The sequence below is a fragment of the Oncorhynchus masou genome, chromosome 27 (assembly GCF_036934945.1).
Source record: "Oncorhynchus masou masou isolate Uvic2021 chromosome 27, UVic_Omas_1.1, whole genome shotgun sequence".
Classification (NCBI taxonomy): domain Eukaryota; kingdom Metazoa; phylum Chordata; class Actinopteri; order Salmoniformes; family Salmonidae; genus Oncorhynchus; species Oncorhynchus masou.
In genome coordinates this window covers 39,942,312-40,010,487 of record NC_088238.1, presented here as the reverse complement: position 1 = coordinate 40,010,487, position 68,176 = coordinate 39,942,312, and the positions used below count along the sequence as shown (strand labels likewise).

The following is a 68,176-nucleotide window of genomic DNA, read 5'->3' as shown; positions in this document are numbered from 1 at the left end:
CATTGAGCCAAAGTGGAATAGAAGTTGAATAGAAGTTGAATTGACATCTTTGCCTAGTGGGATGCACTTGAAAAAAAGTTTGATTTAGTCCTATTATTTAACTTTGATATTTGGTTGAAATGGAGATCATGAATCCAATATATCAATTAAGACAAACTGGAATTAAAGTGATGCTCCAGAACTTTGTATATTTTCATCCAGTAATTTGAAAGTGGTGCTCATGAGGTAAAACATCATCCAATTGTGTAGTATGGAATCATGTAGTAACCCAAAAAGTGTTATACAAATCCGAACAACTTGATGACAGCTTTGCACACACTTGGCATTCTCGCAACCAGCTTCATGAGGTCGTCACCTGGAATGCATTTCAATTAACAGGTGTGCCTTGTTAAAAGTTAATTTGTGGAATTTCTTTCCTTCATAATGTGTTTGAGCCAATCAATTGTGTTGTGACAAGGTAGTGGTGGTATACAGAAGATAGCCCTATTTGGTAAAAGACCAAGTCCATATTATGACAAGAATAGCTCAAATAAGCAAAGTGAAGCGACAGTCCATCATTACTTTAAAACATGAAGGTCAGTCCATCCGTGAAAATGTCAAGAACTTTTAAAGTTTCTTCAAGTGCAGTTGCAAAAACCATCAAGCGCTATGATGAAACTGGCTTTCATGATGGACCACCACAGGAAAGGAAGACCCAGAGTTACCTCTGCTGCAGAGGATATGTTCATTAGAGTTAACTGCACCTCAGATTGCAGCCCAAATAAAGTAAATAAATTAACAAGTAACAGACACATCTCAACATCAACTGTTCAGAGGAGACTGTGTGAATCAGGCCTTCATGGTCGAATTGCTGCAAAGAAACCACTACTAAAGAACACAAATAAGAATAAGAGACTTGCTTGGGCCAAGAAACACTGGCAATGGACATTAGACTGGTGAAAATCTGTCCTTTGGTCTGATGAGTCCACATTTGAGATTTCTGGTTCCAACCACCGTGTCTTTGTGAGACACAGAGTAGGTGAAAGGATGATCTCAACATGTGTGGTTCCCACCGTGATGCATGGAAGAGGAGGTGTGATGGTGTGGGGGTGCTTTGCTGGGGACACTGTCTGGGATTTATTTAGAATTCAAGGCACAAATAACCAGCATGGCTACCACAGCATTCTGCAGCGATACGCCATCCCATCTAATTTGCGCTTAGTGGGACTATCATTTGTTTTTCAACAGGACAATGACCCAACACACCTCCAGGATATGCAAGAGCTATTTGACCAAGAAGGAGAGTGATGAGTGCTGCATCTAATGACCTGGGGTCCACAATCACCCGACCTCAACCTAGTTGAGAAGGTTTGGGATGAGCTGGAACACAGATTGAAGTAAAAGCAGCCAACAATTGTTCAGCATATTTGGGAACTCTGTTGGGAAAGCATTCCAGGTGAAGCTGGTTGAGAGAATACCAAGAGTGTTCAAAGCTGTCATCAAGGAAAAGCGTGGCTACTTTGAAGAATTTCAAATATATTTTGATTTGTTTAACACTTTTTTGGTAATTACATGATTCCATATGTGTTATTTCATAGTTTTGATGCCTTCACTATTATTATACAATGTAGACAATAGTAAAAATAAAGAAAACCCTTGAATGAGTAGGTTTGTCCAAATGTTGGACTTGTACTGTATAACTAAATTGCAATTCATATGATAGTGTACGAATCCAATTCGTACAATATGTTACAAATTTGTTGTGCTTAAGATCCCAGACTGCATCTTTAAAGCCGAACTAAGTTAGTGGCACATATGTAACTATCCAAGCAGAAGATACAGCTGCTTCAAATGTTGATATTTTGTTGCATCGACACAATTCACTAAATATTCACAATTCACAATTCCCTAAATATCCTAACATTTTAAATCAACTGAAGCTTGAAACCCTAGGCCTATTTTGTCTATTTTTAGAAGAATCTCTGGTTAAATTGAAACAATAACTGTTGATGACTTTCAAATGATGATGATCATGATGATGTGTGATAAAGTATGGTCACATTTCGTTTACTCTGTTAAACCTACACTCTTAAAAAAAGGTGCCATCTAGATCTTAAAAAGGTTATTCGGCTGTCCCCATAGGAGAACCCTTTTTGGTTCTTACCTGGAACCAAAAAGCGTTCTCCTATGGGGACAGCCAAAGAACCATTCTGGAAGCATTTTTCTAAGAGTGTACACTTTGGAATGACTACTATAGCAACAGTGAATATATTTAGTTTCTCACGATAGCACATTGGTAATAGTCAGTGACAAATATCATAGCTAAGCTGGGCTGGGCCAAGTTAAAACCCTGGTCAGTGTTATCCGGTGTACTTGGCACGATCCTACCCTAATCCCTAACCCTAACCTTAACTTCTTATGGCTGCAGGGGCAGTATTGAGTAGCTTTGATGAAAGGTGCACAGAGGTGCCCAGAGGTGCCTGCTCCTCAGTCATAGTTGCTAATATTTGCATATTATTATTATTAGTATTGGATAGAAAACACTCTGAAGTTTCTACAACTGTTTGAACTATGTCTGTGAGCATAACAGAACTCATACAGCAGGCAAAAACCTGAGAAATTCCACTTCCTGGTTTTTTTTCTGGGGGTGGCAGATTTTCAACCAAGCTCTCATTGAAATTACAGCGAGATATGGATGAGTCTTCACTTCCTACGCCTTCCACTAGATGTCAACAGTCAATAGAACTTTGTCTGATGACTCTAATGTGAAGGGGGGTTGAATGACACAGGAAACCGTCACCACTGCCACGAGTTGACCATGTGTTCACTATGCGCGTTCACAGGGGAAGAACCTGCGTTCCACCGGTCATCTGAAGTCATTCTAATTTTCCGGTTGGAACGTTATTCAAGATATATGTAAACAACATTCTAAAGATTGATTCAGTACATCGTTTGACATGTTTCTACTGACTGTTACAGAACTTTTGGACATTTCGTCACGTTATAGTGGACGTGCTTTGTGACTTTGGAATTGTTTACCAAACGCGCTAACCAAAGTAGCTAATTGGACATAAATAACGGACATTTTTGAACAAAGCAATCATTTATTGTGGACCTGGGATTTCTAGGACTCCATTCTGATGAAGTTCATCAAAGGTAAGGAAACATTTATCATGTATTTTCTGGTTTCTGTTGACTCCAACATGGCGGCTAATTTGGCTTCTGTTCTGAGCGCCGTCTCAGATTATTGCATGTGTTGCTTTTTCCGTAAACCTTTTTTAAAATCTGACATAGCGGTTGCATTAAGGAGAGGTATATCTATAATTCCATGTGTATAACTTGTATTATCATCTACATTTATGATGAGTATTTCTGTTGAAACAATGTGGCTATGCAAAATCACTTGATGTTTTTGGAACTGGTGAATCTAATAAGCCAAAGTTGATATAAATATGAACTTTATCAAACAAAACATGCATGTATTGTGTAAATTGAAGTCCTATGAGTGTCATCTGATGAAGATAATTCAAGGTTAGTGATTAATTTAATCTTTATTTCTGCTTTTTGTGAATGCTATATTTTGCTTTAAAATGGCTGTGCCTATTGTGGTTTGGTGGAGACCTAACATAATTATTTGTAATGCTTTCGCTGAAAAGCCTATTTGAAATCGGACACTTTGGTGGGATTAACAACAAGATTACCTTTAAAATGATATCAGACAAATGTATGTTTTAGGAATTGTAATTATGAGATTTCTGTGGTTTGAATTTGGCACCCTCTATTTTCACCAGTAGTTGTCATATCGATCCCGGTATTGGGATTCCAGCCAAAATAAGTGTTTAACCCCTACCCAAACCTTAACCATTTTACATTCAATTTCAATGGAGAAGGGACATCTTAAAGATTCAGGAGAGCACCAACCTTAAAACCCTGGATAGGAGACCAGAGGGTAGCTGTAAATAGATAGATTGCATTTGGACCACTTTACTTTTTCCACATTTTGTTACGCTACAGCCTTATTCTAAAATTGATTTTACATGTTTTTTTAATCATCAATCTACACACAATATCCCATAATGACAAAGCGAAAACCCATTTTTAGACATTTTTGCTAATTTATTACAAAATAAAAACAGAAATACTTTATTTACATAATTATTCTGACCCTTTGCTATGATACTCCATTGATCATCCTTGAGATGTTTCTACAACTTGATTGGACTCCACCTGTGGTAAATTCAATTGATTGGACATGATTTGGAAAGGCACACACTTGTCAATATAAGGTCCCACAGTTGACAGTGCATGTCAAAGCAACAACCAAACCATAAGGTCGAAGGAATTGTCCATAGAGCTCCCAGACAGGATTGTGTCGAGGCACAGATCTGCGGAGAGGTACCAAAAATGTCTGCAGCATTGAATGTCCCCAAGAACACAGTGGCCTCCATCATTCTTAAATGGAAGAAGTTTGGAACCACCAAGACTCTTCCTAGAGCTGGCTGCCTGAGCCATTGGGGGAGAAGGGCCTTGGTGAACAAGAACCCGATGGTCACTCTGACAGAGTTCCAGAGTTCCTCTGTGGAAGTGGGAGAACCTTCCAGAAGGACAAGCACCTCTGCAGCACTCCACCAATTAGGCATTTATGGTAGAGTGGCCAGACAAAGTCACTCCTCAGTAAAAGGCAACAGCTAGCTTGGAGTTTGCCTAAAGGCACCTAAAGGACCCTCAGACCATGAGAAACAAGATTATCTGGTCTGATGAAACCTTGGTTGAACTCTTTGGTCTGGAGGAAATCAGGTTCCATTCATCAACTGGCCAATACCATCCCTGCAGTGAAGCATGGTGGTGGCATCATGCTGTGGGGATGTTTTTTTTTAGCAACAGGGACTGGGAGACAAGCCAGGATCGAGGGAAAGATGAACGGAACAAAGTACATAGAGATCCTTGATGAAAATCTGCTGTTCACCTTCCAACAAGACAACGACCTTAAGCACACAGCCAAGACAATGCAGGAGTGGCTTCGGGACACAACTCTGAATGTCCTTGAGTGGCCCAGCCAAAGCCCTGACTTGAACTCAATCTTATATTTCTGAAGAGACCTGAAAATAGCTGTGCAACAATGCTCCTCATCCAACCTGACAGAGCTTGAGAGGATCTGCAGAGAAGAATGGGAGAAACTCAACAAATACAGGTGTACCAAGCTTGTAGCGTCATACCCAAGAAGACTTGAGGCTGTAATCGCTGCCAAAGATGATTCAACAAAGTGTGCTATTTCGTTTTTTTTTATATACAGTTGAAGTTGGAAATTTACATACACTTTGGGTCATTAAAACTCGTTTTTCAACCACTCCACAAATTTCTTGTTAACAAGCTATAGTTTTGGCTAGTCGGTTAGGACATCTACTTTGTGCATGACCCAAATCATTTTTCCAACTATTCTTTACAGACTACAGATTATTTAACTTATAATTCACTGTATCACAATTCCAGTGGGTCAGAAGTTAACATACACTAAGTTGACTGTGCCTTTAAACAGCTTAGAAAATTCCAGAAAATAATGTCATGGCTTTAGAAGCTTCTGATAGGCTAATTGACATCATTTGAGTCAATTGGAGGTGTACCTGTGGATGTATTTCAAGGCCTACCTTCAAACTCGGTGCCTCTTTGCTTGACATCATGGGGAAATCAGCCAAGACCTCAGAATTTTTTTTGTAGACCTCCACAAGTCTTGTTCATCCTTGGGAGCAATTCCCAAACGCCTGAAGGTACCACGTTCACCTGTACAAACAATAGTACGCAAGGATAAACACCATGGGACCACGCAGCCCCCATACCACTCAGGAAGGAGACGCGTTCTGTCTCCAAGAGATGAACGTACTTTGGTGCGAAAAGTGCAAATCAATCCCAAAACAACAGCAAAGGACCTTGTGAAGATGCTGGAGGAAACAGGTACAAAAGTATCTATATCCCCAGTAAAACGAGTCCTATATCGACAATACCCCGAAAGGCCGCTCAGAAAGGAAGAAGCCACTGCTCCAAAACCACCATAAAAAAAGTCTGCATACGGTTTGCAACTGCACAAAGATCGTACTTTTTGGAGAAATGTCCTCTGGTCTGATGAAACAAAAATAGAACTTTTTGGCCATAATGACCATAGTTATGTTTGGAGGAAAAAGGGGAGGCTTGCAAGCCGAATAACACCTTCCCAACCTTGAAGCACAGGGGTGGCAGCATCATGATGTGGGGGTGCTTTGCTACAGGAGGGACTGGTGCACTTCATAAAATAGATGGCATCATGAGGGAGGAAAATTATGTGGATATATTGAAGCAACATCTCAAGACACCAGTTAAAGTTAAAGCTTGGTTGCAAATGGGTCTTCCAAATGGACAATAACCCCAAGCATACTTCCAAAGTTGTAGCAAATGGCTTAAGGACACCAAAGTCAAGGTATGGGAGTGGCCATCACAAAGCCCTGACCTCAATCCTATAGAATATTTGTGGGCAGAACTGAAAAGGAGTGTGAGAGCAAGGAGGCCTACAAACCTGACTCAGTTACACCAGCTCTGTCAGGAGGAATGGGCCAAAATTCATCCAACTTATTGTGGGAAGCTTGACTTCAGCTGAATATATTTGCAAAAATCTGGTGTATTGTTTTCGATTGATTAGGGGGAAAATGCAATTTAATCAATTTTAGAATGGCTGTAATGTAAAAAAGAAAATGTGGAAAATGTCAAGGAGTCTGGATACTTTCTGAATGCACTGTACATTTCCCAGTAGGATGTGCTGCCCAGCCTATTGTTTTTTTCCTGAAAGTGGATATAAGTTGTAGATCTGATATTGTTTTAAATGTACAAATTTAAAAAAAACATTTAAACAAGGTTTGTCTATGTTGAAATTTGGTTACCATGATGACATAATCCTGTGGTTGAATTGTCACCCTCAAAACAACAATCTCTCACTGATAGATTTTTCAAATCCAGTGTATTTTCCATGTCACGCTAGGTTGACAAATTACTTTCAAACAAAGTTGATTCAACCAATTTCTGCCCAGTGGGATGTAACCTTTCCTGCTTTTAATTCATTAATGTGCACCTTGGAGATTGAGAATCATCGAAACACAAAAACAGAAACACTTTTTCTCTTTAGTCAACATTGCTGCAGGAAAACTCACCACATCAGAAGTCGTCATGGAAACTCCTCGTGCATATTATTTACCTGCATTCCTTGAAGCCTACGAACCACTCCTCTCTTGCACGCAAAGCAGGGCAGAGCAAACACCTTCCTCACGCTCCCTTTCTGCAACCCCGCCCGCACAGTGCGCACACATAGCCTACATAGAGCTCTTGGCAAGGATTTGAGCATCACAGAAAACCCATGCTATAATACAATTGAACACAGTCAATTGCACAACTTCTCATGTCTTATGTGCATATTGTTTTTACATGTCCAATAATTTATTGCTATTTGAGGTTTACACGCAAGCTTACTTGGACAATACAAGTGGCTATAAATTGGGCAACAGTATCCCAACAAAACACAACCCCACACATATATTAAAGCGGCAATCAGCAGTAGAAACAATAGCAAAAGCTAAGGATGGGACAGGAGAAATGTTACCACTCTCAAATGAATGGACAGAGCTATGGATGCAAGGACTGACCATCCATTATATACAATTTATAGTTTTAATCATGTTTTGAGGCTATGTTTACATAGCCTACATTTACTTTGTTTACAAATATTTGAATAAAACAAGCTTATATTTTGGGTTCTGATGGGGTATGGCAGTTGAACCAAGCTCATGAGTCTTTTATAAGTTATATTCTTCAAGGATCAATGAGTCTATATCACAAAAATGGATGTAGCAAATGCTGATTAACCCTTTAAGAACATAAAATGTGCACTTTTTAAATAAGCTTTTAATAGATAGGGGGTCTAACAATTGCAGTAGGTAAGGGGCCTAGGGGCTTATCACTGGTCATGGGGAGGTTAACTACAGAAACACAGGCCCCAAAACCTATACGCTCATACCCCATCACTGACTGTCTGTGACTGACTTACAAACCAACCACTCCTTTCTGCACAGGTCATTGAAAGACCTGCTTGTTGCGTTGTTTGCTCACAGGTAAGCGAGTGGGCGTCTGTTTCTGGAGCAGCACCGACACACACACTATGCCATGACACACACACGCACTCACACACGGTTGGCTGCAATGTCACTGAATGCCTAATCTTCCACATTTTCACAGGTTCGCACCTGAGTACCCCAAGTCACGCAATAAATCAAATAAAATGTTCTTTGTCACATGCTTCATAGACAACAGGTGTAGACTAACAGTGAAATGCTTACTTACAGGTCCTTTTCCAACAATGCAGCGTTAAAGATTTCATAAAAAATCACATCAAATAAAACTGCGTAATAACAGGGTAGCTTAGGGGGGGTGGAGGGAGGTTACCCGGGGAAGCCTGATCATGGATGGCTATAAGATTCAGTTTTATGATTGACAACAGCATATGTTCTATGGGTAGGGGAGAGTGGGGTACGTTGAGCCATGTTTTAAATTCAGCATAACTACATCAAGGGAAATACAGTATTATTTCTACCAAAGGTATCTACATATACTGTATTTCAGGATGTTGTGTATCCCTGGAAATAATCCGAATTCATGTAAACATAACAGTTTTGAAAACTTAGCTTGTCGAAAAAAAGTGGTCTCTTGGCACAATTTACCCCGGGTATGGGGTAAATTGAGCATGGGGACAGCGTAAAATTGTGCCTCATGGGGTAAGTGGGAGATGGTGTTCTGTGACTGTGAGTGTTGGTGCTGGTAGGTGAAAGTTTAATGTTGTGGTATATCTTAAATGTATGCCTACATTCAGATATAGATATCGGTTCAATATCCCTTACCCTTCAATTTCTTGACCAGTTGTCTGAGACAGGGATGTTGTTTTTATGTGCCAATTCAAAGGCAAGTTCTCAACATTTGAGGCTACTGAGCCCATGAAACTGGTCCTCGAGATTCTTGATATGTTTAGCATGCTCAGACTCCATGTCAACAGATAAGACCTTCCCACTGGGCACACACTGGTTGAATCAAAGTTGTTTCCACGTAATTTCATGAAATTACATTGAACCAACATGGAATTGACGTTCTGTGCCCAGTGGGTTGTTTCTCTCTGCTATCATAACCTTTAAATTTAAAAAAAAAACTTATTCGGCATTGGTGTCCCTTCCACAGGACGGTTGAGCGTAAGTAACAAGAACATTTCCCAGGACATAAACATATCTGATATTGGCAGAAAGCTTAAGTTCTTGTTAATCTAACTGCACTGTCCAATTTACAGTAGCTATAGAATATAATAAGAATACCATGCTATTGTTTGAGGAGAGTGCACAATTTTGAACATGAAAAGTTATTAATAAACAAATTATTCACATTTGGGCAGTCTTGATACATCATTTTGTACAGAAATGCAATGGTTAATTGGATCAGTCTAAAACTTTAGACATACACCAAGGTCATCTAGAGGCCGGAATCTAAATTGCACCTGGGCTGGAATAATACATTATGGCCTTTCTCTTTCATTTCAAAGATGATGGTACAAAAAAATACAAAAGAGCGGTTGTTTTTTTCTTTGTGTTATCTTTTACCAGATCTATTGTGTTATCTTATACTACATTACTTTCACATTTCCATAAACTTCAAAGTGTTTCCTTTCAAATGGTACCAAGAAAATGCATATTCTTGCTTCAGGGCCTGAGCTACAGAAAGTTAGATTAGAGTATGTCATTTTAGGTGAAAATTGAAAAAAAAGGGCTAATCCATAAGAGATTTTAAGCACAGGTACATGTTATTTTCTAATCAATGTACCTCTTTCAGTGTCATTGTCTATTTTTTCATCCCTTGTTGCTGCTCGAATAGACCAGTGATGTTCTCTTGATAAGTGTGTGAATTAGGACATTTTCTAGAAACAAAGAGTGGCTTAACTAACCCTTTGGCTCAACTTACCCCACTCTCGTCTACTTGTCTGCCCTGTTAGGTCTATACTTAGCAGTGGAGCTATGAGGGCTGACTGAGTGATGTGCTATCCAATACCTTGGCCATAGACATGAGCAACATATTCCTCCAACAGTTTAGTTTTTTCAGGGAAAGGCGTTCATATGTCCTGCCGTTTGGGTAGGTCTATTGGGAGTCATCAAGAAGGTTGAATAAAGTGTTAGGCCTACCACAGGTACCTTCACATGTTTTATGGTTACACACCTAACATTACGTAATATAATAGGTCCAAGGGCCATGTAAGTCATCAGTCATACTCCATACATTTTCACTGACACCCCAAAGTGCTCATTGGATTTTGAATGCTTAGCAGGACAGGAATATGGTCAAATTCACACACTTATCAAGAGAACATTAATGGTCATCCCTACTGCCTCTGATCTGGCGGACTCACAAAACATGATGCTTCATTTGTAAATTATATCCTGAATTTTGGAGAGTGCACCTGGCTATCTGTATATTTCAAAAACAAGACAATTGTGTTGCCTGGTTTACTACAAGGAATTTGAAATTATTTATACTTTTACTTTTAAACCTAAGCATATTTTAGCAATTACATTTACTTTTGTACTTAAGTATATTTACAAGTATTTTACTGTAGTATTTTACTCGGTGAATCACTTTTACTTGAGTCATTTTCTTTTAAGGTATCTTTTATACAAGTATTACAATTGGTTACTTTTCCCACCACTGCAGGTCTGAGTGAACCAGGTAGGCCTAACAGGTTATGGTAAAACAGTGACGGTTTTCTTCCCCTTTTGCGGTAGGGAGGTGTGTGTGTGTGTGTTTGCTCCCTCCCACATCTCTCAACAAATGCTGTCAAAGAAGCAAGATCTCTGCTGATAGTGTGTGTGTGTGTGTGTGTGTGTGTGTGTGTGTGTGTGTGTGTGTGTGTGTGTGTGTGTGTGTGTGTGTGTGTATGAGGCCTACCTGCCTACCTAGCATAGTACTATTTAGTGCCGCTTTGTTTGCAGCACCCGAGCTAATTCAAGGAACTCACAAACGATAAGGCAAGTCTGTCCGTCAGTCTGGCTCCAGTCTGCGGTGAAACATCACAGGATCATCTCCGCATCTCCGCAGCTTCAAAAGAATTCACAGTTCCCACTCACAGCCCGACAAGAATGACGAGGGTGATCTCACCCACAACTGTTCTTCGTTTCACAGAACAGTAACATTAAGATGTAGGTACTGTATGAAAAATGTCAAAATATATAATCGTGGATAGAAATGGGACGAAATCGATTAGCCGACCATTGTAAAAAAAAAAAATCACCTGTTGAATGCGTGGTTTGAAATATGAGAAAAACATTTGAAATAAAAAATGTCCGATATTTGAGACGTGTCACGGATGTTATTTTTCAGATAATAGCCAAAACAACCAAAAAACAAGCTCAGCGTTTTACAAAGTCTGTCAAGACCATGGGTGGTATGTACACTCACAGACTGATCATAGAAAGTGTTGCTGCCTTTGTCAGGACTGGAGGTATCCCAGGTTGGGTAAATCTGTCTCACATAGCTGTGGCGTGTAACTATGGCAGAGAGGAGACATTCGCCAGGGGTATAATGCTGCTAATAGAGGAACTGTTTGCCAACCTCTGAGTGAGAGAGTGACAGGTAACCCTAATGAGCTAGTAGAGACACACCCTGAGGTAGACAGGTTTGAGAGAGAGGGAGAGCGAGGGGGGTTCAACAGGTCCGAAAGAGAGAGGGAGAGCGAGAGGGGTGGGAGAGTTCAACAGGTCTGAGAGCAAGAGAGAGAGTGGTGGGATGGTTGTTGGGAGACAAGCCTTTTTAGTTCTAGCGTATTTTTAAAAACTTCTATTTAACTAGACAAGGCAGTTAAGAACACATTTTTATTTACAATGACTGCCTACAGGTAAAGCCCCCCCCAGCCAAACCCTCCCCGAACCAGAACGACGCTGGGCCAATTGTGCGCCGCTCCTATGGTACTCCCGATCACAGCTGGTTGAGATACAGCCTGGGATCGAACCCGGGTCTGTAGTGACATCTCCAGCACTGCGATGCAGTGCCTTAGACCGCTGCACCACTCGGGAACCCCGCGTGTATGCGTATGTGTTTTTGTTTGCATGTGTGTGTATTCCTACTGAAACACATCTGGTGCAAACATCCATTTTTGTGATTAGAGGATGAACAAGGAAGAGGAAAAGTTTGCTACACTTGATCTTAATCCTGTGAGTAAACAGACTAAACCATTGGGGAGATGAAAGGGCTTTACTCTTATCAGCCAGCTGAGGCATTCACCAAAACACCACCGCTGAGGTGGGGCAATGGCGTGTTCCGCCAGGTTCTGCCAGAGGTGGGGTGTTTCACAGATGGCCAGATAGGGGGAGATGGGAAATGCAGGCCTAACAATCAGCAGGTAGATAAAGATTGGCCCACACATTAAAGAGATTAAAGGAGGCGATGAGTGTGTGTATGTGTATGAACTGAGCGCAGTGGAACAAAACTGGCCTCTTCTAAAGCAGTCAGACCTCCCAAGACGCATCCATCTCACAGGTGATACGGCCTAACAAAGTTGGAGCTTGCCATCGCCGCTGCACAAACACCATCAGAAATGCCTGCCGCCCCCCCCCCCTCTTTCTCTCTGCCCCCACTCTTTCTCATCCTCTCTCCCAATGAAAATGTTGTATTTTTATTTTCTCCAAACTCTTTTTCTTAACTGCCTGCCTCTGTCGATCTCCCTCCTGCTTCTCCTACTCCTTGGCCTGCTACAACCACAGTTTCTCTCTCTTTCTTTCCAAGACAATAATTTCTCTACTTACCCCTTTTACTCGCTCTCTTCCCTCTCATGTGGTTTGGCTCCTCTCTTTCGTTCCCGTCATAGAAACAAAGGACAGAAGTTGGTGAGTGAGTGATAAACAAAGCATGAGGGAAACCGATGAGAGAAAAGGGATGAAAAGAGAAAGATGTACTTTGCAGAGAGAGAGAGAGAGAGAGAGAGAGAGAGAGAGAGAGAGAAAGATGGTCACTGTTGTGGCTTAATGTGGAAATGAACAAGTGTATCTTACAGATATCTTCAGCACAACCCTTCTATCAAGTTTAATTAACTTTTGGAGTCTGTTGTTCACACAAAAAATTGTGTTTTGAGTTGTTTCTTAAGAAACTTCCGTTGTCCAATTGTGGGACTTTTCGGTTGCGGGGGATGTTGATGATGTCAGTGTGATTGAGGACAGAGAGGCAGGGGGCCGATGGAACGACACACACGGGACCTGAGAAAGGAAAGGAGGGTCTATTCAATGGGGAAGGGGGGGGGGGTAGTGACAAATAATGTTATGGCAAAGAGGGCATGCAGAAGAATAGAAAACATTTTATTACATCACAAAAGAGGTGGGAAATAATTATCAAGTTTGTGGGAAAAATAATAAGAGAATAAGCAGAGACAAATTTTCCCATACTGAACAAAAATATATAAGCAACATGTAAAGTTGTTGGTCCCATGAGCTGAAATAAAAGATCCCAGAAATGTTCCATACACCCGATAAGCTTATTTCTCTAAAATGTTGTGTACAAATTTGTTTACATCCCTGCTAGTGAGCTTTTCTACTTTGTCAAGATAATCCATTCACCTAACAGGTGTAGCATATCAAGAAGCTGACTGAACAGCATGATCATTGCACAAGTGCACCTTGTGTTGGGAACAATAAAAGGCCAGTTTGGTCACACAACACAATTCCACAGATGTCTCAAGTTTTTCGGGATGTGGTAATTGGCATGCTGACTGCAGAAATGTCCACCAGAGCTGTTGCCAGAGAATTTAATGTTTATTTCTCTACCATAAGCCGCATCCAATATCATTTTAGAGAATTTGGCAGTACGCCCAACCGGCCTCACAACTGCAGACCAATTGTAACCACGACAGCTAAGGACCTCCACATCCAGCTTCTTCACCTGTGGGATTGTCTGAGACGAGCCACTCGGACAGCTGATGAAATTGTGAGTTTGCACAACCGAAGAATTTCAGCACAAACTGTCAATTTGAATGCAGAGATACCGTGACGAGATCCTGAGGCCCATAGTCATGACATTCAAACACCGCCATCATGTCAGGTTTCAGCATAATAGATGGCCCCATGTCGCAAGGAGTTGTACACAATTCTTGGAAGCTGAAAATATCCCAGTTCATCCATTGCCTGCATACTCACCAGAAATGTCACCCATTGAGCATGTTTGGGATGCTCTGGATCAACGTGTACAACAGCAACTTCACACAGCCATTGAAGAGGAGTGGGACAACATTCCACAGGCCTCAATCAACAGCTGGATCAACTCTGTGCGAAGAATTTGTGTCACGCTGAAGGAGGTAAATGGTGGTCACACCAGAAACAGACTGGTTATCTGATCCACATCCCTACCTTTTTTAAGGTATATGCGACGAACAGATGCATATCGGTATTCCCAGTCATATGAAATCCATAAATTAGGGCATAATTAATTTCAATTTACTGATTTCCTTATATGAACTGTAACTCAGTAGAATCTCTGAAATTGTTGCAAGTTGCATTAATATTTTTGTTTAGTGTAAATTCCTGTACTTTGGAGAACTAGTGAGTAAACAAAATAGAGGGTGAACAATTGTCTCTATCTAGTGGTGTGAAAATGAATGACACCCAATCATTTTGGAACAATGGGTATGCAGGCTTTTGTTCCAGCCCTTCCTTAAACAAGAAACCGAATGAAAATAATTGAGTTGAGTTTTATTTCATTATATCATATAACTTGCTAAATCAGGGATGTTACTGCAGGGTTGGAATGAAAGCCTGCACAACCCACAGGCTCTATTGGACTGGAGTTCTGAAAACACAAGAGAAAACTACAGACACCTGAGCAGTCCCAACAAAAACAAAACATATTTTATTACATTTTTGCATTCAAATAAACTCTTACCATGTTCAGAACTGTAGCACTCGCATGTGACGCATACAAGCAGCATCTTAACATGAGAAGTTGAATCTCAACAAGTAAACTAAAACTAAAACAGAGAAATTGGACTTCAACATAAAACCATAACGACCCCAAATTTCTGCTCCCAGGTTAAACTGAATCAAATTGGAATTAATTATTTAGTATTGTGGACTCATTCATTGAATTCAATAAAATATGTGATTTATCATTAAACAAATACAGCATTTATATGCACAAAGAAACACAGACAAACATAATTTGGACTGATAACCATTTGGTTCAGTTGTTATTTTGATCTAGCCTGTGTGCCAGTCTGTTTGTGCAATAATGCCAAATCCTTGCAACTCTTGTCACGCCAAACATTGTTTACCAAGTACAGCAATGAAGTTGGCACAAGCATTAAAGGATCTGAGACCAGGCTGCTTTAGATTACACTCAGTCAACAAAGCTTCAACAACTTCAACAATTCGAACATTTAACTTCAACATACTGACAGAGAATTTCACAGTAAACCTCTATTGCTTGACCCCTTGACTATAGCTAGAATAGTTACCTTCCTGGTTGTGTTCTGGAATGCGTTTTCATTCTAGATTATGGTCCGAGGACAACCCGTGTAATATAACTGGAACAATGTAGTGCATTGTTAGGGAGGCATAGAGATTTAGGAGTACGACAAAAACAACTGACCGTAGTGGGTGTTTTGACAGCTCTGGGTTGAAGTTTCCCCTAGGTACAGATATAGGATCAGCTTCCCCTCCCAGAATCCTAACCTTAACCATAAGTGGGAAAAATGCTAAACTAACTCAGGATCAGCATCAAGCGGCAACTTCACCCTACACCGTATCGGCACTTCTGTGGCGTTTAGTAGAATCAGTGTTCAGGATGGAGAAATAAGCGTGTCAAGCCTTCCCTTCCCTGAGCTAAAACACGGAGGCAAAACTAATGATTTCTCTGTGAGCTAGTCTAACTGGGCTGTAGTCACAGTATCATTGAAGTCAGGTAGAGGAGAGAGTTCCTTGGTTTGGGTGGTGGGAATAGAATGTTTGGTCCAGAGCTAAGCTTACAGTAGGGGAGTGCAGAGTGTATGAATTGCTAGATGTGAATTGGTGCAAATCTCAAATGACACCCAATTTCACATAGTGTACCATTAGAGTCCATGGCCCTGGTCAGCAGTGCACTACATATGGAATAGGGGGCCATTTGAGCTGCACCCTGTCTGTATATTCCCTCTAATGCATCCCAAAATGGCACGCTATTCCCAATATAGTGCACTGCTTTTGACCACAGCCTTATGGGTCCTGGTCAAAAGTAGTGCACTATATTGGAAATAGAGTGCCAATTTAGAGGCAACTAATTTCATGTGCACCCGTCTATCTACTCTGTCTTCTTCTTCCGTGCCGGGCTGCTGTTCCAGTAGTACAGGAGCTGGGCAGCGATAAGGCCGTTACAGGAAGAGGATATGACATAGGTCAGGGCCATCAGGGAGTCACCAGTTTCCTGTTGGTAGAGAGAAACCAGGAAGTGAAAAGTAGAAATTATTGGCATGTTGGATTAGGACAGGATCACACACAGACTGCCTCAAATGGCACCCTTCAGGTGTCATTTAGCAGACGCTCTAATTACCTACTATATAGGGAATAGTGTGCCGTTTATGACGCATCCACACTCTCACATACAGTACACACAATTTATACACAGTAACACATTTTACTCACACACAGCTGCACATACCGACTAAGTCATTCAGGATTAGAGTGTCTGCTTGTACAAGTAACAAAACATTAAGTACACAAAACATCAAGAACAGCTGCTTTTTCCATGACAGATTGACCAGGTGAAAGCTATGATCCCTTATTGATGTCACTTGTCAAATCAACTTCAAATCAGTGTCAATGAAGGGAAGGAGACAGGTTAAAGAAGGATTTTTAAGACTAGAGACAATTCAGACATGGATTGCGTATGCTTGCAATTCAGAGAGTGAATGGGAAAGACAAAATATTTGTGTCAGGCACACTGGTTTGTGTCAAGAAATGCTGCTGGGTTTTCACACTCAACAGTTTCCCGTGTGTATTAAGAATGTTCCACCGCCCAAAGTACATCCAGCCAACTTGATACAACTGTGGGAAGCATTGGAGTCAACATGGGCCAGCATCTCTGTTGAACACTTTTGACACCTTGTGGAGTCCATGCCCCGACCAATTGAGGGCTGCAACTCAATATTAGGCAGATTTTCCTAATGTTTGGTATACTCAATATACATTCACTGTACACACACATATACCTGTATTGAGGTGAATATGCGAGCCAAGGAGCCAGCGAACAGCATAAACACAGTGATGGCAGACAGCTGACCTGTGTGTCCATTACGATAGTTAGTCACTACCTGAATAAGCTGCAATCACAGGGAGAAATAAACATGATCACAGATTAATACAATGATAACATTATTTTGTTAACTAAGGATAACTCCTATAAAACACATTTTATAATACAAATCAACTTTATTATTGATTTATTTTGGGGCACATTTTTACAGTTGAACTATTTAAAGCACAATTATTAAGAGGATAACATGAAAATATTAAAAATAAATATTAAATATATTAAAACACATTTATTGTACAATGTGGTGCTCGAACAACATTATAACGTTGTTACAATTTAACACGTTGATTATGTTATACATGTTAGAGAATCTATTAATGTGCCACGTACCCTGCCAATGATGATTGCAGGCATGTTGGATGCCTGCATGGCCATGACCACAGGCATTGGCGTTACAGGGGAGAGCAGCAGAGCTACCAGAACAAAGTACACCACCAGGAACAGCACACCTAGAGGGAGCAGACACACAGAATTAGAACGCCAACCACTGCTTGTGAGGGCAGCTAGTTGTATGCTAATGTAAAGTCGTACATTGTAAGCTCAAAAGGAAGTGTTAGTAGTGAGTGTCAACTCTTATCGTCAGGTAGGTGTGTGTGTGTGTGTGTCTTACCTTTGAATGTGTTGCCTCCATAATGCATAATGAGGAACCCGATGGCTACTGTCTGTAACATGAGGAAGAGGGCCTCACCCCAGGCACTGAAAGAGAAAACGCCAAATATGTTACCTTGTGCGTGTCTGTGTGTGTGACTGTCTGTGCATGTCTCCGTGTGTGTGTGTACAACTCTACCACAGTACCTGAAGGGGAAGCTGTTAGCAATGCTATAGGCCATGGTGCCGGTAATAGCCAGCAGCTCCAGCAAGACAGAGTTGAAGCTTAGACCATCTGCACTCTTAGCCCCCATCAGCTTCAGGATCTGGGGCAGCTTTACTGTGGGGAGAGAGAGAGTGGGAGAGAGCGAGATATGGGTTATGTATTATCTGAACGTGTGCTTGATGGATCGAATTCTATTGTAAATATCTTTCCATCGACAGGTAACTGCCCAAAAAAAGGAAACACCAACATAGTGTCTTAATAGGGATTTGGGCCCCCATGAGCACCCAGAAGAGCTTCAATGCACCTTTCATAGATTCTACAAGTGTCTAGAAATCTATTGGAGGGATGCGGCACCATTCTTCCACAAGAAATTCCATAATTTTGTGTTTATTTGATGGTGGTGGAAAACGCCGTCTTAGGCACTGCTCCAGAATCAATTCCGTTGACATCTGGTGACTGACACACACACACACACACACACACACACTTTAAACCCCTTATGCTCCTTTGAGATCCCTCTTTAAAAGTCATTGCCATATCTTCTTCTAGCCACGGTAGCCAAAATAATGGCCAACTGGGCATTTTTATTCATGACCCTATGCATGATGGGATGTAAATTTCTTAATCAAATCAAATGTTATTGGTCACATACACATGTTTAGCAGATGTTATTGTGGGTGTAGCGAAATGCTTGTGTTTCTAGCTCCGTCAGTGCAGTAATATCTAACAATTTCACAACAACATACACATCTAAGTACAGGAATTGAATTAAGAATATATAAGCTGCATACACTAAAATACAGATGAATATAATACAGTATATACAAATGAGACGAGTAAATGCAAAAATAGGTTAACTTTATTAAAGTGAGTAGTGTTCCATTTATTAAAGTGGCTATTGATGTCAAGTCTTTGTATATAGGCAGCAGCCTCTAATGTGCTAGTGATGGATTTTTAACAGTCTGAGGCCTTTAACGCAGGATCCACACCTGTACAGTACTTTGTATCATTTACTCAAGTGTTTCCTTTATTTTGGCAGTTACCTGTATATAAGCGAGGGGCAGGGAGTTATGCTTTGCACACATAGGGAGAGAGAGAGATAAAGATTGAGAGTGAGTGGAATGTTTACTGTTCATGTTTTATTGTTTATTTCACTTTTGTTTATTATCTACTTCATTTGCTTTGGCAATGTAAACATATGTTTCCCATGTCAATAAAGGCCTTTGAATTGAAATAGAGAGAACGAGATAGAGAGAGGAGAAAGAGAATCTTAATCTTACCCATCACAGACCCCAGGATGATTCCAATGCCTAGACCTTTGCTCAGCACAATCTTTAGACATGGCACTGCAGACAGAAACAATCGTCGATTGAACGGGTATTATCAGAGAGAACAGATAGATATGTCATTCTTCTCCTATCTAGAATTATTGAGGAACTGCAAGAAATTGAGGAACACTGGCATGCGAGAGCCCCGCCTCTGAACGCTGTCAAAACAAAACTTCCAACTAACGTTAGCTCCTCTTCTGTCTTTTTAGCCTGTTTAGAGGGTACGATCCCTACGTACATGCCGTCCAATATATGTCTTTATATCCAGTAACTGTAAACGCAAAAGATAACATAGAAGTTACATTGTGAAATATCGATTAAAAACGCAAGTCTTGCAAGCTAACGATGCCTAGCTAGCTCATCCATTCAACGTTGAAGCCCTGGCTAGCTAACGTTAACTAGCTAAGTTAGCTCTTGCAATCAAATGTCAGTCAATTATGTAACAACTTGACTTACCATCCAGAAAGTTAAAATTGAGGAAAAACTCGTCGTAACATGATTCTGGCATGAAATAAGTGAGCAGGAGCCCCTTCAGTGGGTCCAACACAGAATTCTTTGGAAGTTCTTCCATAACAGGGCTCGCCATTGTGGAACTGTGACGTGACGTAGCAGTGTGCAAATAATAACTGTTCCCTCAGGCTAGACGGAAACATATGCACTGCCAATAGTTCCGGAGCTGATTTCATTTAGGTTCCCCATTCGCCGACGCCAATGGCGAGAGCTAGTCTTCCTGGGGTCCGACACATAACGAACAAGCCATTACAGACAAAATACTTTACAATTTACATACATTTAAAAACACGAACATGTAGTATTCCTTTGCATATATCAGTTACACATACACTGAACAAAAATATAAACGTAACATGCAACAATTTCAAGGATTTTGGGAAGTTACAGTTCATATATGGAGATCAGTCAATTGAAATACATTAATTAGGCCCTAATGTATGGATTTCACGTCACTGGGAATACCAATATGCATCTGTTGGGCACAGATACGTAAAAAAAAAAAGTAGGGGTGTGGAAAAGAAAAAACAGTTAGTATCTGGTGTGACCACCATTTGGTGTGACCACTATTTGCCTCATGCAGCACGACACATCTCCTTTGCATAGTTGATTGTGGCCTGTGCAATGTTGTCCCACTCTTCAATGGCTGTGTGAAGTTGCTGGATAATGGCGGGAACTGGAACACGCTGTCGTACGCGTACGCAATCCAGAGCATCCCAAACATGCTCAATTGGTGACATGTCTGAGTATGCAGGGCATGGAAGAACTGGGACATGTTCAGCTTTATTTCAGAACATTAAATTCTCTTTTATTTTAGCTCATGAAACATGGGACCACCACATTACAAGTTTTGACCAAGTTTTACACGTTTGTCGACTTTTGAGACTATAGCATCTTTAACACATAACATCTAGACCTGAAAATACCCAGAATTCAGCTCTTGAAACACAAAATACTGTACTACCACAGTATGAGTCATAATATCCATAAAACCTAGCAGTCAAACAGGGAACTGGTTCCAATCGTTTTTCCGCCATACATTTTTCCCATAGGGCATTTTAGCTCTTGAAACACAAAATACTGTACTACCACAGTATGAGTCATAATATCCATAAAACCTAGCAGTCAAACAGGGAACTGGTTCCAATCGTTTTTCCGCCATACATTTTTCCCATAGGGCATTTTAGAAACACTTTTTAAAAAAGGGCTGTGTTTTGTGTAGGCTTACCCTGAATTGACATTTTGATAACCGTGTAAACCTCTCTAGGACAAGGTGACTTTTATACATGTATTTACACCCCAAAAAATTAAATGCTAATTAGCGGCCAATGTGGCTATCATAAAGTACTAAAAATACCACGATGATCTGGACGAGACTGCCAATCGAGGCAAAGGTAAGAATCTCTGGATCAACTATCTAATTTTAGGTAAATGTAGTAATGAATAAATAGGCAGGAGCTTGCCGGGATTTTGTAGTTTTGCATGATGTCTAATTTTATTCTAATTAGCATTTTTGAATAGGACCGTAAATAGAGCAGAATTTATTGATAAAAGTAATCTTGTCCAAGAGAGATTTACATGGTTATCAAAACTTCACACCAGGGTAAGCCTACATGAAACACAGCCCTTATTTTAAGCTTATCTAAAATACCCTATGGGGGAAAATGAATGGTAGAAAAACGATTGGAACCGTTTCCCTGTTTGACCGCTAGGTTTTATGGGTATTATGACACCTCCACTGTGGGGCTCTATAACTACAACTAGTTAGCAAGTTGGAAATGTCAGAGTTTCCTAGTTCTGACTAGCACTTGAACGCGGCTTTAGCTAGCCAACTTTGCCATGACATCGCCTACAAGTGTGATGTGGGATTTCTATTGGAGAAATATGAGTTATAGATCTGTCATTCTCATTGAACGCAAGTCTAAACAGCAGTAGATCTGTTCCATGTGGGCTATTTCTATGCGAACCATTTTTAAGTCAAGTTTTTGCTTCTTTTACTTTTGCTATTGTACACCAGCTTCAAACAGCTGAAAATAAAATATTTTGGGGTATTGAAAAGATATTTCACAGCGGTTTAGATGGTACAACGATCATCTACACTATACTTGCTTGTTTTGTCACATAAACTTAAATTAGGCAAACTATTTTTGCAACCTGGAAATAGTGGTGAGATTTCTGCATAGTGCATCTTCAAGGTGCTACCAGCCACCACTGGTATCCATATACAGTAGTGAGTGTGCTTCAGTAATCATATTGAATAGTGGTTTGAGTTTGTGCGAGTGTGTGTATGTGTGTAAAAACTATATTCAATGGTTTTCCATGCATATTCACCAGCACTTTGATCAATAACCTAGTTCACAGTGCATCATTTGCATTTAGCTGAACTATTTACATTTGTTGTATCCTGTGAATAAATACACTTTGATTGTATACATACCTACTGTACAGTCCTCTAAACCTCATTGAAATACCTTTATCATTCCACTAGATGTCGATAGTACCCACGCTGAGCCACACAGGGCTAGATGTGAGCCTTCTGGTGAAGGGAACCACAACGGGCACGGGGCTTGTTGCCGGGAACTTATTTGAGCGTTGCGCCGATGACGACAGCTGGAGGGAGCTGAGTGAGCTGAGTGAGGACCCAGTTGTTCAGGAGGCCAGCTGACAGGGGGCGCTATGCACCTCTGATGTCATCATTGCGGGACATTGGTTACCAATCAGGGTCCACCAGGAGGAGCCACATGGACGCTCCTGGTATAAAGTTCTATGTGTCCCAAATGATACCCTATTTCCTACATAGTGCACTACTGTTGATCAGAACAATAGGGTGCCATTTGGAAAGAGCCGTTTTCCTTCATGCACAGATCTAGGATCAGCAGTCAGCACCGGCTTACCTTCCTTTAACCTTGTGGGGGAAGAAATGCAAAACTGACCTTAGATAAGGGGACTGAATCTGTGTCAGACTATCCACATACACCTGCACAGCCAACCTTCAGCCTACCTTTCTAACCATTGCAATGAGGGGGAAGAAGTACTTTAGGTAAACCTTATCCTACCCGCGCGGAGATGAGTCTGTGTCAGACAATCCACTCACACTGTGGAAGAGTCATTTTGGGGACACTGTCTGCATATCTGAGGTGCAAAACTGACCTTAGATAAGGGGACTGAATCTGTGTCAGTCTATCCACATACACCTGCACAGCCAACCTTCAGCCTACCTTTCTAACCATTGCAATGAGGGGGAAGAAGTACTTTAGGTAAACCTTATCCTACTCGCGCGGAGATGAGTCTGTGTCAGACAATCCACTCACACTGTGGAACAGTCATTTTGGGGACACTGTCTGCATATCTGAGGTGTTACCGGGGCTATTGTCTATGATGTTGATTGTAGTTCTTTATCAAAGTCCCTTTAAATGAAACACGTTCAAGGTTAAAGCTTGACTACCTTGGCTGATTGTTAATTTAATGTAATAATGTCTATAATAAAATCACACAGGTCAGCATGTGAACCCTTTGGAATGACCTGGATTTCTGCATAAACTGGTCATCAAATTTGATCTGATCTTCCTCTAAGTCACAACAACAGACAAACACAGTGTGCTTAAACTAATAACACACACATTATTGAAATTTTCTTGTCTATATTGAATACATCATTTAAACATTCATAGTATAGGTTGGACTAAGTATGTGAACCCCTAGGCTAATGACTTCTCCAAAAGCAAATTCGAGTCAGGAGTCAGCTAACCTGGAGTTCAATCAATGAGACGAGATTGGAGATGTTGGTTAGAACTGCCTGCTCTATTAAAAACACTCACAAAATGCAAGTTTGCTATTCACAAGAAGCACTGTATGGTGTGAACCATGCCTCGAACAAAAGAGATCTCAGAAGACACAAGATTAAGAATGGTTGACTTGCACAAAGCTGGAAAGGGTTACAGCTGTCCAAAAAAACAATGCTGCACGTCTGAAGTTTGTAAAAGAGCACCTGGATGTTCCACAGCACTACTGGCAAAATATTCTGTGGACAGATGAAACTAAAGTTGCGTTGTTTGGAAAGAACACACAACACTATGTGTGGAGAAAAAAAGGCAGAGCACACCAACATCAAAACCTCATCCCAACTGTAAAGTATGGTGACGGGAGCGTCATGGTTTGGGGCTGCTTTTCTGCCTCAGGGCCTGCACAGCTTGCTATCATCGACGGAAAAATGAGTTCCCAAGTTTATCAAGAAATTTTGCAAGAGAATGTTAGGCTATCTGTCCGCCAATTGAAACTCAACAGAAGTTGAGCGATGCAACAGGACAACGACCCAAAACACAGAAATAAATCAACAACAGAATGGCTTCAACAGAAGAAAATACACCTTCTGGAGTGGCCCAATCAGAGTCCTGACCTCAACCCGATTGAGATGCTTTGGCATGACCTCAAGAGGGCCGTTCACACCAGACATCCCAAGAAAATTGCTGAACTGAAACAGTTTTGTGAAGAGGAATGGTCCAAAATTCCTCCTGACCGTTGTGCAGGTCTGTTTGGCAACTACAGCCAAACTACGTTTGGTTGAGGTTATTGCTGCCAAAGGAGGGTGAACCAGTTATTAAATCCAAGGGTTCACATACTTTTCCCACCCTGCACTGTGAATGTTCACACAGTGTGTTCAATAAAGACATGAAAACGTATAATTGTTTGTGTGTTATTAGTTTAAGCAGACTGTGTTTGTCTGTTGTTGTGACCTAAATGAAGTTCAGATGCAATTTTATGAACAAATTTATGCAGAAATATAGGTATTTCCAAAGGGTTCACATACTTTTTCTTGCCACTGTACTTGTATTTATTAAGGATCCCCATTAGCTGCCATGAAAAATATATATACATATTATTAATGTTAGCTCTTTGTGTACATTTAAGGGCCAGTCGTGCTGCCTTCTTCTGAGCCAATTGTTATTTTCCAAGGTCCCTTTTTGTGGCACCTGACCACACGACTGAACGGTAGTCTAGGTGCGACAAAACTAGAGCCTGTATGTAGGACCTGCCTTGTTGATAGAGCTGTTGAAAAGGCAGAGTAACGCTTTATTATGGACAGACTTCTCTCCATCTTAGCTGCCCTTGTATCAACATGTTTTGACCGTGACAGTTTACAATCCAGGGTTACTCCAAGCAGTTTAGTCACCGTAAAATTGCTCAATTTCCACAGGATTTATTACAAGATTTAGTTGAGGTGTAGGGGTTTAGTGAATGATTTGTCCCAAATACAATGCTTTTAGTTTTTGAAATATTTAGGACTATCTTATTCCTTGCCACCCATTCTAAAACTAATTGCAGCTCTTTGTTAAGTGTTGCAGTGATTTCACTCGCTGTAGTAGCTGACTTGTATCGTGTTGAGTCATCCCCACACATAGGACACACTGGCTTTACTCAAGGGCAGCTGCATGTCATTAGTAAAGACTGATGAAATATTGGACCACCTCTAACCGAATCATCCCATTGAAGGAACACTTCTGTTTCCATCCACGTCAATGGCTCAGATTACTGTGTGTGTGTGAGTATGAGAATGATATGGCAGAGGTAGTATCAAGAAGATCAGAGGAACACCTTTTTCCATCCACGTCATGGTTATATTATTATATTACCAGGTTATTATTATTACCTGAGTATCACACCTATGACAAACCTATTACTTAGTGTGTGTGTGTGTGAGAGAGAGAGAAGTAGCAGAATGGTGTGTGTTTGGTAGGACGTACCAGTTATTGGCTGGTAGATAGGGTGAGATGTTTATGCCATATGGGCCATAAAGCTCATTGGTATCCTGGTTGGACTGTTACCTGTTGTCATAACTCTCCTGTGACGATCTGAAGGATCAGGATACAACGGGGGTCCACTCTACAGCATGCTCTCTCTCATAGAGTGGGAAAGAGGGAAGTCGACTGTTTTATGGTCGGTCATAAAATACGCTGCTCCTATGCTCTGTAGTGTTTGAGATTGGAATGTAAACTGTGGAACACAGAGGGGCCCTTGGACATCAAAAGTTTGAATAATTAAACAATGTTTCTACTTTGAGAATTTGTGGATGGTCTGTGGACACTTACCGGACAGTCATGATGAGTGTGATCATTTGGTGATCTCATGGAGGACAGGAAACACACATAACTGTATCTCTTAAAGTGTACATTTCCCATCTGTCCGGTTTACATCTAAATATTATGAAACGTATGTGATTAAACATGAAACTATTTGTGAAAAGATGTAACGTGATGCTAACCTTCTAAATGAGAGTGTGGATTTTCATATAAAGATTAACTAGTCAGTGGCCACACCCCCGTGAGCCCAGACATCACATAAGCGTCATCAAACCACCCCTTCTTCCACAGAGTATAAAACCCACTTCCTACAGAATATACATTAAGTCAGAGAACACCGGGACAGAGTCCCCATGTTGGAATGGCTACAAGTCAGAGAATTCCGGGACAGAGTCCCCACGTTGGAATGGCTGCAATTCTATAGGCCACAGAGACCATACAGCTGTAGTTTTGACTACACGGCTGAAAATGGTTCAACCCTGAGACTATCAATCACTACAGAATAAGAGCAAATTCTAGACGACACAAATTACTAGTCTGCAGCTAGAAATTACTTAAACCTAGAACGAGAAAACCAACAACTGCTGAAACCTTTATTCTATGAGAACATTTCCGAATGGTACTCTGAAGTATCCATTCTAACCACCTACAACCACAAAATACATTGTGACTGTTAGGATCGTTAACCAGAGACTCTGATGATCTCAAAGGATGATTGAGTGTTTTCAACGGAGACAACAACGACATACAAGCGTATATATGTACATTGCAATTTCTTTCAGAATGAGCGGCCGTTCATGTGCAAAGTATTAACGTGGTTCTAATCCCAGAGGCCGACCCAATACAACGTCGTCGCAGCAGGAGAGGCAGACGGAGCGGCCTCCTGGTCAGACTTAGAAGGCGAGCACACCATCCACCGCTTCAGAGCATACTACCCACCAATATCCAGTCTCTAGACAACAAGGTGGACAAAATTAGGGCACGAGTAGCCTTCCAGAGAGACATCAGAGATTGTAACATTCTCTGTTTCATGGAAACATGGCTCACTCGGGTTAGGGTGTCAGAGTCGGTACAGCCACCGGGTTTCTTCATGCGTTGCGCCGACAGAAACAAACATCTCGCTGGTAAGAAGAAGGGCGGGGGTGTATGCCTCATGATTAACGACTCGTGGTGTAATCATAACAACATACAGGAACTCAAGTCCTTTTGTTCACCTGACCTAGAATTCCTAACAAACCACCGCATTACCCCCCCCCCCCCCTCCCCCAAGCAGATACCGCAGCGGCCCTGAAAGAACTCCACTGGACTCTATGTAAACTGGAAACCATATACCCTGAGGCTGCATTTATTATAGCTGGGGATATTAACAAAGCTCATTTGAAAACAAGGTTACGCAAATTCTACCAGCATATTTATAGTTGCACCCGCTCGAGCAAAACATTGGACCACTGCTACTCTAACATCCATACAAGGCTCCCCTGCCCTCCCTTTGGTAAATCTGACCATGACTCCATCTTGTTGCTCCCCTCCTATAGAAAGAAACTAAAACAGGTGTATTTATGTGTATGGTGTATTTACGGACATATTCAATCAATCCCTATCCCAGTCTGCTGTCCCCACATGCTTCAAGATGGCCCCCCTTGTTCCTGTTCCCAAGAAAGCTAAGGTAACTAAACTAAATGACAATCACCCAGTAGCACTCACTTCTGACATCATGAAGTGCTTTGAGAGACTAGTCAAGGATCATTTCACCTCCATCCTACCTGATAGCCTAGACCCACTCCAATTTCCTTACTGCCCCAATAGGTCCATAGACAACGCAATCGCCATCACTCGGCACACTGCCCTATCCCATCTGGACAAGAGGAATACCTATGTAAGAATACTGTTCATTGACTACAGCTCAGCATTTAACACCATAGTACCCTACAAACTCATCATTAAGCTTGAGACCCTGGGTCTCGACCCCGCCCTGTGAAACTGGGTCCTGGACTTTCTGACGTGCCACCCCCAGGCGGTGAGGGTAGGAAACAACATCTCCACCCCGTTGATCCTCAACACTGGGGCAAAACAAAGGAGATGATCGTGGACTTCGGGACCACCCCCCTATCCACATTGACGGGACAGTAGTGGAGAAGGTGGAAAGTTTTAAGTTCCTTGGCGTACACATCACGGACAAACTGAAATGGTCCACCTACATAGACAGTGTGGTGGAGAAGGCGCAAAATACATTTGGCTTGTCACCTAAAACCCTCACAAACTTCTACAGATGCACAATTGAGTGCATCTTGTCGGGCTGTATCACCGTCCTCAACTGCAAGGCTCTCCAGAGGGTAGTGCGGTCTGCACAATGCATCACCGGGGGCAAACTACCTGCCCTCCAGAACACCTACATCACCCGATGTCACAGGAAGCGCAAAAAGATCATCAAGGACAACAACCACCCGAGCCACTGCCTGATCACCGCGCTATCATCCAGAAGGCAAGGTCAGTACAGGTGCATCAAAGCTGGTACCGAGAGACTGAAAAACAGCTTCTATCTCAAGGCCATTTGACTATTAAACAGCCATTACTAACATAGAGAGGCTGCTGCCAACATACAGACTCAAATCATTGGCCACTTTAATACATTTATTTAATAATGGTATCACTAGTCACTTTAAATAATGGCACTTTAATAATGTTACATATCCTACATTACTCATCTCAATAATATATACTGTATTTTATACCATCTATTGCATCTTGCCTATGCCGCACAGCCATCGCGCATCCATATATTTATATGTACATATTCTTATTCGATCTCCTCACATTGTGTGTATAAGTTAGCCGTTGTGAATTTGTTAGATTACTTGTTAGATATTACTGCACTGTCGGACTAGAAGCACAAGCATTTCGATACAAATAATGAGCAAACTAGAATGCTGTTTGGCCCTAAACAGAGAGTACACTGTGGCAGAATACCTGACCACTGTGACTGACCCAAAATTAAGGAAAGTTTTGACTATGTATAGACTCAGTGAACATAGCCTTGCTATTGAGCCGAAGGCAGACCTGGCTCTCAAGGGAAGACAGGATATGTGCACAATGCCCACAAAATTATATGGAAACTGAGCTGCACTTCCTTACCTCCTGTCAAATGTATGACCATATTAGAGACACATATTTCCCTCAGATTACATAGATCCACAAAGAATAAAAAAAAAAAAAAAAAATATTTAGATAAACTCCCATATCTACTGGGTGAAATACCACAATGTGCCATCACAGCAGCAAGATTTGTGACCTGTTTCCACAAGAAAAGGACAACAGGTGAAGAACAAACACCATTGTAAATAAAACCCATATTTATGTTGATTTATTTTCCCTTTTGTACTTTAACTATTTGCATGTCGTTACAACACTGTATATAGACATAATATGAGATTTGAAATGATTTGATATTTTGGAACTGTGTTTCCCATGCCAATAAAGCCCTTGAAGTTAATGACGAGGGAGGGACACAGACCGAGCGAGAGACCGAGCGAGAGAGACGTAGTGACAAATGCATGCTGTGTGCATGGACCTCGTGGCGCAACGGTAGCGCGTCTGACTCCAGATCAGAAGGTTGCGTGTTCAAATCACGTCGGGGTCAAACTGTTTTGACCGACAATCACTTCCCCACGAATTCTATTGAGATGTTCATATTTGTGGTTGAATACCGTTAAGATACTGTAGAAATGTCATTCTACTGAAAACCTGACATCTTCAGGCTTGTCGGCTGTGGGTAAATAACTAAAGAGTATACATAGGGTCTGCCAAACTATGTTAATACAGTTACACAGCCTGAAGAGCTCAGGTTTTCAGTAGAAAGGTTTTCACAAAGTGAAGTAGAAAATAAACAAAAGTGAAATAAACAATACACATTTACAGTAAGATTTACACTCACAGAAGTTACAAAATAATAAAGACATTTCAAAGACATTTCCGGGCTGAGCTTCTTCGAGAAGAAGGCACAGGGGCGGAGCTTCGATGGCGTCCCCAAGCGCTGAATTTGCCGACTCCCACCACGGTAAAGGAGGTGCAGTGGTTTCTTGGGTTTGCCAATTACTACCGGAGGTTAATCCGCTGTTTTCATTACCTCACTGCTGAAGGGGGGCCCGGTGAGTTTGCAGTGGTCGGCAGAGGCGGACAGGGTTTTTGGTCACCTGAGGGCTCTGTTTACCTCGGCTCCTGTGCTGGCCCATCCGGATCCCTCTTTGGTATTCATAGTGGAGGTGGATGCGTCCGAGGCTGGGATAGGAGCCGTGCTCTCTCAGGGTACGCCATCGAAGCTCCGCCCCTGTGCTTTCTTCTCGAAGAAGCTCAGCCCAGCGGAGTGAAACTATGACGTGGGGGACCGGGAGCTGCTGGCTGTCGTAAAGGCTCTAAAGGCGTGGAGACATTGGCTTGAGGGGGCTAAACACCCTTTTCTCATCTGGACTGACCATCGCAATCTGGAGTACATCCGGGCAGCGAGGAGACTGAACCCTCGCCAGGCAAAGTGGGCCATGTTTTTCACCCATTTTGTGTTCACCCTTTCTTACAGACCAGGCTCCCAGAACGTGAAGGCAGACACATTGTCCCGGCTGTATGACACAGTGGAGTGGCCCATGGATCCCACTCCCATACTCCCAGCCTCCTGCCTGGTGGCGCTGTTAGTGTGGGAGCTGTCCGTAACCGGTTGATCTATTGGGCCCACACATCACTTTCCTCTGGTGATCCTGGGATTGGTCGGACAGTGCGCTGTTTGAGCGGTTGGTACTGGTGGCCTACCGTGGCTAAGGACGTTAGGGTTTATGTTTCCTCCTGCTCGGTGTGCGCCCAGTGTAAGGCTCCTAGGCACCTGCCCAGAGGGAAGCTACACCCCTTACCCGTTCCACAACGGCTTTGGTCGCACCTGACGGTGGATTTTCTTACCAATCTCCCCCTCACAGGGTAACACCGCGATCCTGGTCGTTGTGGATCGGTTCTCTAAGTCCAATCGTCTCCTCCCTTTGCCTGGTCTCCCTACGGCCCTACAGGCTGCAGAGGCACGTCTTCCAGCACTACGGGGTGCCTGAGGATATAGTGTCTGATCGAGGTCCCCAAACTTAGAATGGATAAATTATATAATCAACAGAGATTCATTAACTATACTGACTTCACATGAACAGCCTTAGGAGAACAGGTACAGGCGACTAGCAAAATGACATAGCAGAATAGACAAGCTTTAAATTGGCGTTTAGCTGAGAAAGGTGGTGTCTGTGTGATGTTTGGAGATGATTGTTGTACTTTTATTCCCAATAACACTGTACTAGATGGATCTTTTCCTTTAGCTATGCCCAAACTGAAGGGATTGCGACAAGAGGTTAAGGACAAAGCAGGATTTAACCCATGCTTGGGACTGGTTGGATTTAGCTTTAGGTAAATGGGGTTACTCCAGGAGGAAGATATGATTGCAATGATTATGGTGATCAAGGTTTTCCTATTTTTAGTAAAACACCTGACTCTAATGTGCTTGATTGAAAACTGGACCTCTGCGATATGTATAACCTTGTAATCACTTACTCTGGAATGTATTTTCTATTTCCTTTCTACCTTTGACAATGGATAAAGGAAGTTAGAACTTCTGAATTTTGTTTACATAAACTTGTAGGTAACATAGGGAAATTCCGGTGACAAGTGTCCACGGATCATGTCCTTAATCCTTTAACAGGTATTTTCATTTGTGATTTCACTGTTGTTACAGAGGTGTTTGCAAGGAAGGATCTTGTTTAAGTGTCATATTTAGAATGACATTAAAAGGTTTTTCTTATTTTCTTTATGTTTTGCATAACTGAGATAACCTCAGGCAAGGCTATGTATTACATGCTCATGCTTTTACATTGTATTTTCAGTTTTATTTTACTTTGTATTTGTACAGATTGGATCCTTTACTTCTTTCTATCTATTGTATAGTTATGGAGGTGTTTGATCCGGTCTTCTTTGAGTTTATGGAGTCTCAATCGTTAGGCCAGATAGGGGGACGTTTGCTCAGTGCTTGATGATTGATGCTCCCTTGCCTTTGATTTATTTGTGTGTTTTTGTTTGGGACTAATCAGTCCCAAAGGGGGTATTACGTCGGAGCAATACTCATGACTACAATTACATTTACATTATTAGCAGCATCTTAGCTGTCCACGTTGGAGAGCTAAGACAGAATGGCCATATAAGGAATGGAACATATAGGACCCGTATAGGACCAAGGCCCTGCTACCATTACAACCTACACAGCTGTCAGATGTGGGCGTTAACAAGCAAGAACTGAGATGGAAAAATGATGATAAAGAAAGGTCAAGGGAAGCTATTTTCATATAGAGGGAGGGGACTATATACGTTAGAATACTATAAAGGCAGGACTCTGTAATATGAGAACTTAGTCTTTTCCATGGAGGGGCTCGGCTCTGTTACGTTTGTAAAAGAGTCTTTACATGGAAGGGCTCAGCTTTGCTACCTTGTATTAAAGTCTAATTTGAATTCACAAGTTCTAGTAAATGTGTTATATTTCTGAGTCAATATTCCACCACAACTTTTACTCAAGTAGTATTTTACTGTGACTTTCACTTTTACTTAAGTAATTTTCTATTAAAACCTGTTTTCACATTCGGAGGAAAAGTGTGCCCAGAGTAAACTGCCTGCTACTCAGGCCCAGATGCTAATGTATGCATATTATTAGTAGTATTGGATAGAAAACACCCTGAAGTTTCTAAAACTGTTTGAATGATGTCTGCGAGTATAACAGAATTCATATGGCAGGCGAAAACCTGAGAAAAGTCCAACCAGGAAGTGGGAAATCTGAAGGTTTATAGTTTTTCAACTCATTGCCTATCGAATACACAGTATCTATGGGGTCATATTGCACTTCCCAAGGCTTCCACTAGATGTCAACAGTCTTTAGAACCTTGTTTGATGCTTCTACTGTGAGGGAGGGGGGAATGGGAGCTGAATGAGCCAGAGGTCTGCTAGAGTGGCATGAGCTGATCACGCGCATTCATGTGAGAGGTAGCTTGCGATCCATTGCATTTCTACAGACCAAGGAATTCTCCGGTTGAAACATTATTGAAGATTTATGATAAAAACATCCTAAAGATTGATTCTATACTTCGTTTGACATGTTTCAACGAACTGTAATATTACTTTTCATCTGAACTTTTGCCAGGACTTGCCCGCACGTCGTGAGTTCGGATTGTGTACTAAACTCGCAAACAAAAAGGAGGTATTTGGACAGAAATTATGGACTTTATCGAAACAAATCAAACATTTCTTGTGGTACTGGGATTCCTGGGAGTGCATTCTGATGAAGATCATCAGATCACCTTTGTAAGTGAATATTTATAATGCTATTTCTGACTTCTGTTGACTCCACAACATGGTGGATATCTGTTTGGCTTGTTTTGTTGTCTGAGCGCTGTACTCAGATTATTGCATGGTGTGCTTTTTCCGTAAAGTTTTTTGAAATCTGACATAGCGGTTGCATTAAGGAGAAGTACTTGTGTCTCATAATACTTGTGTCTCTTATCAAGGTATATTATGAGTATTTCTGTAAATTGATGTGGCTCTGAAAATTCGCCAGATGTTTTCCGAGGCACAACATTACTGACCATAAAGCGCCAATGTAAACTGAGATTTTTGGATATAAATATGAACTTTATCGAACAAAACATACATGTATTGTGTAACATGAAGTCCTTTGAGTGTCATCTGATGAAGATCATCAAAGGTTAGTGATTCATTTTTACCTCTAATTCTACTTTTTGTGACTACTCTCTTTGGCTGGAAAATGGCTGTATGTGTTTTTTGTGACTAGGCTCTGACCTAAGATAATCATATGGTGTGCTTTCGCTGTAAAGCATTTTTTAAATCGGACACGATGGGTAGATTAACAAGAAGTCAAGCTTTCATTTGGTCTATTGCACTTGTGAATGTTTGAAAGTTAAATATTTCAAAAAAATATTTTTTAATTTCGCGCTCTGCCTTTTCAGCAGATAGCCCTAACAACTTTTAAGGTATCTTTACTTTTACTCAAGCATGACAATTGAGTACTTTTTCCACTACTGCCTGACTCCATGTGGATGGACAAACCCAACCCAGTTTTATGACTCAATAATAAGGCCAACTAAAGGTGATGTAGTGTTGCAGTCACTGGCAGGCACGTTCACAGATAGGGTTCTAACCGCTCCTGAGCACCTAACCTTTCGTCTTCCTATGAGAAAAGTGCCCTAAAAAAAGTGCCCTTTCAAATTGGTAGTATTTTTTAAATAATACCTTTTTATTATACTAGTAGTATATTTTATTTCCTTTTCTGTAAATAATTGCCCATCAAACTAGGTAATCTCTCATATTCTAATCTTGGAAAATTCCCCTCCCCGCTCCTCTCCTTTTTTCTTTCCCACGCTCGAGTGCACTGCACTTGTCCTCCAGCTGCTGCAGAAGCTACCTGTCACCTAGCGGTAATATGAGTAGTGGCACACAGGCTACTTTTTTAAGTTGTATGTCGTCTCTCATGGTCAGTGGCAGGGAAGGGTTCAACTCAACTGTTTTTAAGTAAGCCTACAATGCAGATGTTAGCACTTGCCACTCCAAAGGTCGGTGCACGGCCCTGGTCACTGGAGTCAATGATGAGGTGGTCTATAGTTTAGTTTTATCACCTAACTAGCCCCTCCTCTACCAAGCTAACCTCCACCCTAGATACCACCACCAGGATTTAAGCAGCTTCGCATCTACCTCTAGAGCCATTCTGTAGCTAGCTGAGAAGAGAGCACAGGAGGAGTTGTCTCTGACATTAAAAAAAAACAACCTTCTGAATTCTTCTCAGTGGGAGAGGTACTGTAGAGAGATAACTGAAGTCTACCATATCTCATTTTTCGTGGAAACCAACGAGACATTTTTTTCCTCCCTCAACGTTGAAGAAACTGTACAACTAGCAACATGTGTACAGGAAAGTGCTCTAAGGTCATTGCGATCTCGCTCTACGTCCTGGCGGGGGTCTCAATCATCTGTAACATCATTGCGTTCTTCCCCGACTGGTCGTCGAAGTACGCCAAGTTGGACAGAGAAGAAAATGGAGCCCGGATCACCGACGAGGTCAAATACATGGGAGGTGTCATCGGCGGAGGAATTATGGTGAGTTTAAAGTTTAGTTAGACTATTATGTGACTTAATTGGTTTAAAAGACTCGGCTTTAGTTCAGTTCCATTTCAATCCAGTCAGTTTGAAAATGTTCAATTGAAATTGATCAAATTTGAATAGAAATGTCAGCTTATTGACTGAACTGAAATGCAATTGACCCCAACCCTGGTTTAGACATGCTGATTCTATAGAGTATTGGTCACACCATCACAGGTTTGTGTGGTCATTTCCAAGATAAAAACAATTGAAGTGGAATAATGTAACATTACTGTGACCAACAGTTCCCAAATGTTAATTCCCCTGATGTTGCTGACTATATGTACATTTTAAATATGCTCCTTCTAAATATGCCTCTCCACACCAACAGTTGTGATAAAAGTATTCTCAAATGTTTTATTTTCCTATTCTCTCTCTCTCTCTCTCTCTCTCTCACTCTCTCACTCTCTCTTCAGTGCCTTATTCCAGCAATCCATATCCACCTGACTAGCAGCAATGGTTGCTGTGCCAACCGCTGTGGGGTAAGTCTAACTACACTCTAACTACTGCTCCCCCCAATCCCAACCTTAACCATTCATATCTGATCCTATATCAGTTGTTAAAGAGAACTTGTACCTACTTTAAGCCCATAACACCTGACACAATCCCTGAGCTGACAAGGTACAAATCTGTCTTTCTGCCCCTGAGCAGGCAGTTAACCCACTGTTCCTAGGCCTTCATTGAAAATAAGAATATGATCTTAACTGACTTGCCTAGTTAAATAAAGGTAAAAAAATTGTTAAAGAAAAAATTGCTCAACTTTACCACCCCCTGCTGGTAAAACAGGTGTAAGTAATACCAGGAAATAATTCACGGGGCATCTATGGCCAATGACTGCCCACAAAGTAACACTCTCTCACATTATGGTTAGTGTAATTCCACAATAAAGCAATTTGGCAAAAGCATAACATTACAAGATAAATCAAACTGGCTGAGAAATGCACTGTATTTACCCAACCTTTAGTTAAGCAAAGTTTGTAGAAACCCAAATAAATCTTATTTTCTATGTAGTAAATACACAACAAAGATGAAATGTACAAAAAACTCAACCTTCTCTTACCCTGATCCCTGACCTCTGGATTATCCTTGCTACACTATAGATGTTCCTGTCCATTGGGTTTGCTGCTGCTGGGGTTGTTGGAGCACTGTACAGTCTGGCTACATCTGCCCTGGGCCTGTCCAATGGACCTGTCTGCCTCTTTACTGAAACACCAACATCTGTTCCAGGGTGGGGGAGACCTTTCTTGAACAAGTAAGTTTATTTATGTATTTTATTACTCGTTTTAAATTGTATTTTTAAGGTTTATTATATGTAGGTCGTCATTGTAAATAAGAATTTGTTCTTAACTGCCTTGTTAAATAAAGGTTAAATAAAATAAAATACAATTTTTTTTACCGGGTAGTCCCATTGAGGTCAAAGACTGATTTTCCAAAGATAATATACAGTAACAGTTAAATGTTTGGACACACCTACTCATTACAGGGTTTTTATATTTTTGTACTATTTTCTACATTGTAGAATAATAATGAAGATATCAAAACTATGAAATAACACATATGGAATCATGTAATAACAAAAAAGTGTTAAACAAATCAAAATATTTTGATTTTTGATTTTTCAAAGTAGCCACAATTTGCCTTGATGATAGTTTTGCACACACTTGGCATTCTCTCAACCACCTTCACCTGGAATGCATATAAATTAACAGGTGTGCCTTGTTAAAACTTAATTTGTGAATTTGAGCCAATCAGTTGTGTTGTGACAAGGTAGGGGTGGTATACAGAATATAGCCCTATTTGGTTAAAGACCAAGTTCATATTATGGCAAGAACAGCTCAAATAAGCAAAGAGAAATTACGGTCCATCGTTACTTTAAGAATTGAAGGTCAGTCAATCAAGATAATTTCAAGAATTTTGAAAGTTTCTTCAAGTGCAATCGCAAAAACTATGAACCCCTATGATGAAACTGGCTCTCATGAGGACCACCACAGGAACGGAAGACCCAGAGTTACTTCCGCTGCAGAGGATAAGTTCATTAGAGATACCAGCCTCAGAAATTGCAGCCCAACTAAATGCTTCACAGAGAGTTTAAGTAACAGACACATCTCAACATCAACTGTTCAGAGCAGACTGTGTGAATCAGGCCTTTATGGTCGAATAATAAAAAATACAAATATGTAACCTTTATTTAACTAGGCAAGTCAGTTAAGAACAAATTCTTACTTACAAAGACGGCCTACATCTGCCAAACCCGGACAATGCTGGACCAATTGTGAACTGCCCTATGGGACTCCCAATCACGGTCGGTTGTGATACAGCCTGAATTGCGACAGAAAAACCACTACTAAAGGACACAAATAAGAAGATGGGATTTGCTTGGCCCAAGAAATCGCTGGAAATCTGTCCTTTTGTCTGATGAGTCCAAATTTGAGATTTTTGGTTCCAACTGCCGTGTCTTTTTGAGACACAGAGTAGACGAACAGATGATCTCTGCATTTGTGATTCCCACTTTGAAGCATGGAGGAGGAGGTGTGATGGTGTGGGGGTGCTTTGCTGGTGACACTGTCTGTGATTTATTTATAATTCAAGGCACACTTAACCAGCATGGTTTCCACAGCCTTCTGCAGCGATACGCCATCCTATCTGCCTTGCACTTAGTGGGACTATCATTTGTTTTTCAACAGGACAATAACGCATTCCAGGTGAAGCTGGTTGAGAGAATGCCAAGAGTGTGCAAAGCTGTCATCGAGGTAAAGGGTGGCTACTTTGAAGAATCTCAAATATAAAATAGATTTGGATTTGTTTAACACTTTTTTGGTTACTACATGATTCCATATGTGTTATTTCATAGTTTTGATGCCCTCGCTATTATTCTACAATGTAGAAAATAGTACAAATAAAGAAAAACCACTGAATGAGTAGGTTTGTCCAAACTTTTGACTGGTACTGTATGTATATTTATTTTTGTCTTTGGGGACTAGTGCTGGCTACTGTAAAGAACTTTCTGACAAAATATTAATATAATTGCAGCAATGGGCATTACCTGGGCGACAGTGACCTGTGGACAAAGTGTATAGAGCCCGAAGGTGTTGTGGAGTTTAACCTTGGGTTGTTAGCCACGCTGTTGGTGGTGGCAAGTCTGGAGCTGGTGCTGTGTGGAATACAGATGGTCAACGGACTGTTCGGATGCATCTGTGGCACCTGTGGCGGCAGGGAGGTGAGATAGTGGGGGGGGGGGGAGTGGTAAGTGAGGGGATGAAAGAAATAAACAAATAAAGGAAGGAGGAAAGAAAGAAAGAGGATTGATTGTTCACCTAACCATTGACCTCTATTTCCTGCCAGTAAGAAGCATGATGATCCATGATGACCATCGACTGTGACCATTTTTCAACCACGACCACTTGACCACTTGAGGAACACAAAGAAGAAATGACCACAACCCATCTGTGCCCATTTGTCAAAAGGAATGAATGGTTATTGAAGAAAGGTTGACATATTCACTGTCTCTTCTCTATGGCCTACAAAGGGTATTTATAATAGACTTATAATGGATTAGGGTATTAGGCTGTTCAAAACACATCAGTGACTGTAATAATCAGTAGTTATGTTCATTGATATTACATTCTGTAAATTCTCATGTTTCAATATAATTCTATACATATTTTATGTTATATTTTGCAATAAATGCTGGGTGAAAAAAACAAATTATGTTTATTTATTTATCTCCTTTTTGACATGTATTTTTTTTTGTTACATTTCCTGGTCAAAATGTATCTCATGAAAATATTTTATTAAATTGTAAGTAAATATGCTCACAGTTGAAGGGTATTATTCAACAGAACATACATATATCGTAATCATTCATTACATGATCATAGCATTACATTTATTGAATGATTCCGTTACAAATGTAGCCTAGATGAAACAGTATGGAGGAAGAAATAAGTTAGTCATTCAAACCTGCAATATTGTCAGTCACTTGTTGGGCGAACCGACGAAATTCACATAGAATTTGAAGTTATAGATCTATCATTTTCATTGAATGCAAGTCTAAGAAGCGGTAGATCTGTTCTATGTCCGTTATTTCTATACTTCCCGTTCTAACGTTTATTTTGTGCATCTTTTACTTTCGGTTTTGTACACCAGCTTTAAACACAATATTTTTGGTTATGGAAAATATATTTCACAACGGTTTGGTAAAATGATTATCTGCACATGCTTATTTTGTCACATAAACAAACTGTAATCTGGCGATCTATTCGAATTTTTGCAAAGACGAAATGTCGGATCGATATCTGCTTATTGCACCATTAAGCAAAAATAACATGACCCCGACGTGATTTGAACACGCAACCTTCTGATCTGGAGTCAGACGCGCTACCGTTGCGCCACGAGGTCTACACAACAATATAGCTTTGTATGGTTTATACTTCTCTCTCTGTTAGTTGTAGTAAAATAGTTATATTGTGACAGTTATTTGTTATATTGGTAACTACAACTGTACAAAATGGTTCTTCCGATTTGCGAAATGTAGCCTAAATCATATAAAAATATACAATCACGTTTAAATTAAAAACGGTTTGATACCGATATTGTTCAAATGGGATGTACATTCTTCATTACATAAAAAAATAATTACTTCTGGATTCAAAAGTTTTTTTTTTCCCGAATCCAAATTAACAGTTATATCTAGCTATGTCGTGATTAACAGCATGCATTGCCAAGTGAATTTAAATGTCCATTCCTTCTCTTCCAGTCACGTAAAAGTCAGTGGCAGGCTAATAATTCTCACTCTTACTTGGAAAGATAAAAGAAAATGTCGTCGAGGCACGCCATTAATGTGCAAGCTGTTTCAATATGCTTTGTGTTGTAGACACGACAGACAAAGATATATAGTGAAGCAAACTTTACTAGGCATGTTGTTAACCAGCACATTAATCAAGTAAGTAACAACTGGTTTCCGTTTCCTGTGTAACATCAATATGAGTAAAATAAATATTGCTACATGTTCTTTTTTACATTTTTAATTTTACAACAAAGGCAGACTCCACATAACTTTGGCTTGTAGTCCATGTCTGTAATAAACTGGAATGTGAACTAAATGTTTGTTTACTGTCTCTGACTGCCCATCAATTATTATTATTTTTTTACCTTCACACAAATTCTTTCAGGTGTATGGGTCTTCAGATGGCCCTGCCAGACCTTGTGTGGGCTCTTCCTCAGGTGTCGTCTGTTCCTCCTGAAGACCTGTCCCTGTTCCGTCTTCACCTTGTAGGATCTTTGCTCCACAGGTCCGACTACTGTGGCCCTCTGCCACCAGTGTTTCTGTCCTGTGCGTGGCTGAACTCTCACCCTGTCATCTCGTTGCAGCTCTGTGAGGTCCTTAGCAGAGGTGTCGTAGTACTTTGCCTGCTTCTGTTGTCTTTCTTTGAACTTCTCCAGCTGACAGTTTGCCATCTCAGAAGATTTTCACTCATTATAAGTAGTGGCTTTTGTACGTCTTCCCATGAGCACCTGTAACCGCGGCACTTTTTTTCAAACTGCCGCCTGGGATGCATTCTTCATTTACATCGATGAGATCCAGGATCTTTTGAGTACCGCTGCCACCATGTTTCAATATGCTTTGTGTTGTAGTCACGACAGACAAAGATATATAGTTAATCAAACTTTACTAGGCATGTTGTTAACCAGCACATTAATCAAGTAAGTAACAACTGGGTTCCGTTTCCTGTGTAACATCAATATGAGTAACATCAATATTGCTACACAAGCAACATACAAACAGAAAGCAGCTATAATAACAGTTAGCTAGTGTCACGAGAATTTTCAATCCCAATGATGATAACTAACAATCATTTAAGCTTTGACTAATTCCCCGAGGTTTGTAAGACCCTGAGTTTAATAATAATTAGGCAAAGTCTCAGATTCTGCAAAAGGTTTGTAGTTTATTCAGAGAACGTTCTAAAGTCAACCAAAATCTGAACAGTCTTTACAATCCCCTCTACGCACGCACACACACACACACACACACACACACACACACACACACACACACACACACACACACACACACACACAGACACAGACACAGACACAGACACACAGACAGATCACTTGGCAGTTTCTCGCCGTTCCTTTCCTCCCAAGATAAGAGAGGCCTTGGAAGGGTCCTCCTGTTGTCAGGTCATGTGTAGTCTACCAGCCTCTGTTTTTTCAACAATACATTTCTCCTTCTTAACTTGTCTCACCTTACCACATAGTAATACAATGGTCTAGTCACACATGTTATGGAATTATGACTCTTAGCACATTTCATACATTTATATGATTTCAGGGTGGAATCCTGTCAATATAAAATTAATCTAAAAACAGATTAAATTATTTATTCCTATTTAACAATTTGTTCTTATATGAAGACAAATATATAGTAAATAAATAGTGTTCTCTTTCTGTTTTTTTCCCGTCCTTTGGAGCAGCAGGTTGTCACTGTCAAAATCACCGTCTTTTGCGCAACACAAGTTAGAAGTCATCAAATCCCATTGTGACGTAGAGAGGGACACTATTTGGCCGGGGGACATTATTTGACATGACAGGCCCTTGACAGGAAACGTAAAAGAGAGGCTGTGTCACGTTCTGACCTTTATTTCCTTTGTTTTGTATTTATTTAGTATGGTCAGGGCGTGAGTTGGGTGGGCAGTCTATGTTTGTTTTTCTATGTTTTGGGGTATTTCTATGTTTCGGCCTAGTATGGTTCTCAATCAGAGGCAGGTGTCATTAGTTGTCTCTGATTGAGAATCATACTTAGGTAGTAACAGGTTTCACTGTGTGTTTGTGGGTGATTGTTCCTGTCTCTGTGTTTTGCACCAGATAGGGCTGTTTTTGGTTTTCCACGTTTATTGTTTTGTAGTGTTCATGTTTATCTGTTTTTATTAAACATGAATCAATATAACCACGCTGCGTTTTGGTCCTCCTCTACTTCACCACAGGAAAACCCTGACAGGATGTGTGTGTGAATGCATTGAGAGCTTCCCCTTATAAACGCAGAAAAGAAACAGTCAATAATGTCACTGACAGAGAGACATACATTTACTACACAGATATAGAGTGAGAGAAGAATGAGAGAAGATATGGAAAAAGAGAGCAGAGAGAGAGAGAGAGAGAGAAAAAGAGTGGTGTGAGAAAGAAAGAAGAGAGAGCGATGAAAAGAGAAAACGAGAAGAGCGATTGAGAGAGGGACTACTCCTTCTTTGCAGACTGATGATTCAGACCTTGACTACAGTTCAGAGCGAAAAGAGAGGAACCAAGGTACCCGCGATTTACTGTAGATCAAGAACTTCAGAAAGAGAATCTCCCACTCACAGAATCATCCAACAGGTGAGTTCCATTCCATGCAATCACTATTAGCTGTGTATGACTATAGTCTTTGTACGTACCAACATTATATTCACTCAACACTGGTACTGTATGCTTCCAAACATCAATGATACTTTGTAACTGCATCAATAACAGCAGCATCAATAACTGCAGATGAGGTAGAATGATAACTTCATATGTGTGTGTTTTTGAGTTGATACTACTGAATATGTGTGTGTGTGTGTGTGTGTGTGTATTTACATTACAGTATAGGTGATGCGAGAAAGAGAGAAAGTCAGAGTGAAAAGATGAGAAGACTTGACAGATTAACATCTCAACTGTTGCTTCACACAGAGTATCATCTTTTCTCTATTCTCCACAGTTACAGATACCGTTGCAATGGAGAGTGACGTGACTGAATACGCAAAAGTAGACTCGAGTAAAATGTGCCAAACAGACTGTAAAATATACAATCTAGACCAGGGATCAGCAACTAGATTCAGCCACGGACTGATTTTTTTCTTGAGCGGATGGTCAGGGGGCTGGAACATAATTACAAATGATTTGTGACTGCAAATTGACCAGAAGATACCCAAACAGATATAATGTTTGACTAAAACATAATTATTTCAAACTTCGCTTACATGTGTATACAATCATGCCGTGTCTCTCTATTATGCGTGCGAATACCTTGGAACAGATTTCTTAAATTCAATCACTTGGAGCTGATTTCCTGGTGTTTTTTTTGTCTTTTATGTCCAAAAATGAAAACACCCTAAATGTTATTTTAATGAAAACATACGAATTTGGGGGCCAAATTCGCCCAGCGAGCTGCCAGTTGGGGAACCCTGATCTAGACCATAGAAAACAATTACATCCGGGCTACAATGGAATTAAATAGATTTTCAAAAAAATATACATACTAGGAGACATAGCATATCAACAAGTTACATTTCTCAACTGTTTTGCAACGCTATAGCAGTCATGTAGTGTCTGCTCATGCTTTACAGTTTCCATGACTTTATGAGACATTAATAAAGGCATTAGCTTTCACTGTAGTAAGAATGCCTTTTTGTTCCTCTTTGGTAAATGCAATAACCTATTTAAATATTACACTGAGTGTACAAAACATTAAGAACACATTAAGAACACCTTTCTAATATTGAGTTGCCCTCAGAACAGCCTCAATTCGTCGGGGCATGGACTCTACAAGGTGTCGAAAGCGTTCCACAGGGATGCTGGCCCATGTTGACTCCAATGCTTCCCACAGTTGTATCGAGTTGGCTGCAGTTCTTGACACAAACCAGTGCACCTGGCACCTACTACCACACCCCGTACAAAAGCACTTAAATCTTTTGTTGCGTTTATATATTTTGTTGCTTTTTTGTGCTATTGCGCTGTCTGCGTGCTACGTGTTGCTTGTTTTATGTTGCTCTGCATGTAATCACTGCTCATTGTTTGTCTGTATTGTTATTGTAATTGTTGCTAATAACCTGCCCAGGGACTGTGGTTGAAAATTAGCCGGCTGGCTAAAACCGGCACTTTTACTGAAACGTTAATTAACGTGCACTCTACCTGTAAAAATACAAATAAACTCTTGCCCCTTCACCCTCTCATAGGATGCCATTTTGGGTAGCAGACTTTGTCTAGTGTCGATCAGACAGGTATCCAATGAAACAAGTTTAAGGAGTTGGCGAGGTAACTTTGGTCACCTTTGTGTTCAACTCGGGATAACAAGTCATACAAAAGTGGCTCAGGTCAATTTCTATGGCAACGAATCCTTCAGAACGAACCTGCTCTGAGGCAGCCTTACTCACGGCTAACTCCACTTACCCTGAATGAAATGACTGAGGCGTGAGTTGAGGACCAATCAAATCAGATTCCATCCCTTTAGCAAAGATTGCGTCATCATCCCCTTCTTTTGAAGGAGACGACTGAATGAATATGTAATTGATCAAACGTTCTTTTGTTGTTTAAAAATAGTCATGTTAAAATAATCACATTAAACATGTAATATTGACAGAATGCATTTCGAACTTCGTGCAATGTAACACTTGTATGACTTAATAGAAAATAAATATAAATAGGAGTGGGAAAACGGTTCTTGTTCATTGATAAGCACACCAAACCACACCAGAGACAACGTTAACGATAAGTAATGAAATAAAGATGGCACTTCAAAAAGCCTATTTCACACCATAGCTTGCTGAATTTGCAAGATAACTTTTATTTTCATTTTGATCCCTAGCCGTGACCCCACTCTCCCAGAGTGTCTCAGGAGGAGTTGGGATACCAAAAATACATGTCCACACTCATCTAGGTTACCCACTTGTACATGCAGTGAAACTGGACAAATATAAGTACCCCCTATTTGACTTTTTCGGGATTGATGCATTGTCTTACTGTAGAATTCAGCATTCGACGAGCCACGTGCGACATGCACGAGCAGTTCCACGCCTTCAAGAGTTAATGGCAGGTGGACAAGCAATAACAACCGTCAACGTTTGGATGAAGTCTGAGCTGGAATGTCAAGCTAACTGAAGCCGGTTAGGTTTAGAAAACCCTGAGTAGATCCAGTTTGCTTTGTGGGATACCCCTCTGGGGATACAAATGAATACACAAAAAATAAACAGACAGACTGTTGGGGAAATGGAGCCTCTTTTACAATAACTATGTAAAAGACCGGTACATTCTACTTGTAAAACGGGTGCTTTGAAGAAGTGTACGAGAGGGAGATGGTGGGATAAATAGGAACATAGATAGACGGAAATCGAAAGACGTAGAAGAGGGAGAGAGATATACAGTTGAAGTCGGAAGTTTACATACATCTTAGCCAAATACATTTAAACTAAGTTTTTCCCAATTCCTGACAATCATAGTAAAAATTCTCTGTCTTAGGCAGGTTGGATCACCACTATATTTTAAGAATGTGAAATGTCCGAATCATAGTAGAGAGAATTATTTATTTCAGCTTTTATTTCTATCATCAAATTCCCAGTGGGTCAGAAGTTTACATACACTCAATTAGTATTTGGTAGCATTGCCTTTCAAATTGTTTAACTTGGGTTAAATGTTTTGGGTAGCCTTCCACAAGCTTCCTACAATAGGTTGGGTGAATTTTTGCCTATTCCTCCTGACAGAGCTTGTGTAACTGAGTCAGGTTTGTAGGCCTCCTTGCTCGCACACGCTTTTTCAGTTCTGCCCACAAATTTTCTACAGGATTGAGGTCAGGCTTTGTGATGGCCACTCCAATACCTTGACTTTGTTGTCCTTAAGCCATTTTTCCACAACTTTGGAAGTATGTTTGGGGTCATTGTCCATTTGGAAGACCCATTTGCGACCAAGCTTTAACTTCCTGACTGATGTCTTGAGATGTTGCTTCAATATATCCACATAATTTTCCTCCCTCATGTTGCCATCTATTTTGTGAAGTGCACCAGTTCCTACTGCAGCAAAGCACCCCTACAACATGATGCTGCCACCACCGTGCTTCATGGTTGGGATGGTGTTCTTCGGCTTGCAAGCCTCCCCCTTTTTCCTCCAAACATAACGATAGATATTATGGCCAAACATTTCTATTTCTGTTTCATCAGACCAGAGGACATTTCTCCAAAAAGTACAATCTTTGTTCACATGTGCAGTTGCAAACCGTAGTCTGGCTTTCTAATGGCGGTTTTGGAGCAGTGGCTTCTTCCTTGCTGAGCTGCCATTCAGGTTATGTCGATATAGGACTCATTTTACTGTGGATATAGATACTTTTGTACCTGTTTCCTCCAGCATCTTCACAAGGTCCTTTGCTGTTGTTCTTGGATTGATTTGCACTTTTCTCACAAAAGTATGTTTATCTCTAGGAGACAGAACCCGCTCCTTCCTGAGAGGTATGATGGCTGCGTGGTCCCATGGTGTTTATACTTGCATACTGTTGCTTGTATAGATGGACGTGGTACCTTCAGGCATTTGGAAATTGCTCCCAAGGATGAACCAGACTTGTGGAGGTCTACAGTTGTTTTTCTGAGGTCTTGATTTCCCCATGATGTCAAGCAAAGAGTCACTGAGTTTGAAGTTAGGCCTTGAAATACATCCACAGGCACACCTCCAATTGACTCAAATGATGTCAATTAGCCTATCAGAAGCTTCTACAGCCATTATATAATTTTCTGGAATTTTCCAAGCTGTTTAAAGACACAGTCAACTTAGTGTATGTAAACTTCTGACCTACTGGAATTGTGATACAGTGAATTATAAATTAAATAATCTGTCTGTAAACAATTGTTGGAAAAATATAAATGTCCTAACCGACTTGCCAAAACTATAGTTGTTAACAAGATATTTGTGGAGTGGTTGAAAAGCGAGTTTTAATGACTCCAACCTAAATGTATGTAAACTTCCGACATCAACTGTATATACACACATGACATTTGAAATCTATTATTTTGGAATTTCTGTGAGTGTAATGTTTACTGTTAATTTGTTACTGTTTATTTCCTTTTGTTTATTATCTACTTCACCTGCTGTGGCAATGTTTACACACGTTTCCCATGCCAATACATTGCTTGAATTGAATTGAGAGACAGAGATGACTTTCACACCTCTCTGCTGTGGAGTCATGCTTATGAAACAGCTTTTATTGGTTTTGACACCCCCACCCCCCACCACCACCACCTCTCTTGCACACACACACACAAACATACACAAACACAACTGGTTAATAGGGGACTAAAGATTCTTCAGAGGAAATGGTGGTGGATGTGGTAGAGGTACCTCAAAGGAAACTGTTTGATCTGGCTCTCTTTCTCTCTCTTTCTATCTGTCTCGCCTCTCTTTCCTGTCTTCCTGACATAGCAGAATTCACATATAAGTAGCAGGAAACCAGCCATGTCCACATGTAACTGACATTCTCGCTCTCTCTCGCTAACCCCCGCACGTTCTCTCTCCCTCTCTCACGCTCTCCCCCTCTGCAGAAAAGCACCACCAAAGACGAGGTAACCATGACCATCAACACCACCCATAACTGCACCGAGCCCCAGATTAACCTTATTTTCGTGGGGGTCTACGTCATTGTCTTCACCGTCGGCCTATTCCTCAATCTCACAGGTACAAGGAGAGAACATACTCAACACTTACCCTCTTGCATAAAGAAATAAAAGGGTGCTTGGAGCCAACGATCTAGAACAAAAAGAAACGCACACCTATTTAGGCGAGGTGCTGGCTAGCGGAGTAGAAAACTTGAAAATAAAGCAGAGCCCTCTCTCCTTTATTTTCATGGAGCCAACAATCTATCATATCACAAATGAAGCCTCCTCGGGTAATATGTATCAGGCATCTCAGAATGGATCTGCTGTAGGATCAGGCCCTCCCCATCCATGTATTCTTATTCATTGTGATGTGAAATGCAAAACTGATCCTAAATCAGCCCTCCTTCTCTGAGACACATACAGTCCATTCTGAAAATATTCAGACCCCTTGACTTTTGATATTTTGTTACTTTACAGCCTTATTAAAAAAAAGAAATCCCTCATCAATGTACACACAATACTCCATAATTACAAAGCAAAAACAGTTTTTTAAAATAATGTTTGCAAATGTATTAAAAATCTAAAAATGAAACATTTTAGGCCAATTGTGCGTCGCCCTATGGACCTCCCGGTCGCGGCCGGCCGAGAAAGAACCTGTGCCACCAAAGTCTCTGGTGGCACAGCTAGCACTGCACTGCCTTAGACCACTGCGCCACCCGGGAGGCCTGTTTTTATTTTTAATACATTTGCAAAAATGTCCAAAAACATGTTTTCACTTTGTCATTATGGGGTATTGTGTGTAGATTTCTGAGGATTTTTATTTTATTTGATCAATTTTAGAATAAGGCTCTAATGTAACAAAATGTGGAAAAAGTCAAAGGGCTCGAATATTGTAACTAATGTATTTTACAATAGTTACAGTATCTTTTTTTCAGCTTCAGCTACCCTCAACCCCTCCCATCTATATCTGAAGACCATCTCATTTTGATTTCTATTTGACATATATTTTTGCGCTGTTTCACAAAAGTTCAGAAGCTTTTTTAATTCTCATAGTTTCTACAGATTGTAAATTAAAGAAACATTTTGCTCAACATATTATATTTTAATTGATCGATTGACTATGACTTTTAAAATCATCCAGCAGTGCTATTTGCAGAGTTAGCTCCAGGTAAATGTTGCAATTCTTCAGCCATTCCTGAACCTTCGACCAAAAACAAGCTACATATGGACAGTACCAAAACAAATGATCTAATGATTGTCTCTTCGCAGCAAAATCTACAGAGCTGGCATGGTTGTATCCCCCATATATATAACATTCTATTGGTTGCAAGAATTTTGTATAATCATTTAAATTGGAAAATTCTAAGTTTTGAATCCGGCATCTTTTTGTGTATCAGCACATAAACCATGTGCCATGGAATCAGTACATCGAAAATCTCTTCCCATTTGTTTGCAATCTGTATGGCACAGCTGTCAATTATTTGTCCTAAAATGACACTGGTATACTTTTTTATGTAACACAATTTTATTTCACCAATTTTGTTTTTTACTGCAGGGCTGACAGACAAGTTCCTTACTTTTTCCCCCTTTCCACTTGCCTTTTCCATTTTTGCGGTTATGCTGCCATTAGTTGGTTGTAATTTTGGGTAGAGGAGACATTTCCATATATTTTTGTTAGCTGCATGTGTGACATGACTTCACCAGTCCTCTTTATGATATAACGGACAAAGATTATACCCTTATTAATATTTTTTTCCAAAAAAGTACGTTTTTGTATTATCAATTAGTATATATTTGTTCTGTCTTTTCTGGTGGATAAAACTGAAATTACAATCAACTTTCTATGGCTTGTTTTAAAAATACAAATATTTTGGAGATGATTTCATTTTCAAATAATTAAATATTGTAAAGGGAAAAGGGCAATTATTGAACAAAGGGTGAGTCTTTCTTAATAATCTACTGGAGAACTAGTTCGGATTTATGTATAACTTTTGTATGACTGCAGCCTTTAGTGAGAGGTCTAATGCTTTAATATTTAATCATTTCTACCCTCCCGAATTCATATTCATTATATAAATAGCCTGTTTAGTTTTGTCTGGGTAGCCATTCTAAATCAAATTAAATATTTTTTGCACATATCATTTAAAAACAAGTTGCTAGGTGTAGGCAAGGCCATAAGTAAATAGGTACACTGGGATATGGCAAAAGAGTTAATAACCAGGGGATATTTTTCCACAAATACAGGTATTTTCCTTTCCATGGTAACAAGATCTTATCTATTTTTGCTAACTTTCTATTGAAAGGTATTGTAGTAATATAATTCATTTATTTCGGGATCTGAATAACGAGTATGTCCACATCACCGTCAGACCATTTTATTGGTAAACTACACAGTAATGTAAAAGTTAGATTTTTTTGTGATCCAATATGCAATATATTATTACACTTATTGTAACAGGATTCGTCCTCCTCTGACGAGGAGTATGAGAGATCGGACCAATATGCACCATGGTACGTGTTCGTCATGTTTTAATGAACAAAATTACTGAACACGAAAATACAAAATAACAAATTGAAAGACAGAAACAAAAACCGAAACAGTTCCGTGTGGAATAAAAAGACACAGAAAACAATCATCCACGAAACACTGGTGGGAAAAGGCTACCTAAGTATGAATCTCAACCAGAGACAACTAACAACACCTGCCTCTGATTGAGAACCATACCAGGCCAAACGCAAAATACAACATAGAAAATCAAACCTAGACTGGTCAGGGCATGAGTTGGGGTGGGCATACTAAAACAAAGACAAAAAAAAGGAACTAAGGTCAGAGCGTGACAGTACCCCCCCCCCCCCAAAGGTGCGGACTCCGGCCGCAAAACCTGAACCTATAGGGGAGGGTGGGTGTCTGTGGGTGTCTGTCCGCGGTGGCGGAACTGGTGCGGGACGTGGACACCACTTCACCATAGTTTTTCTCCGCCTCTTAATCTGTCTCTGTGGCTTCTTAAAAACGGCGACCCTTGCCACCGACCTCGGACTGGGGACCCTTACCCCGGGTCCCGAATGGACAGGAGACTCCGGCAGCACCGGCGTGACGGACAGCTCTGGCAGCTCCTGGCTGACCGGCGGCTCTGGCAGCTCCTGGCAGCTCCTGGCTGACCGGTGGCTCTGGCAGCTCCTGGCTGACCGGCGGTCTGGCAGCTCCAGACTGGCCGGCGGCTCTGGCAGCTCCTGACTGGCCGGCGGCTCTGGCAGCTCAGGACAGACGGGCGGCTCTGTCAGCTCAGGACAGACGGGCGGCTCTGTCAGCTCAGGACAGACGGGAGACTCTGGCAGCTCAGGACAGACGGGAGACTCTGGCAGCTCAGGACAGACGGGAGACTCTGGCAGCTCAGGACAGACGGGAGACTCTGGCAGCTCAGGACAGACGGGAGACTCTGGCAGCTCAGGACAGACGGGCGACTCTGGCAGCTCAGGACAGACGGGCGACTCTGGCAGCTCAGGACAGACGGGAGACTCTGGCAGCTCAGGACAGACGGGCGACTCTGGCAGCTCAGGACAGACGGGAGACTCTGGCAGCTCAGGACAGACGGGCGACTCTGGCAGCTCAGGACAGACGGGCGACTCTGACAGTGATGGGCAGGAGGAAGACTCTGGTAGCACTGGACAGGCGGGAGCACCTGTAGGAAGGAGACGGAGAGACAGCCTGGTGCGGGGGGCTGCCACCAGAGGACTGGTGCGTGGAGGTGGCACCGGATAGACCGGACCGTGAAGGCGCACTGGAGGTCTCGAGCACCGAGCCTGCTACTGGGAATGCTCCCCGTAGCCAGGCCAGTGCGGCGAGGTGGAATAGCCCGCACTGGGCTGTGCTGGCGAACCGGGGACACCATGCGTAGGGCTGGTGCCATGTACCCCGGCCCGAGGAGACGCACTGGAGACCAGATGCGCTGAGCAGGATTCATGGCACCTGGCTCGATGCACACTCGAGCCCGGCCGATACGAGGCGCTGCAATGTACCGCACCGGGCAATGCACGAGCACCGGGGACACCGTGCGCCTCACGGCATAACACGGTGCCTGCCCGGTCCCTCTCTCTCCACGGTAAACATGGGGAGTTGGCGCAGGTCTCCTACCTGACTTTGCCACACTCCCCGTGTGCCCCCTCCCAAGACATTTTCGGGGCTGCCTCTCGGGCTTCCTGCCGCGCTGCCGTGCTGCCTCCTCATACCGCCTCCTCTCAGCTTTCGCTGCCTCCAGCTCTGCCTTGGGGCGGCAATATTCCCCAGCCTGTGCCCAGGGTCCTTTGCCGTCCAGGATCTCCTCCCATGTCCAGGAGTCCTGAGATCGCTGCTGCTGCTGTTGCTGCTGCCCGTTACCACGCTGCTTGGTAATTTGGTGGTGGGTGATTCTGTAACGGGATTCGTCCTCCTCTGGTGCGGAGTATGAGAGATCGGACCAATATGCAGCATGGCATGTGTTTGTCATGTTTTAATGAACAAAATCACTGAACACGAAAATACAAAATAACAAATTGAAAGACAGAAACGAAAACCGAAACAGTTCCGTGTGGAACACACAGACACATAAATCAATCACCCACGAAACACTGGTGGGAAAAGGCTACCTAAGTATGATTCTCAATCAGAGACAACTAACGAAACCTGCCTCTGATTGAGAAACATACCAGGCCAAACGCAAAATGCAACATAGAAAAACAAACATAGACTGCCCGCCCCAACTCACGCCCTGACCATACTAAAACAAAGACAAAACAAAGGAACTAAGGTCAGAACAAGACACTTATCATCATTTGGTTGTAATCCAGAAAGGTTAGAAAAGGTATTTAGATCCTCTACGAGGCTGTGGAGGGATCCAAATTGTGGATTTAAAAGAAAACGTACAATGACACCTTTGTTTTTAAGCCCTGGATTTCTAGCCGCTTGATATTATTGTTAGATCTGATTTTAATAGCTAACATTTTGTTGGCCATAATAAATAAATATGCTGATAGTGGACAACCTTGTTTTTCTCCTCTTGACAGTTTAATACTTTCTGAGAAGTAGCCATTATTTAATATTTCACACCTAGGGTTACTATACAGGTTGTATCACCTCCGTGATTGGGAGTCCCATAGGGCGGCGCACAATTGGCCCAGCATCGTCTGGGTTTGGCCGGCGTAGGCCGTCATTGTAAATAAGAATTTGTTCTGAACTGACTTGCCTCCTTAAATAAAGATTCAATAAAACATCTAAAATACAAATGTAACACATTGTTTAAGAGATTCTCCAAAATGGAAATATTCCAGGCATTTAGAAATACATTTGAGTCAACATTATCAAAAGCCTTTTCAAAGTCAGCTATGTGAATACCAGGCCTGGTTTTACAGATTTTTCATAGTGCTCTATTGTTTCCAGTACTTGTCTTATATTATCTCCATTGTATCGTCTGTGTAAAAAACCTGTCTGATTAGGATGAACAATATCCGACAATACCATTTTAATTCTATGAGCTATGCATTTTGCCACAATTGTATAACAGTGTTGTAAGGGGCCTCCATTTTTTTAAATGGACTGGATCTTTATTTTTACCACTTGGTCCTTTTTCACTAGTAATGAAATCAGACCTTGTTGAGTATCTGATAATCTACCATTTTTATAGGAGTGGTTAAAACATGCTAATAGCGGTCCTCTGCGTACATCGTAAAAGGTTTGGCATACCTTAACTGGTATGTCATCCAGCCCTGGTGTTTTCCCGGACTTAAAGGCTTTAATTGCATCAAGAAGTTTCTCCTCTGTAAATTGGCCTTCACATGAGTCTTCCTGTACAACTGATATTGGATTGCATGGCCTCTAAAGACACATTTAAAAGTGTCCCATACAATGAGGGGATCTCCGGCACCTATGTTATGTCGGAAAACGTCAGTTATAAATTATTCTGTCCTGGTTAAAAACAATAGGTTTTGATAAGATTTCCAATATCCTCTCCCATGTGGAAATTCTGTAAGAGTGATGTATATGCAAATTATTTGATGGTCTGCCCCTATTCTGTCCCCATCAACAGTTTCCTTCAAAGGATTGTTTGTATAGAATAATAATAGGGAGAGCCAACTAAAGGCGTTAACTCTTTGCATCTATCCAGACCAAATGGATCACTGGGCCAGCCACTCTTAAACAGCACCTGGGCCAGCACAGGTGAAACACTTTCTGACTAACAAGATGGACAAGCCAGCACAGGTGTAACACATAGTGACTAGCAGGTGACACCAATCGGTGCACCCCATATGCTGAATGGAAAAACCAAAGCCTGTAAAAATACAACCGCAGCACTCACTTGAGTTGCAATTAAGCTTTTTTTCCATTTTCAATGTTCAACCTTACAGCACTGGTAGTCTTCTTCTGTTATACCAAGTTGTGGTCCCACACCATGGTCTACATGACAAACCTGGCCATCGCAGACCTCCTCCTGGTCCTCACTCTGCCCCTGAGGATCTACTACCATCTGGGCTTGTCCGGGTTACCTCAGGTCTTGTGTGAAGGTAATGGCTGGCTCGGGGTTGTTACCAGGGCTGGGGTCTATAACATGTAAATTTAGTCGTCAATTCTTATTTTTCTTCTTCTTCATTCATTCATTCATTTCAGGGATGGGCCTGGTTCTTCTGGTCAACATGTATGGCAGCATATTCCTCCTCACCTGCATGTGTTTCGACCGCTGCATGGCTGTGTGCCTACCCATGTTGTCCTGGGTCCAGGAGGGGCGTAAGAAAGCCCCGCTGGTCTGCCTTGGGGTGTGGCTGCTCACCGCAGGCGCCAGCCTCCCCATCTACATCTCCAAACGCAGGTATCGGATACAACTAGGGCCAAGAGTTTTTCCTGGTCAGGTTAACATGAGTGCTGACAGAAGATCTGTTTAGCCTTTTCGATCACAATTAACAAGACTACATGGACAGGGGGGACCTGATCCTAGTTCAGCACTCCTGCTCTGAAACGCTTTATGAATACAGGCCCTGGTCAGAGAGAACTCATGGCCCTATAACATCACGTCAGTCCTAAACATATTTTCATTTCTATAGACACTGATCTTCTCTTTCTCTCTCTCTTTCTCTGTTTTTCTTTCTCTCCCTCCCTCTCTTTCTTTCCCTCCCTCCCTCTCTTTCTTTCCCTCCCTCTCTTTCTTTCTTTCCCTCTCCCTCTCTCTCTCCCTCTGTACCCTCTCTCTCCCTCTCTCTTTAGAGAGGTGCCCAAGGACATCGAGGTCAATTGTTTCGGGAACCTCCCAGTCTACGCCATGCAGCCCATGGCGGTCGCCTCGACTTTAACCGTTGGCTTCGGCATCCCCTTATTGGTGATGTTAGTCTGTTCCTGGGCATTGATCCAGGCCATCACAAGGAGCTCCATAGCCCAAACAGACTTCATCGACTCTGGGAAGATTCAGAGGATGATCACCATCAGCCTGGTGATATTCCTCACCTGTTTCCTGCCCTACCATGGGACTCTGGCCCTCCTCTATGTTCATAGGGAGGCGATAACATGCCCCCTTCTGGCAGCATACCACTATAGGTAGGTAGCTTTAGGTTTACTGTATCTATTTATGTTGTACATTTCTTGTCTGTTGTATTTGAATTAATATTACTTATTATTTTGTTATTAAAAATATTATTATTATTACAGCCTAATGGTGGCCTGTCTGAATGCCATGTTGGACCCACTAGCCTACTACTTCACAACAGAGACGTTCAGGAGGAAGATGGATAAGGATTCTGTCAGAACAGCTCTTAGAGGAACAACACGGAATCCAGAGGACCAGTCGACACTTTAAAGATGTTCCATCAAGGGCGTAACAGTCTCTTGAACATTAGGGGGATGGAGTCTAACATTTTAGCATTATGGATGTTCCCTGTAAACAGTCACTCTGAGGGGATCAACACGAGGGGATCCAGGGGACATGTCAATACCTGAAAGACATTAAATATAGATCAAATGTAGAGTCTTTATAACAATTGTGAATTTATAAAAGGATCCACAGGCATACGATTCTCATTGAACTTTTATCCACTGAAGCCTCGTCTACAGAGCTGCATCGGTTATTGACGTTTGCAGATGTTACACATGAGGCTAAATGATGCAGGCCCAGGTGTCCATGGCTCAAATGGTGTCGGGATCTACTAATTCCTGCTGGGTCTTTGCTTTGGGAATCCTGTTTTGTTGACTTTTCAGCCTTTCACTGACATTAATTGGTTGATGAAGAGTAGCTTTCTGATGAAATACACCAACAGAGTGGACAGAGGCCAGGCTTTGTGTAATTCAGCTCCAACGACATTGATTCGCCCAAGGTCAATGCTTAAACATTTTGTAATTGTACTCTTTAGTTGCGTGCCTTTCTTTGTTTGCTGAAATCCATGCTTTTTCAAGAAACCTTAATCAAATACAAGCACCGACTGTTTGCTCATTGCCGTTGCTCTAAGATGGCAACTCAGCCCAAATGCACGTGCCAATTGAATCTCAACAAGGAAACGGTTGGTGGTTGGAAACTTCACCACGAAGTGGAGTTTAGTCAGTTAGATGAAGAGTAGACCCAAGGTAATATGGAGAACCAGTTTATGGCTTCCATGGACTGGATAGCTGGAGTTGATCTACCCTGAATTTTGTTTTTTTCGTATGTTGCGAACGTGCAACACGAACAGTGACAAATGAACTGGCGGAGATGGTGTGAGATGTAGCCACTGAACAAACAGTGCCAATATATCCTCCAAACACTGGAAGAATAATTTACATATTTTAATTGAAAAAGTTATTTGGATTCATTTATTCATACTATTTCATCCTTCCACAAGATATAGTCCCGACACAAATCTAGGGTTGCTACCCAAGCCGGTTGATCGTTCGTTCTATCGGTTTGGTTGCCAGAGACGCAACCCAGTCGTTTAGTCTTTTTGTTCTGTATCTATGAACACAGCCAAGTTGTTCGTTCTAAATGTTCCATTGCCATACTGACTGGCAACACTCGTATCCCTTGCTTGCTAGCTAGCCTACTACGGCTGTCAGTCAGTCACGTCAAAAAGTGCAGTCAGAATAACAGCAAAGTGGCTGCATTTTCATTTGTTCAAGCTGTTTTCTCATGACATTTATTTGGATACATCCATAAGAATGAGCTAATGAGGCGCGATTCCGCCTGGCATAGAATATGTGCTCACTCGTCAGGACATTGTTGTTCACAGGAGCTAGCCAACAACACAGTTAACACAATCACCTCAAACTGAGGCTGGAAAAACTGGAAACGAGCTGCACTTCATTGCGTTTGACCTTTTTTTCAATTGACATTTCTTTGTATATATCCATACAAATGATGCCAGCTAATTCAGGATTTCGACTGGCTGAGAAATGCTGCCTGCCTGTATGTCTCGTCCCGACTCCCGACACATTCATTGCTATGGGACAGCTGGAGATCGGAATTCAATATTAAAACAATGTTGCAAATGTTTGAGAGAAAGACAGCAAGGTTTATACAAATCTCCACTGTTGAAAATGAAATGTTAGTCTAAAAGAAATATGCGATAATGTCTAGATGCTTTTTATACTGGAGATCGAGTTAATAAAGTGCCTGGCTGGGCTGATGAGACAGTGGATTTCACAGTCAGATGGAACAGAGTAAACGCCATTTTAACACCATTGATTTAGCCAGTGGTAACTTGTGGAATAGACACCGGCTGGAATGCAGTTTTAACCAATCAGCAATCAGGATTAGACCCACCCGTTGTATAATATATGTTAATGATCTTGAATGATGATACAATGAGTAAGCTCTTTTATAAATGGTTATTTTGGATTGGCAAAATATTGTAACGTCATGAAATGTATTTAGAATGTTTGTTTTGTAAATCTAGATCAAGTTTTGAAGTGTTTTTTTTTCTCACATTCCCTGCCTGAAGAGAACTTAACACTGACCTTATGCAAAGGCAATGCAGCAATATATCTACAGTAACTGAAGCTTGAATGATTTTGAGTAGCCTGAATTATTTTACTGCTACATAAGGAAGCGTTGCATGTCCCCAACTCACATCTTCCTCTCAGGTGCCATTGTTGCACCATTGCATTTATGAGAATAAAACATCAGTACCAGTGTTGTGGAGTAGTGAATTACATGTAGTTCAACTAGCAATTTAACTACATTTTGCTGTAGCTTGGTGGTAATTGAGCTCAACTTAAATCTTGGCAGTGTTTTCAGTAGTTAATTATGTTTTTGCCACGTAGCGGTGTAGCTAACTACTGGAACTACACACTACTTTGTTTTGCAAAATAATAAGAAAATATTGGTGAAATAGACAATCATTTATTAATCAACATCTAGTATTGATTTACACATGGTTAAGTTGTAAACTAATGTGAATTCAATGAAAAATGTCACCCTGTCATTGGATTTAGGTAAAAAAAAAAAAAAAAACTAAATTCCCTTACATTGATGACTTATTTAAAATCCGATCAATTTTCCACGTTGATTCAACATCATCACATAGATTTAAAAAATAATAATAATGAAGTGGAAACAACGTTGATTCATCCAGTTTTTGCCAACAAAAGGAAAATATACATGTGCCTTTTTAATCTACACTTCACCTTGTCAAACCTATGTATTTCGGGTAGTCAATTTTTATCTGATTGCGCTGCTGCATTCAGAGATGTTCATCATAATGTGTGCGTAATTATTTCATTTGTCCGTCTACATCATTCGCCAGGGAAGAGAAACATTCTGAGAATATTGAAGCATTGTATCCAGGGGCGTCATGCACCCCAAAAATCAGGCTGTTTCAATGGTTATTTTTTTTAAGAAACAAAATACACTCCATGGCCAAAATTATGTGGACACTCCTTCAAATTAGCGGATTTGGCTAATTTAGTCACACCCGTTGCTGACAGGTGATTAAATTAAGCACACCATCATGCAGAATCCATAGACGAACATTGGCAGTAGAATGGCCCATACTGAAGAGCTCAGTGACTTTCAACGTGGCACTGTCATAGGATGTCACCTTTCCAACAAGTCAGTTTGAACAATTCTGCCCTGCTAAAGCTGCCTCAGTCGACTGTACGTGTTGGTATTGTGAAGTGGAAAAGTCTAGGGACGGCTCATCCGCGAAGTGGTAGGCCACACAAGCTCACAGAATGGGGCCGCCGAGTGCTGAAGCGTTTAGCTCGTAGAGATGGTCTGTCCTCGGTTGCAACACTCACTACTGAGTTCCAAACTGCCTATGGAAGCAACGTCAGCGCAAGAACTGGTTTCCATGGCCAAACAGCCACACATAAGCCGGAGATCACCATGCGCAATGCCAAGCGTTGGCTGGAGTTGTGTAAAACTCGCCGCCATTGGACTCTGGAGCAGTTGAAACGCGTTCTCTGGAGTGATGAATCATGATCTGGCAGTCCGACGGACTAATCTAGGTTTGGTGGATGCCAAGAGAACGCTACTTGCCCATAGTGCCAACTGTAAAGTTAGAGGAGGAATAAGGGTCTGGGGCTGTTTTTCATGGTTCGGTCTAGGCCCCTTAGTTCCAGTGAAGGGAAATATTTTACGCTACAGCATAAAATACAATTTTAGATGACTCTGTGCTTCTTACTTTGTGGCAAGTTTGGGGAAGGCCCTTTCCTCTTTCAGCATGACAATGCCCCCGTGCACAAAGTCAAGTCTATACAGAAATGGTTTGTTGAGATCGGTGTGGAAGAACTTGACTGGCCTGCACAGAGCCCTGACCTCAACCCATCGAACACCTTTGGGATGAATTGGAACAACTGCGAGCCAGGCCAAATCGCCCAACATCAGTGCCCGACCTCACTAATGCTCTTGCAGCTGAATGGAAGCCAGTCCCCGCAGCAATGTCCCAACATCTAGTGGAAAGCCTTCCCAGAAGAGTGGAGGCTGTTATGGCAGCAATGGGGGGGGGACCAACTCCATATTAATGCCCATGATTGTGGAATGAGATGTTCGACGAGCAGCATCCACATACCTATGGCCATGGAGTGGGTATACAGTACCTTCAGAGAGTATTCACACCCATTGACTTTTTCCAAATTTTGTTGTGTTATGAAGTGGGATTAAAATGGATTAATTGCTTTCTAAAAGTGAGAGAAAAGGCTGCAGGCTGACAGCTGCTCTCCAAACAGTGCTCCACATTGCATTTTAATCGAGATTGGAATCACTTTAGTCAACGTATATTTTTGCATACTTAACATTTTTGGTCCTGCCATACCCAACTCCCCTGAGATACACCTTGTTTGATTATTTTGGCTATGTTTTAGTGTGTTGAATGGGTTGTGTGTGTGTGTGTGTGTGCGCGCATGTTTATTTACATTAACATTACATTATTTCCCTTTTATAACTAAGGTTATCAGTATGTGTTCTGGTCTGCCTGCAGGCCTCTCCAGTATGTTGATGACAAACTGCTCCTTGGTCTGTGTGACAGTGTGTGTGTGTGCGTGAGAATACAGGAGAGTGGTTAAAGGGCCAAACCCCTAAGACTCAGATGAACTTGTCGATACCATTTGTCTCTGCGTGCAGTTTGAAAGAAGTTGCGTGTGCGTGTCTGTGCAAATCACACTTGTGTCAGAAGGTGAATTCACCAATTTGTATGTCGCTCTGGATAAGAGCGTCTGCTAAATGACTTAAATGTAAATGTAAATGTAATGTGTGTGCGCCTGCATGTGTGTTCGTATTAGCACCTCAATAGATAGGTATCTGTGTGAAGTATCTGACCTCTATTGAACTGTGTTGCTCCAGTCGCATATCTCTGTAGATGAGAAAAGGTCACGAAGTCACTACCACAGTCTGCAAAGTGCAAACAACCAAACAACCACCCCAAGGGGGATACACCGAACACAGTGGGATTGACTCCCACAACTGTTTATTTAGGCCATATCTATTACAGCAACCTCTAAGCCTCGTAGGTTATCAAACAAACTACCTTAGGCTGACTTATACTTGGAAGTAGGCCTATAGGTAAGCCTTGTAAATATACTTAGAATTGTTCATGCTTTATAGTCGCACAGACCATTCTTCTGTTAATTGGGGGTCATTACGGCCGGACTATAGGGTAGGTAGAAAAGAAAGAGGGAGACCTTAACCACTGGAGTGTGTCCAGAGGGGGGAGGGGACGGGGGGACGGGGACGACACACAATAATAAGAGGGGGAGGGGTTGGTAAAGAAGCTCAGGAAAGGGGGCAGGGAAAAGAAAGGTGGCAGGGAGAAGGGACAGGGATAATAGGTTGAGGATTCTCCTATAGCGATATTGAAAAGAAGTGTTGTGAGGAGATCTCTTTAGCTGCTATTGTTGTGCGACTTTTTTTCATCCCGTCGGACTTTCTTTTGTGTTTGGGTGCTGAAATGTCTGAAGGCTATATAAAGTTATTTGTGCAGTTTCTTCGATTACATGTTGTTTATGTCTAAATCAATACATTTTCTTAACAGAGGATTGCCGTTTTCTTATTAATACATGGATTACAGGCATAAATGAACTAAGTCGCAAATTATAGTGACACTTTATGGAGGGTAATGATGTGTTGTCATTGACAACTGTAACGGAATTATCATCATGTCATTTACCTTTAGTTCGGCAATTTTAGCACTGGACAAGGTTACTTACCCGCAAAATCGCTTCCTAATTCCGAGACGATATCATCGATCATAACATTCTACGTAGCAATGAAATTATTTGCGCGTCACCTTTTAGAACTCCCTTTTCCATCCGTGCTCGACGTGTCGAAACCCGTACGCGTCCCCTCCCCCACCCTTCCTATTCTCCCGCTTGACAACAGCGGGGAGAATCGGACCCTGTGCCATGAATCGTGCCCACGGCAGGGCTGTGGGAAAGTTCGGGAGAGAGAGCACCCACACATTGTCATGGTAATGTTGGTGGGTGGAGGTGTTGGGGGCGCGAGGCTGTGGTGCGTAAAATGTATATATACATGTATGTACCCCTTCTTCAGTGCTCCTTTCTCCCTCTCTGTTGAACTATTCGTTCATAAAATACTAAAACAGTGTAAACTGAGTTTTGTGGGGGACTATAGCTGCAGAAGAGAGGGGCCCACAAGGACACAGATAGTGTGGACTGTGGAGCTCTCAGTTCGTCAGGTGGTTTGGTGCGTGCGCCTTGCAGCTCGAGGATGACGGCCTTCAACATGGGACACCGGGGAAATGGGCGCGAGAGGAATTTTAGCGCTAAAGAAGAACGAAAGGTAAGCTTGCTGCAATCAAATTGGCCTATATGAAAAGGTTTCGATATGATGCATTTGGGCGTCATTTAAGGAACTGGGTAATACATCAAGTAAAGGGTTGTGCAAGAATTGTGCTTAGTAAAACTTTTTTGCAGTTAAAACCCTATATTTTCATGATGCATGAATGCAATTAAGGCATGCATACTGTACTACCACAGATAATAAGATGCATGCATTGATGCAATGTGCAGAGAGTTGGTTGAGTTTGCAGACTTTGCATCAGCAGGTGGGGGGTGGGTAGTCAAAGAGGGCTTGGCTAGGGTGTTCTTATTCCAAAGTGTCTATTGCAGACTTGATCTGAGTATCAAAATCACATTTCCCCAAATATTAAATTGAAACCACTGAAATGTAACAACAATTTCTGATTACATCCATTCAAATCCTTTCAAACCACAGCAAAACTGATTGATTATTTTAGATCAACATTGATAAACATGGTTCGTTTTCTATTTCTTTATGCCTTTACTTTGACATATCATAAATGGTCACTGTAAAGGTTTAAACAATTGCCAAGGCGTCAATTGGGTTAATATGTAGACAGATACATTAATTGGCCTGTTGATTTGATTGATAGTTGCGGAAGCCTCTAATTGAGAAAAAGAGGCGGGAGCGCATCAACTGCAGTCTGGAACAACTGAAAGGAATCATGGTGGATGCATACAACCTGGATGTGAGTACACACACACACACGATGAGAATATTTTGAGAGTACAATTGCAAAATACATTCTTCCTCCCATCTCCTTCTGAATCACTCCTCTTTACACAGCAATCTAAACTGGAGAAGGCTGATGTACTGGAGGTTACTGTGCAACATATGAAGGGTCTGCAGAAGGGTCACGGTTCAGGTAAGTGCCTAACACACACACACACACACACACACACACACACACACACACACACACACACACACACACACACCGTCACTTCGGGGGACAGTAGTCCACTTGGCTGTTTTCGTTCTTAAAACATTGTTCTAAATTCGAACAGAACATACATAACCTGTTTAAAATTCTTACAGTGATGGAAGCTTTGGAACCTCCCATGATGTGCAGGATTATCATGCGTTGTCAATCACTGAATAATGTTGCCCAATAGGGGTCCTTCACTCTACATATCAATGAGCTCCTATTGGGTCAAATCAGTCAAATGATTGACAACAAGCGACAAACTGTGATTAAAAACAAGCCAGGGAATGGGATAGAAACTTCTTCGCGACCCTGATCACACATTTAACGAGTTGATATCAGCTGATTTGTTTTATTTCAAGTTATATGAAGTAATATATTCTATTGACCGATATAAACTTGCTCACAAAGCTCACTGCATATTCATTAGTCCATAATACCATCAATATACTGCATACCCTACTATATATATATATATATATATATATATATATATATATATATATATATGTATTATACTAATATACATTGTAGGCCTACTAAACCTGTGAGTTGGTGTTCAACCCTGACTCACCACTTCTCCCTTGTGTTCGTATCTCTCTCTAGGTTCTCCTTCTGGTCCCAGTATAGGGTTTGAGTCCCGGCAGCGCTACAGCAGTGGATACATTCAATGTATGCATGAGGTCCACAACCTGCTCAAGAGCTGCCCAGGCATGGACAAGCCACTGGGGGCCCGGCTCCTCAACCACCTGCTCAAGTCTTTGCCCCACATCAGCTCTGAGACTGGGGCTGGGAACACTGGTGGCAATGGGACCAATGGTATCAATGGGACTCCGACTAGGGCTATTGGTATGAGTAATAGGAACAGTGGTTGTGTTGGTGGTGGTAGTAGTAATGGTGGTAGTCCCATGTCTGGATCTGGGCCTGTCTCCCCTCCCCAGTCTCCACTTTCTCTGTCATCTGGAGGTGGAGCGCAGTCACTCCAGCCTGGTTGTTTACAGATGCATCATGCCACACCCCCCTTGCAGCCATCACCCTCACCAATAGGAAGCTCACCACTCCACGCCCTTTGCAGCCAGGTACATTCTGGTAGAGATGGGAGGGATCAGCAGAAGTCCGTCTCCTCCTCCCCTCCTTGTTCCCCCAATCTACCCCAGCCTGGGGTGTTTCACCCCGCTCCCCTGTCCCCTTTCTCACCCCCCGGGGGAGACCCCTCCATGTGGAGGCCTTGGTGAAGACCTCAGGGAACAGACAAACACACACACACCTTCCATCAAGTTAGGTACCCTGATTTTTTTTCCTGACCCCGTGACCTGACAAGGAAAATGCCCAGGCTGTAGGCCGACTAGGGCCTGGAGTTTTCCCAGTCAGGTCATAACGCTGTGGCAAGGAAAAACTCAGGGCCCTTTTATGTTTTATGAATCCCATCTCATGGGATCGCTCAATTCTGTTTTTCCTGGATCTAGTTGAGGATTCAGAAAATGCAGATCCAGGTGTATCTGCAGTTTCACTTATGTAAAGTTAAAACCAATGTGTTGTGGTGCAACTGGGCCAGCCCCCTAGGAACATAGCTCTGGTGCTCTGCTATAGTACACAATGCCTGCATTCTATAGCCACATGGCAAAATGATAGGGTCTAATTTTCACTTTTAAATGTTTGGTCATTCATACATTTTAGACATACATATATTTGTATGAGATTGGGGAAGAGTAAGCATTATAGCTACTTCAAGTTTGTACAGTTTTCTTGTTTTTTTTGTCTTCCTATGTTGTAAACTTCTCTTTTCAAATAGTTCATATTTTGTGTTTTAGAAGTGAATCACAATGTTTTTGTTTAATATTTTGTCACTCATCTTTAATTGATTGATTAATTAACTGATACAACTGATTTGGTATTGATTAATTGATTCAGGTCTAGCTAAATTTGGAAATTAAAACTCAACAACTCATCCTTGTATATTACAAGAAGTTGCTAGGCTGTTTCATATTGAAGCAGCTAAATAAAGTGTAAATTGGCTGGAAGTTGAAGTGTTGTATGGTCTCGAAATTAAATAAAAAATGTATTACAACTGTGGCCTAAATGTGAATCTTTTTATACCTGTCTCATATTCAAGCAGGCAAAATAAAGTCCAATTTGTAAGTCGCTCTGGATAAGAGCGTCTGCCAAATGACTTAAATGTAATGTAAATGTAAAGTGTGAAGTTGGTTAACATTTGGAGTTTATGGTTTCAGAATTTAATAAATGAATGCAACTGAATTGACAATATCATTTATTTTGTATGAATATCAAATCATAAAAATATAATTATATTTTTAGTGCATGTGAAGATAAATATTATAATGCTGTTATGTAGGATACCATTCGTTCTCGTGCGTTTGTCGACGTAAGATAGCGTGGCCGAGCGGTCTAAGGCGCTGGATTAAGGCTCCAGTCTCTTCGGGGGCGTGGGTTCGAATCCCACCGCTGTCAGGTAGAATTTTGACGGAACTTTAGTGACGTAAAAAGGTTATCTCTAAATCTGTAAATAAACAGTGATTATTGCCGCGTAAACCACTCCAAAAAGAGATACATTTCCAGGTAGATATGCTGTAATGCATAGATCTATCCATAGTAGAAAAAGTTGCATGGAGTGACTGTCAAATTAAACATGATGTCCGAGGAAGACTAAATGTATTACCACTAGGTCGCACTGTTGCGTTACTAATGGCTTTTTCGGGTACGTCTGGCTTGTCTGCGTTCACTTCAATGACATTTCCACACTTCCAAATTCACAAAATGTTCTGCTAAACTCTTGGTTTACATTTCCCCCATTTAAGAGCAGGCTTATGTGAATCATTAGGCCTATATATTACTCTTTTCACCCCACAGATAGAGAGAGTAATATTTACTGTTCACTTTTTGTTTGTTTCACTTTTGTTTATCCATTTCACTTGCTTTGGCAATGTAAACATTTCTTTCCCATGCCAATAAGGCCCTTTGAATTGAATTGATAGAGACAGAGTGAGAGCCTGAAACACTGTCTGAGTGGTTGAACATATGGAATTCAAGGGATACAATGACATCTATAAGAACGGAGTGTACAGCAGACTCGATGCTTTTTTCCATAGGCTCCATCATTCTTGAAATAACAGACAGAGAGAGACCAGAGACCAAAGATAGAGAGAGACCAGAGAGAGAGACCAGAGTGAGAGAAAAATACTATGTGTAAGAATAGAGGGTATAGAGAGACGGGGGTCTGTGGCCTTTGGCACATCTGTGTGAGACAAAGAGAGATCAGAGAGAGATAGCGAGAGAGACTGTATATAAGTGTGTAAGAAGAGAGGGTATAGAGAGAGCAGGGGAAGTTTGTACGTGTTTGAGAGAGAATGTATTAAGGTGAGGGTGAGAGAGAGAGAGAGAAAGAGAAAGAGACTGTACGAGAGAAAGAGCAGTGGAATCAGATACAGATGTAGAGGGAGGAGGGAAACGACTGGGCACACACTGGTTGAATCAACGTTGTTTCGACATCATTTCAATGAAATTACGTTGAACCAACGTGGAATAGACATTGAATTGACGTCTGTGTCCAGTGGGAGGTGCGTGGGGTGAAGATAGGTATGTGACATTTGAATGAGCAACACATGGGAAATGTTGCTGTCTAGCTAGGCTAGGGAGGCCCATGCCTCACTCAGTAATGTGATACATATTTTGAGGTCCATTTTCAACTTTCAGATATGTAGCCTAGACACAAACATGTACACATACATGTAGGCTACAGGCATGATTGCAGGCACACACACTCGTGAAGGCATTATTAATAAGATGATAATAATAAATCACCACGTGACCATGCAACTGTGGGTCACATCATTTTATAACAGTAGGCTCTAACAGTGTAAGACGTTTTTGTAACAATTCAAACATAAATAGTACCAAAATGTGTTTAATCTTAAAACCAAGAAAATCCATCCATGAAATATGGAATTTCCATAAAGTAGCCTAAACCACGAGTTGTTTAAAAAAAGTAAACCTCAAACCACTTTGACCAACTGACTGGTCCAGCTACTCTGTGTAGGTCACAGGAGGTGGGTGGCACATTAATGGAGAAGGAAGGAGGAAGGGGAGAAGTCTCTGGTCTGATGAAACCAAGATTGAACTCCTTGGCCTGAATGCCAGGCGTCACTTCTGGAGGAAACCTGGCACCATCCCTACGGTGCAGAATCATGCTGTGAGGATGTTTTTCAGCGACAGGAACTGCGAGACAAGTCAGAATCGAGGCAAAGATTAACAGAGTAAAGTACAGAGATATCCATGAAGAAAATGTGCTCCAGTGCTCAGGACCTCAGACCGGGGCGAAAGTTCACCTTCCAACAGGACAACGACTCTAAGCACACAGCCAAGACAATACAGGAGCGGCTTCGGGACAAGTCTCTGAATGTCCTTGAATGGACCAGCCAGAGCCCAGACTTGAACCCGACCGAACATCTTTGGAGAGACCTGAAAATAGCTCTGCAGCGCCACTCCCCATCCAACCTGGCAGAGCTTGAGAGGATCTGCAGAGAAGAATGGGAGAAACTCACTAAATACAGATGTGCCATGCTTGTAGTGTCATACCCAAGAAGACTCGAGGCTGTAAACGGTGCCAAAAGTGCTTCAACAAAGTAATGAGTAAATAGTCGGAATACTTACGTAAATGTGATATTAAAGTTTTTTTTTAATATACATTTGAAAACACTTCTAAAAAACTGTTTTAGCTTTGACATTATGGAGTATTGTGTGTAAATTGCTTATTTTAGGAGAAGGCTGTAGCGTGGAAAAAGTCAAGGGGCCTGAATACTTTCCGAATGCACAGTTCTTGCACTGGCTCTATGCACACTCACTGGACTCTACCCAAAAATTCTACACATACCACACTCAAACACCAGTGGAGGATATAGCTCCTCCCACCAGCCTCCACTATCCAACACACACACACACCAGAATTTGAACAGTCTTTATAATCCCCTCTACGCACACACACACACACACACACACACACACACACACACACACACACACACACACACACACACACACACACACACACACACACACACACACACACACACACACACACACTGCATACCCGAAACGATTGACCCAAGTTAAACTACAGTACATCTTTGTTTTAATGGATACACAGAAAACACATATTGCAAGCACATATTGATGACACACACTCACACATAGACACACTTTAACACTCTTCAGATATGCTGCTGCTACTCTTATCTATCCTGATTGCTGAGTCACTTTTACCCCTATTCATTTGAATTATCCTTTACTGTTTAACTCAGCATTTTTGGGAAAGGGCTTGTGAGCAAGTAAGCATTTCACGGTAAA

The 68,176-nt window shown here is 41.5% G+C and overlaps 4 protein-coding genes and 3 non-coding genes across 8 annotated transcripts; 5 read left to right on the top strand and 2 right to left on the bottom strand.

The window, feature by feature from the left end:
• Positions 1-14,887: 14,887 nt before the first annotated feature.
• Positions 14,888-20,224, bottom strand: LOC135516131 (mannose-P-dolichol utilization defect 1 protein-like). Its single transcript, XM_064940194.1, has 7 exons — positions 19,945-20,224; positions 19,441-19,506; positions 18,142-18,274; positions 17,957-18,042; positions 17,677-17,795; positions 17,243-17,353; positions 14,888-16,458 (listed from the first exon to the last, which is right to left on the bottom strand). The coding sequence occupies exons 1-7, from the start codon at positions 20,072-20,074 to the stop codon at positions 16,336-16,338; spliced, it is 768 nt and encodes a 255-aa protein (XP_064796266.1). The 5' UTR covers positions 20,075-20,224; the 3' UTR covers positions 14,888-16,335.
• Positions 20,225-29,640: 9,416 nt separating this feature from the next.
• Positions 29,641-29,712, top strand: trnaw-cca (transfer RNA tryptophan (anticodon CCA)). The gene has a single exon. It is a non-coding gene; the product is annotated as a tRNA-Trp (tRNA).
• A 5,092-nt stretch (positions 29,713-34,804) lies between these two features.
• Positions 34,805-38,908, top strand: LOC135516130 (transmembrane 4 L6 family member 4-like). 2 transcript variants are annotated; one of them, XM_064940192.1, is made up of 5 exons: positions 34,805-35,240; positions 35,699-35,764; positions 36,383-36,534; positions 38,313-38,499; positions 38,629-38,908. In XM_064940192.1, exons 1-5 carry the CDS (start codon positions 35,046-35,048, stop codon positions 38,644-38,646), a joined length of 618 nt encoding a protein of 205 aa, XP_064796264.1. In that variant the 5' UTR covers positions 34,805-35,045; the 3' UTR covers positions 38,647-38,908. The 2 variants fall into 2 exon arrangements, with proteins under 2 accessions (XP_064796264.1, XP_064796265.1); XM_064940193.1 differs by having other exon boundaries at positions 34,834-35,240; positions 38,625-38,908.
• Positions 38,909-39,608: 700 nt separating this feature from the next.
• Positions 39,609-39,680, bottom strand: trnaw-cca (transfer RNA tryptophan (anticodon CCA)). The gene has a single exon. It is a non-coding gene; the product is annotated as a tRNA-Trp (tRNA).
• Positions 39,681-42,311: 2,631 nt separating this feature from the next.
• Positions 42,312-57,766, top strand: LOC135516129 (lysophosphatidic acid receptor 6-like). Its single transcript, XM_064940190.1, has 6 exons — positions 42,312-42,656; positions 47,597-47,729; positions 54,029-54,184; positions 54,288-54,486; positions 54,879-55,205; positions 55,317-57,766. The coding sequence occupies exons 1-6, from the start codon at positions 42,540-42,542 to the stop codon at positions 55,462-55,464; spliced, it is 1,080 nt and encodes a 359-aa protein (XP_064796262.1). The 5' UTR covers positions 42,312-42,539; the 3' UTR covers positions 55,465-57,766.
• A 3,696-nt stretch (positions 57,767-61,462) lies between these two features.
• Positions 61,463-64,206, top strand: her8a (hairy-related 8a). Its single transcript, XM_064939024.1, has 4 exons — positions 61,463-61,869; positions 62,483-62,578; positions 62,677-62,755; positions 63,422-64,206. The coding sequence occupies exons 1-4, from the start codon at positions 61,798-61,800 to the stop codon at positions 64,048-64,050; spliced, it is 876 nt and encodes a 291-aa protein (XP_064795096.1). The 5' UTR covers positions 61,463-61,797; the 3' UTR covers positions 64,051-64,206.
• A 996-nt stretch (positions 64,207-65,202) lies between these two features.
• trnal-aag (transfer RNA leucine (anticodon AAG)) lies at positions 65,203-65,284 on the top strand. The gene has a single exon. It is a non-coding gene; the product is annotated as a tRNA-Leu (tRNA).
• Positions 65,285-68,176: the final 2,892 nt, after the last annotated feature.

Coding starts and splice junctions, on each gene's coding strand:
- LOC135516131 (XM_064940194.1), bottom strand. CDS start 20,074: ATGGCGAGCCCTGTTATGGAAGAACTTCCAAAGAATTCTGTGTTGGAC. Junction 19,507..19,944: donor CAATTTTAACTTTCTGGATG/GTAAGTCAAGTT, acceptor TTCTGTCTGCAG/TGCCATGTCTAAAGATTGTG. Junction 18,275..19,440: donor CATCCTGGGGTCTGTGATGG/GTAAGATTAAGA, acceptor CTCTCCCCACAG/TAAAGCTGCCCCAGATCCTG.
- LOC135516130 (XM_064940192.1), top strand. CDS start 35,046: ATGTGTACAGGAAAGTGCTCTAAGGTCATTGCGATCTCGCTCTACGTC. Junction 35,765..36,382: donor GCTGTGCCAACCGCTGTGGG/GTAAGTCTAACT, acceptor GCTACACTATAG/ATGTTCCTGTCCATTGGGTT. Junction 36,535..38,312: donor GGGAGACCTTTCTTGAACAA/GTAAGTTTATTT, acceptor ATATAATTGCAG/CAATGGGCATTACCTGGGCG.
- LOC135516129 (XM_064940190.1), top strand. CDS start 42,540: ATGATTCAGACCTTGACTACAGTTCAGAGCGAAAAGAGAGGAACCAAG. Junction 42,657..47,596: donor CTCACAGAATCATCCAACAG/GTGAGTTCCATT, acceptor CCCCCTCTGCAG/AAAAGCACCACCAAAGACGA. Junction 55,206..55,316: donor CTGGCAGCATACCACTATAG/GTAGGTAGCTTT, acceptor TTATTATTACAG/CCTAATGGTGGCCTGTCTGA.
- her8a (XM_064939024.1), top strand. CDS start 61,798: ATGACGGCCTTCAACATGGGACACCGGGGAAATGGGCGCGAGAGGAAT. Junction 61,870..62,482: donor GCGCTAAAGAAGAACGAAAG/GTAAGCTTGCTG, acceptor TTTGATTGATAG/TTGCGGAAGCCTCTAATTGA. Junction 62,579..62,676: donor TGGATGCATACAACCTGGAT/GTGAGTACACAC, acceptor CTCTTTACACAG/CAATCTAAACTGGAGAAGGC.